This window comes from Nicotiana sylvestris, chromosome 8, assembly GCF_000393655.2.
Source record: "Nicotiana sylvestris chromosome 8, ASM39365v2, whole genome shotgun sequence".
Classification (NCBI taxonomy): domain Eukaryota; kingdom Viridiplantae; phylum Streptophyta; class Magnoliopsida; order Solanales; family Solanaceae; genus Nicotiana; species Nicotiana sylvestris.
The window spans coordinates 44,729,827-44,801,915 of record NC_091064.1 but is presented as its reverse complement, the minus strand read 5'-3'; the positions used below and the strand labels follow the sequence as shown (position 1 = coordinate 44,801,915).

At 38.6% G+C, this 72,089-nt stretch overlaps 2 protein-coding genes and 1 long non-coding RNA gene across 4 annotated transcripts; 1 reads left to right on the top strand and 2 right to left on the bottom strand.

The window, feature by feature from the left end:
• The first annotated feature begins 48,801 nt into the window (after positions 1 to 48,801).
• Positions 48,802 to 60,006, top strand: LOC104231960 (putative ABC transporter C family member 15). Of its 2 annotated transcripts, none has more exons than XM_009785044.2 (11): positions 48,802 to 48,939; positions 52,853 to 55,185; positions 55,306 to 55,392; positions 56,021 to 56,671; positions 57,179 to 57,343; positions 57,677 to 57,971; positions 58,074 to 58,288; positions 58,500 to 58,805; positions 59,075 to 59,138; positions 59,249 to 59,488; positions 59,589 to 60,006. In XM_009785044.2, the coding sequence occupies exons 1-11, from the start codon at positions 48,900 to 48,902 to the stop codon at positions 59,714 to 59,716; spliced, it is 4,524 nt and encodes a 1,507-aa protein (XP_009783346.1). In that variant the 5' UTR covers positions 48,802 to 48,899; the 3' UTR covers positions 59,717 to 60,006. The 2 variants fall into 2 exon arrangements, with proteins under 2 accessions (XP_009783346.1, XP_070009079.1); XM_070152978.1 differs by lacking the exon at positions 48,802 to 48,939 and adding an exon at positions 51,205 to 51,309.
• Positions 56,069 to 61,102, bottom strand: LOC138874492 (uncharacterized). Its single transcript, XR_011401456.1, has 3 exons — positions 60,934 to 61,102; positions 57,690 to 57,950; positions 56,069 to 56,787 (listed from the first exon to the last, which is right to left on the bottom strand). It is a non-coding gene; the product is annotated as an uncharacterized lncRNA (long non-coding RNA).
• An 8,143-nt stretch (positions 61,103 to 69,245) lies between these two features.
• On the bottom strand, positions 69,246 to 69,656 carry LOC138874972 (uncharacterized). Its single transcript, XM_070153773.1, has one exon. It carries the CDS (start codon positions 69,654 to 69,656, stop codon positions 69,246 to 69,248), a length of 411 nt encoding a protein of 136 aa, XP_070009874.1.
• Between the last annotated feature and the right edge of the window lie 2,433 nt (positions 69,657 to 72,089).

The window sequence follows — 72,089 nt, the reverse complement described above, 5'->3', positions numbered from 1 at the left end:
TAGTGGACACCAATAAGGTCGACTTTGCTACCTTCTGTCTGTCAGGTTGGGCCAAGAAATGGTAGAGGGATTTTTGTTTGGTCAGACCAGCCGAGTCACCTGCTTTGGCTTGGGACCAGTTCTCTCAGCTATTTCTCGAGAAGTTCCTTCATGCTTTATGAGAGAGGACTATCGCAGGCAGTTCGAGCGTCTTCATCAGGACAGCATGTCCATTACTCAGTACGAGACCCACTTTATTGATTTGGCCCATTATGCTCTTATACTTCCTACCGAGAGAGGGTGACGAGGTTTATTGAGGGAATTTCTCAGCCTATCAGATTGCAAATTGCTAACGAGATAGGGAGCGAGATTTCTTTCGAGGATGCAGCCAATGTGGCCAGACGAGTTGAGATGGTTTTAGCTCAGGGGAGTGGTCAGGGGTCTAACAAGAGGCCTCGTCACTCCGATGGATTCAGTGGTGCCTCATCTGGAGGCCAGGGTACTTTTGGAAGATTCCATCCTCCTAGGCCGTTTCATTTAGCACTTCAGGCTTCTCTTATTGTTTCAGGTGGTCGTGGCTCTCATATGTAGTATTCCGATCAGCTAGCCCATAGTGCACCACCAGCTCCTATTAGTGCACCTCCACTCCATAGTTTTCAGGTTGGTTATTCAAGCTGATAGGGTCAGTTTCAGGGTCAGTAGTCTCAGCAGCCGAGGTCTTGTTATACATGTGGAGATCCGAGGCACATTACTAGGTATTGCTCTCAAGCATTGAGAAGTTCTCAGCATCAGGGTTCTCGTGCCATGGTCCCGACATCGGGTGTTCCATCTCCCGCTTAGCCAGCTAGAAGTAGGGGTCATACAGTTAGAGGTGGAAGTTGAGGTATTAGAGGTGGAGGTTAGGCCACTAGAGGTGGAGGCCAGCCAGACAAGGCCCGTCCTCGAGATGTAGTTTAGAGTGGTGGGGCCCAGCCCCAATGCTATGTTTTTCCATCCAGGCCTGAGGATGAGTCATCTGACGTGGTTATCATAGGTACAGTTTTAGTTTGCAGTAGGGATGCCTCAGTATTATTTGATCCGGGATCTACTTATCTATATGTGTCATCCTATTTTGCTCCATATTTGATTGTGCCACGTGATTCTTTGAGTGTCACCATATATATGTCCATACATGTAGTGGATTCTATTATTGTAGATAGTGTCTATCATTCGTGTGTGGTCATTATTGGGGGTCTTGAGACTCGTGTAGATCTTCCTACTTCTCGATATGGTTGATTTCAATGTCATTTTGGGGATGGATTAGTTGTCACCTTATCATGCTATATTGGACTGTCATGCCAAGATAGTGACTTTAGCCTTGGGAGGTTGCCTCGATTAGAGTGGAGATGGACTCCTAGTCATTCTACCAGCAGGGTTATCTCTTCTATGAAAGCTTGGCATATGGTAGAGAAGGGGTGTTTGGCGTATTTGGCTTATGTCTGTGATTCTAGTGCGGAGGTTCCTTCCATGGATTCTATAACAGTTGTTTGGGAGTTTCCTGAGGTATTTCATGCAGACCTGCCGGGGATGCCACCCGACAGGGATATTGACTTCTGTGTTGATTTGGTTCCAAGCACTCAACCTATTTCTATTTCGTTGTACCATATGGCCCCGCCAGAGTTGAAAGAATTGAACAAGCAGTTGCAAAATTTGCTTGATAAGGGCTTTATTAGACCTAGTGTCTCGCCTTGGGGTGCACCGGTGTTGTTTGTAAAGAAAAAGGATGGGTCGATGAGGATGTGCATATACTATTGGGAGTTGAACAAAGTCACTATCAAGAACAAGTATCTGTTGCCGAGGATTGATGACTTATTTGATCAGCTTCAGGGTGCCAAGGTGTTTTAAAAGATCAGTTTGAGATCCGGCTACCATCAGTTGAGGATTAGGGCATCCGATGTCCCTAAGACAGCTTTTCATACTCGGTATGAGCATTATGAGTTTCTAGTGATGTCATTTGGGCTGACAAATGCCCCGGCAACATTTATGGATTTGATGAACCGGGTGTTCCATCCCTGCCTGGATTCCTTTGTGATTGTGTTTATTGATGATATCTTGATCTACTCCCCAGTCGAGAGGAGCACGAGTAGCATCTTCGGATCGTTCTACAGACTGTGAGAGACAGCCAGTTATATGCTAACTTTTCAAAATGTGAGTTTTGGTTAAGTTCAGTTGCTTTCTTGGCTCACGTTGTATCAACAGAGGTTATTTAGGTAGATCCTAAGAAGATTGAGGTCATTTAGAATTGTCCTAGACCTACTTCAGCCACAAACATCCGTAGTTTCTTGGGTTTGGCGGGTTATTACCGTCGATTTGTGGAGGGGTTTTCATCTATAGTAGCTCCGTTGACCAGGTTAACCTAGAAGGGTGCCCCGTTCAGATGGTCAAACGAGTGGGAGGCAAGCTTTCATAAGCTCAAGATAGCTTTGACTATGGCACCAATGTTGGTATTGCCCACGAGATCAAGGCCTTATACAGTATATTGTAACTCATCTCATATTGGACTTGGTGCGGTATTGATGCAGGGTGGAAAGGTTATTGCATATGCTTCACGACAGCTGAAGATTCCCGAAAAGAATTATCTAGTTCATGACTTGAAGTTGGCAGCCATTGTTCACGCGCTGAAGATTTGGAGGCACTATCTATATGGTGTGTTGTGTGAGGTGTTCATGGATCATAAGAGTTTACAGTACTTGTTCAAGCAAAAGGAGCTCAATTTGAGGTAGAGGAGGTGGTTGGAGCTATTGAAAGACTATGATATCACCATACTTGTATCATCTTGGGAAAGCCAATGTGGTGGCCGACGTTTTAAGTAGGAAGCCAGCTAGTATGGGCAGTCTTGCGTACATTCCAGTTAGTGAGAGACCACTTGCATTGGATGTTCAGGCATTAGCCAATCAATTCGTGAGGTTGGATGTTTCTAGGCCTAGTAGTGTTTTTGCTTGCACCGCCGCTCGGTCTTCCTTGTTTGAGCGTATCAGGGAGCGGCAGTATGATGACCCTCATTTGCTTCTCCTTAAGGACATAGTGTGGTATAGTGATGCCAAGCAGGTTACAGTTGGAGATGATGGAGTTTTAAGGATGCAGGGTCGTGTTTGTATGCCTAATGTAGAGGGGCTTCGTGAGTTAATTCTAGAGGAGGCCCACAGTTCCTGATATTCTATTCATCCGGGCGCCACTAAGATGTATCAGGACTTGCGGCAGCATTATTGGTGGAGGAGGATGAAGATGGATATTGTTGTATATTTAGCTCAGTGTTTAAATTATCGGCAAGTAAAGTACGAGCATTAGAGACCTGGTGGTTTGCTTCAGAAAATAGAGATTCCTGAGTGGAAGTGGGAGTGTATCACTATGGATTTAGTTGTTGGACTCCCACGGAATCAGAGGAAGTTCGATGCAGTTTGGATTATTGTGGATAGACTGACCAATTCAGCGTATTTCATTCCTATGGCAGTTTCATATTCTTCGGAGCGATTGGTAGAGATTTATATCCGTGAGATCATTCGGCTTCACGGTGTGCCCGTGTCTATTATTTCTCATCGAGGTACGCAGTTTACCTTGCATTTCAGGAGAGGAGAACAACGTGACTTGGGTACGCGGGTAGAGTTGAGTACAACATTTTATCCTCATACAAACGGGAAGTCCGAGCGTACTATTCAGATCTTGGAGGATATGCTTCGCGCCTGTGTGATTGACTTTGGAGGTTCTTGGGATCAGTTCTTGCCATTGGCGAAGTTTGCCTACAACAGCAGCTATCAGTCGAGCATCCAGATGGCTCCCTATGAGGCATTATATGGTAGACGGTGTCGATCACCGGTTGGGTAGTTTGAGTCGGGGGAGGCTCGGTTATTGGGTATAGATTTAGTACATGATGCCTTGGATAAGGTTAAGATAATTCAGGATGGACTTTGTAAATGTAGTCCAGGCAAAAGAGTTATCCCGACCGTAAGGTTCGTGATACGGCATTCATGATCGAGGAGAGAGTGTTGCTTCGAGTATCGCCCATGAAGGGCATAATGAGGTTTGGAAAGAAGGGCAAGTTAAGCCCTAGGTTCATCGAGCCTTTTGAGATCCTTGATTGAGTGGGAGATGTGGCCTACAGACTTGCGTTGCCAGCAGGTTTATTAGCGGTACATCCAGTGTTTCATGTGTCCATGCTTTGGAAGTATCATGACGATCTATCCCACGTGTTAGACTTCAATATTGTCTAGTTGGACAAAGATTTGACCTACGAGGGGGAACCAGTAGCCATTCTAGATTGGCAATTTTGTCAATTGAGATCGAAGAGTGATCTTTCGGTTCGAGTGCAGTGAAGAGGTCACCCTGTTGAGGCAGCTACCTGGGAGTCCAAGTCTAATAAGCGGAGCATATATCCCCACCTATTCATCGGCTTAGGTACTTTTTTATGTCCTTTCGAGAACGAACGATTGTTTAAGAGGTGGAGAATGTGATGACCCTTATTTTAGAACTCGATTACATATTTTGAGGCCTTAAAAACCTCATTGTATCTCTCCTCGATTTGTGTATGCAGTACGAGTGCGTTTCCGGAAAGCTTCGATATGAAAATTTTGATGAAATAATAATTTTTGACCTAAAAAGTTGATTTTAGTTGAATTCGGTCAACATTTTGAAAAAACGGACCCGGGCCCGTGTTTTGACAGTCCTGGTAGGTCCGTAGTAAAATGTAGGACCTGGGTCTATGCCCAAAAATAAATTTCGAGGCCCCAAGCCCGAGAAATAAATTTTTGATGAAAATTGTAAGATTGAAAATCTAATGATTTAAAGAAATTGATTAAGGTTTGATCTCAGTTGTATCGGGTCCGTATTTTAGTTCCAGAGCCTGGTACAGATTTAATATAATATTTAAGTCATGTCTGTGAAATTTGGTGAGAAACGGAGTTGGTTGGACGTGATTCGGACCTTCGGTTGAGAAAATAGAGGTTTTGAAACTTTCTTGAAATTCTCATGCAATTTGGTGTTAAATTAGTAGTTGTAGATGTTATTTTGGCGATTTGATCACACTAGTAAGTTTGTACGATGTTTTAAGACTTATGTGCCTGTTTGGTTTGGATCCCCAAGTGCTTGGGTGAGTTTCAGATAGGCTATGGAGTGTTTTGAACTTAGGAAAAATGTCCTGGTATAACTGAACTTGTTGCAGGCCTCTAATCTCGCCTTTGTGAGATCAGGCATCGCAATTGTGAACCCTGCAGGTTCCGCATTTGCGAGCTCCTCGTCGCAAATGCGAAGAGTAGCTGGGAAACCAGACCTCGCAATTGCGAGGAAATCTTCGCATTTGCGAAGTAAGGTGGGAAGGCAGTGATCGCAAATGCGATCTTTTGGTCGCTTTTGCAAAGAATTAAGTTCGCAATTGCGAAAGCAGCAGAGGTGTGAGGGTCCTCGCATTTGCAATGGTACCATCGCATTTGCAAGTTTCACATTTGTGAAGCTAAGGTCGCAAATGCGACATCTGCAACTGTGTAAAAGGGACTTAGACAGGATTTTTGATTCATTTCCCAATTTTTCAAAACCTAAACCTCGAGAGGCGATTTTCCAAGGACTTTTTCTTCCCCAAATCATAAGTAAGTGATTCTTAACTAGTTTCTTTCAATCTTTTACTTCTTTTTACAAGATTTCATCCTAGAATCTAGGGTTTTTAGGGTGGAATTGGGGATTTTTGGGTAGAACTTAGGAATTTCGAAATTTAGGGATTTAGACATCAAATTGGGGTCGGATTCCAAAATCAATTGTATATCCGGGCTCGGGGATGAATAGTAATCGGGTTTTGGTCCGAATTTCGGGTTTGGACCAAGTAAGCCCGGGTGTTGACTTTTGTTGTCTTTTTCAAAAATGGCATAAGTCGAATTTCTTGTAATCATGGGTAGTTCTTAAGTCTTAAATTGAATTGATTGGTTGGAATTTGCTAGATTATATTGGTTCGGAGGCTTTTGTGAAGGGAAAAGAAGTGTTTGAGCCTTGAGTTTGGCCGTGGAAGTGAGGTAAGTGTCGTGTCTAGACTTAGCTTGAGAGATTAGGTATTATTTGATTATTTGTTACGTGTTTAGATGTTGAGTACACCGTATAGGAGAGGTGACGAGTATCTATACGTTGTTGTCGAGTCATAGCATGTGAGTGACTCTTATTCTTGTAAAGGTCGTATTGTTGATCATATTATTCATGTTTAGAATATCTATCTGATGTGTTGAGCCATTTCCTATTATGTTTTATTGAATTTGGTCTTGATTAAATATTGACTCAAAGTTGAGGTTGATATTGTAGAGTTATGTGATGAAGTAAGACTTGATGTTTTCATTTCTACCTCTTTATTATGTTTGTCTCTTGTTTTGGTGAGGTTAAGTAATAAAGCACGAATGGTGATATTGTGCGCGTTCCTATTGTTTACATGGTGAGGTTGAGTGATAAAGCACGAAGGGTGATGACGTGCATGTTTCTATTATTATATGGTGAAGTTGAGTGATAAAGCACGAAGGGTGATGCCGTGCACGTATCTATTATCAATTATCTGGTGAGGTTGAGAGTGAAAGCACGAAGGGTGATGCTGTGCATTTTCTGTTAGCTGTGTTTACTTATTATTACCGGTTCAAGGTGCACTAGCTGTTGAAATTTCCTCTACTGCGGTGATTCATTATCCTGCAACCCCCTTAGCATGCTTCCCCTCCCGTTAATTTCTGCTTAGCTTTTATTTGTTGTATTCTGCTAGTATATTGTTTAATTGCACAGGTTATGTATGTGTCTTGTCCTAGTCTCATCACTACTTCACCGAGGTTAAGCTCGCCACTTCCCAGTACATGGGGTCGGTTGTACTGATACTGCACTCTACACTTTCTGTGCAGATTTCGGTACTGGACCATGTTGACCCGAGTTGAGTTGCTGCCTTCAGTCCAACAGAAGACTCAAGGTAGATCGGCCGGCATTCGCAGACCCTGGAGTTCCCTTCTAGTTATTCTAGTTTACTGTTTCTTTTGATTCTAAGACAGTTGTATTTTCTTTCAGCTAGTATTTGTGGTGACTCTTAGAAGTTCGTGAATTGTGACACCAATTTCTGGGTAGTCGTATATAAGTACTTGAGTTATTATGAGATTTTGTACTCCTTTAATCTGTTTTTGTTTAATTGTTGTTATTTATTGAATTGGCTAGTGGTTAACGCATTAAATCTCTATCTGTTGGCTTGCCTAGCATCTGAAAAGTTAGGCGCTATCACGATCCCGACATTGGGAAATCCAGGTCGTGACAGTTCTGAACATGTTAATGAACTTATAATTTATCTTAATTATTGAATTTGTAATTAAATATATATATTTTGATGAGTTTCTTAATATAAGTATTAAGTTTAAGCAAATGTTATTAGGATTTGTCCTAGCTAATGCTCTAGTTCTGTCCCTAAAGCAGAAGATAAATGCTCTCTTAATACATCGTCAGCAAACACATCGAATCGTCATACACAAACTTATATAGGAAAAAATAATAATTTTACTTTGTTAAAATATCAATTAATGCCCACGTAAATCTTCGAATCAGGTTACACGTGGGGGTGTTAAGAAATATTATATTTGCCCCTCATCTGTTATGCAATTAATGTTTTCTCAAATTTTAGTCCCCAATTGCTCCACCTATTACCTTAATGATTTGGATTGATGCTCAAATTATTTCATAGTAGGAAGCTAATGTTTTGTACCCTAAAATTACAGTAAGATCAAATCACATGTGCATAACACATGACCTTTATAGTAATATTATGTTAGGTGTTTGTCCTGATTAGCTTGTGAGGTGAGGATTGCCCAAGACCATATAAGGAGACTAAGATACTCATAACTCACTGATGTGGGACACAACTCAACACCCCCCTCCCCTTCACGCCCAGGCCTGCAACTGGAGCATGGACAATATAAATAGGGGCCCAACATCGGTAACAGTAAATTGGGATGGGCCTGACTCTGATACCATGATAAGAATAGACATTGGGCCTAACTCAACCCCAAAAGTTATCTTGTGAGGTGAGGATTGCCCAAGACCATATAAGGAGACCAAGATACCCATAACCCACCGATGTGGGACACAACTCAACAGGACTAGCCAAATATGAGAGATTTATAATTTTCTTTTACAAGAAGAAAAATCCAATTATGGCTACATTTTTGTACTCTGATACCAATATAATTCTTCCATATTTGGCTAGTCTTTTTTCTTATACGAAAAGGTTTGGAGTTCTATAAATTGAAGATCTGTCATTCTCATTCAGTAGCATCCACAATGTAGCCATATGAGGTTTGAGAGTTGTGTTTAGAGGGAGAACTTTACGGGACAAGTGTTAGTGTGTCACTTGTGTTTGCCTCTTTGTGAGGTTGTTCTCTGGTTATTTTGTACTCTCTTTTTATATAATGGATTGCTCATCTCTGTTGTGGACGTAGGTCAGTTGACCGAACCATGTTAAATGTTTGTGTCTCTTTTGGTAGATTTCTCTTTTGTTGTCTGATTTATCATTGTTCAACTGTTCCTTTACTAGCTTCCACATAACACTTGACTTTTTCGGTCCTAACATATTACTCATTCTTGCATCTCCCGAGCCCTTACCAAATTCATGTTTCACTGGGGAAAAAGTTTTGAAGAGCAATGAGGAAACAAGACAAACTTAAAATGAGTGTCCTCTAAAGAATAAGAAGAAAAAAACCATCAAGAAGCAACCTCTCTCTTCCGACAATAAAAGAGCAGTTCAGTGCACGAAATATTTCACATTTCGCAAGGTCCATGGAAGGTTCACACTTCAAAGGTATGATCTATGCAATCTATCTTGATACAAGCATCGGTGACTAATACAATAACTCAAACTTGTGATCTATAAATCACACGGATGCACTTTTACTATTGCTCCAAAGCTTTCCTTCTCTCACTTCCACGAGTCCACTATAACATAACATATTTTATATACTATATGCAAGGTGTTTCCTATGTTTTATAAATTAATTATCAACAATTTTACAAAGAAAATCAAAAATGAAAATTATAAAGTAAGTGGTCTATATCGCTTTATTTTATTGTATTATGAAAATCAGCATCATTTTCCTAACAATGATATCCAGTGCCCACATTCTCCTTTTTCATATCTTGCTTTACTTTACACAAAGAGACAAGAAAAGTAAAGGTGTAAAAATGATCAGAACCAAAGTTGGTAAACACATAAATTCCCACCTAAGAGCATGTTTGGCAAGCTTCCAGAAAGTAAAAAGTCTTTTCGCCAAGAGGGATTCAGCGCTTTATCAGTAATACAGGGTACCAACCCTTGGTTATATTTTCTTCCAATAATACAGGGTACCAACCCCTGGTTGCATTCCTTTCAGTAATACAAGGTGTCAACCCCTGGTTACATTTCTTTCCAATAATACAGGGTACCAACCCCTGGTTACGTTCCTTTCCAGTTATATAGGGTGGCAACCCCTGATTACATTCCCTTCCAGTAATACAAGGTATCAATCCCTGGTTGCGTTCCTTTCCAGTAATACAGGGTGCCGATCCCTTATTACGTTGCCTTTCAGTAATACAGGGTACCATTATCTAATTCCATTTCTTTGGTAACATAAGGTACTATCCCTCGTGGTTGTATATCCTCACATAGCTAGTTTATACTACTTCCTCTGTCTTCATTTCAACAAATTAGTTAATTTATACCTTTCTCTAATAAATCGCAAAAATTTTCTAGTGCCAAACTGGGACAGAAAAATTTTGTTCGTTTTGTTCGTCTTTGATGCCTTTGCAGGCTTCGACTGTAGCACAAGTGACGATTAAAGCTTGCAGTTTCAGTTTCTCATTAGATAAAAGAACTCTTTCGAACACAAGATAGTTGGAGTTAACTTTGATAATGTGTCAACAAGCTCAACTTCTCAAATTCATTTTCCCAAATTCTGATCCGGAAAGCAAGCAATCGAGAACGAGCCATAATCTTTACTTCAAATAGCATCAAGATCTAATCTAAAAGTCAACACAGGCGTGCAGGTCAAGAATCAAGATTTGGCTTCACAAGATAAATAGATAGGAATTTTGTAACTCTTAGCTTGCAGGCATATGTAGTGCTCTTCTTTTTTTTTCTTTTAATGTAAGAAGCGAGTAACAGGAACAGCAGCAACAGCAGTCTTAACTCCAGTGTCTGGTAGTCTCAGCTACCAAATTTTCCATGAACTACACTAACCTTATACCTTTATAACCAAAGATATGTAGGCAACCTCGAAAGCAAGGTTCAGTCATCTTTTTTCAAAAATGCTTTCAATGGAGTAATATACGAGCAAAATTTGCTATGTCATTCTCTTTCTTTGCACGAAAACTCTTCATGTTCTTGAGCAAAGAGGGGCAACTGTAAGTACCTAATTTTTGCTCTTTCTATTTTCCCTACATTACATTTTATTTATCTTCTAGGTTTATTGTGTGCATTTATAGATTTTTGAATTTTATTTTAGTTTAATTAGTTTGTTAAAAGGTTTAAGGGATTGGGTTAATTATTTCAAAGTCAAAATTGGCCTAAAAATCAGACCAAAATCGCAGGCCCAGTAGCTCTAAGACCCAATCCGGATGGGCTGCCTGGAACACACCAAAACGACGTCGTTTTTGTTAAGTAGGTGAGATCAAATCCCAACCTAGGTATTTAAAGCCTAGTTTGGCCAAATTTTTGCCCCATTTCTCTTATTATTATTCTCCCCCTTTTCTTCTTCCTCTCTCTTCACTCTCTGTTCTTCCTCCCCCATCTCCGCTGCCCACTCCCTATATGGCAGCGGCGCCCGCTGAAAATCACCCATCGGCGGCGTCCGTCCTCCAAAAACCCCCAAATTACACCATTCTTTTCCTCTACTCACCCTCTTTCTATATCCACTACCAAATCCCCGAAATCTCCACCAATAATCAACAAAATCAAACCCTAGTTGCGCCGTCACCACTGCCGCCGCCGCCCGTCATCCAAACTACACCAAAATTGCACCACCTCCTCCTCTTCTCCCCCTCTCTCCATATCTCCAACTCAAATCCTCAAAAAAACTTACTACCGTCGGTCACCACCTCTACTGCCGTCCTCCAACACCCAAGTGCCATGAACCTCTATTTTTTTTTGCTAATTTTGACTCAAAGACCTTCGTTTCTTTTTGGAAAGACGCTGAAATTGTTTTGTTTTAGCGTCTTCCCAAAAGAAACATGCGTTTAGAGTCGTACATCCGCCTCTTGGCATCTCCAGCGTCTTCTCGCGGCTCGAACAGCTTCAAGCACGCTCGTTAGGTATCTCCATCATCTCTTTACTTAATTTTTGATTTTTCAGTAATGGGTTAGTCCAGATTTTAATTTTAGTTTCTGATTTTTCTTTTTTTTGGTTGTTTCTTGTTAATCAGAGTCTCAAATTAGGTTTATTTAATTAGTTATCTCTATTTAGTTTAGTTGTTTGTTAGATTATTATTGATTAAAGGTTTATTTAGTTAATCAATTGTTTAAATATTTACTTAGTTAATCAATTATTTTGTTGTTGAACGTCATCATCCGATTGTTAGCAATACTCGTCTTGTCTCTGTTTTGAGATTAGTTTGTGAATTCAATTGTTTGTTCTATGTTTAGTTTGCACAAATTAATTTATCTTAGTCTAGTTAGTTTGATTTATAGTTCCATTTGAAGTCTTATTTTTGTTTTGTCAATTGCTAGTTGTTTGAGTTTGTTTTGGTTCAAAATCAATAGGATGGTATTGATGTTGTTAAAATTTGAAGATTAGATAGTTTTGATCATGAGTTAGAGTACTAGTAACTTACTTTTTACTAGTAGGGTGGCTGAAGTGACTCTTTGCTTATGTTACAACAGGTTTTAGGCTGTCCTGTTACCTTTTGGACAGCCTTTAAACAGTGTTTATCACACAAAGTCAGTCCCTTTTTGGACAGATTTTCGGGGAAGCAAAATCTGCCCAAAAAGTGACTTTTTTGCCTACTTAAGGGCTCCCCATTCCTCACTTTACATGGACTCTAACACACATTTGTTAGACATTTTTACACACTAAAAAAATACTATTTTAGGAGAAAATCAGTAGATGAACTTAAAGAAAATAAGCTGAAATTGTGAGCTTTATGAGTGCTTCTTAGAGTGAAAACTCTTTCAAAAAGAATAAGTCTTTTAGAGTTGATTCTGGGCTTCTTCTCTAAGGTTTTGGGGTTGTTTGGATATATATATAACATACTGATTTGGCTCATTGATATCAAGTATCCATATGCTGAGTTCTTTTCTTCATCAATAAACCAACCCTTTTTTTTTTTACAAACAAATAAGTGTCCTAATGTCATGCAATTCCAATAAGCATAAGCCTAACAAATTCAAGCTATAGGTTAGTTAAATAAAATTCAATACTAGTATATCATCTCCTCTTGAATAATTAATTAAATAATTTAATCTCTTTTTTAATTAATTAATTTAAACACTAGGCAAGTAGTAGGCGCTCTTTAACTCACGGAATTGCTTGTGTAGCATGATTTTTAACATGTAATAAATTAATTCAATAATCTCATATCATACCCATTAGTTTCAGTTAATTTTTAATTTAGTTAATCCTATGTTAAAATTGTGGATTCGCTTGCGTAGCGCGATAGTTGATTTTTTTTCTAAATTTTCAAGAGTCAATTTTCTCAAATGTAGTAATTTTTCAAAAGTATTACAAACAATTGATTGTCATGATTTCGGATTCGCTTGCGAAGCGCAATTATGATAAGTTAATTAGTTTTGTTATTTGATCACGCATTCGCTTGTGTAGTGTGGTTATGACAACGTAATATTATCCAAATTATTTTGTTTAGCAATTCTAATAATCAAGAAATAAAAGCGGATAGGTAAAACATGAAATCATAGAAATCACAGTTTATTCATAATTAATTAAAGCCAAGTTTAAGTCAATAAAGCGACCGTGCTAGAACCACGGGACTCGGGGAATGCCTTACACCTTCTCCCCGGTCAACAGAATTCCTTACCCGAACTTTATTTTCGTGGACCGATAATAATAGAGTCAAACCTTCCTTTGACTAGGGATTCAAATACAAGGTGACTTGGAACACCCAAAAAATTAATTCCAAGTGGCGACTCTGTAAACAAAATAATCCCTATTCAAGTTTGTCACTTTAATTGAAAAAACTCTTTAACCCACCCACAATCCATAACACATATCTTTCAGGGTAGAAATGGGGTGTGACAACTCTGGCGACTCTGCTGGGGACTTACCTGAATTCGAGCTTGTACATGTTGACTTTTTATTTGGCTTTATTTATTTTGTATATATTGTGATTTATTTGTGCCTAATGTGTTACCTGTTCGCTTTTTATCGCTTCGATATTGTTGAATTGTACATATAAACTGTCTTCTCACGCACCCCTCTGAGTCTTCTTGAAATTAAAAATTGGGCATTTGCTTGACATAGCCCGCTTTTTTTGAGATAACTGAGGTGCTTGTCACCCGGTGAAAGATTTTAGTCACACATGTTTTAGGCGAGGAGCACCACCAGCTAAGCCGGAAAGCAATGCTACCGGTACGTTGACCCTCCTCGACTCGAGTTGTCCGCTCGAGTAAGCCAGTCTAGATACCTCCTCTAATAGGATTTAAACCTAGAAGAACAAACCTCATGCCGGATATCCTTAGTAGGTTCGCTTTATTTGCATCACGTGCATTTGACTTAGCGAAACTCGGCACAAGGGTCGGGTCCGTATAAGACAGGTATCCTCTTTGAGACCATCATATTCACTTATGTGCTACTTGATATATCATTTGGAAGGCTTACTTGCATTGTCGACCGACTTTAGAAAATTAGTGTAGCGGAATTATTAGAGAAAAAAAAGAAAAAAAAGGGAATCTTTCTCTTAGTATAGTGAAAATAAACCTTTGTTTTTTTTAAAAAAAAGAAGATTTTGTAGTGGTCTGGCGTGAGGTGTAAAGATTAATTCTCATAAAAATCAAAAGAGAAAAGTACCCAGTTTCATCGAACTACGATGTGAGATACGTAGGCAACCTTCATCGGATTCAGCCCACACGTTTCAAAAAAAAGGAGTATAAAATTCTGCATGTGCATAAAATATTCGGGAAAAAAATGCTATTTTAGTCATCGTTTTATTATTTTTCCCTCGTATTCCGGCTGTTTTGCCAAGACAACCTTAAAATCTTCCTGGAAAGTGCTGAAGGGCCATTTTTGAAAAAATAGCTACTTTATCCATCTGTATTCGCCTTTTATCATTTTGTCCTTATGTCTGGTCATTTTTTGTCGAGACGGCTTTAAACCTTTCGGAAGTACCGAAAGGCTGTTTTCGCAAAAGTAGCCATTTTTATCTAATTTTGTCTGGTTATATTTGCTGAGACAGTCTTTAAACCCCTCTCGGGAGTAGTGAAGGGCTATTTTCATAAAAATAGTTTTTTTAAAAATTCATTTTGTCTATTTTTTATCATTTTGTTCCTATGTTTGACTGTTTTTGCCGCGCCATCCTTTATGCCTTCTATGGAAGTATCAAAGGGCCATTTTCATAATAATAGTCATTTTTTCTGCTTTTATCATCTCAACTTTTGTGCCCGGTAATTTCAAAAAAGAACATATTATAATAATAAAAAAAATAGATCGAGTCCTAAATTGGCAACAAAGAAAGGAAAAAAAGATTGATCAGAATTTGCATATAGTTTAGGTAAGTCCTAACCCTTTTTATCTTATTCTTAGGTTCACCATGAGTTCTCCACAAAGAAGTAGTCAGAAAAGAGTAAGGGACGAGATATCTCCTATGTTCTTGATCAGAGATGAGATTCCGAGTAGTCTTTGTAATTGGTGGGCTATTTTTGCTACATGGGAACCGAATCAAGTATTTAAGCACCTCAAGTTCCACACAAACATCATGGGTTTAAGCCTAACAGAGATTTATCGAGGTTCTAGTGGGTTTTTGGGACCCCGTGAACAATGTCTTCAGGTTCAAAGATTGTGAAATGACGCCTACATTGGATGAATTAGGTGGGTTCACCGGATTGGGGAAAGACTTTCGTGGGAAAAGCCTGTTGCTCCAAGAAAAGTTGGTGTGAACAACTTTTTAAAGAAGTTATGACTCCGTCGAATTCTAATGGTTTGCTTAAACGAAGGTTGGGTTCCGTTGGATTATCTTTATGATAGATTTGGGGACAAGAAAGGGTTTGAGAACTTCTCGGGCAAAGAATTCGTCAACCGGTTGAGTTACGATGCTTGGAGGGAGTTGCGAATCTTCGCGTTCATGATATCATTTCTAGGGATCATGGTCATTCCAGAGCGTGGTGGGCGCATCAAAATTCGATTGGTTGCGGTAGTCTCATATTTCCAAAGTAGCGAGGATCATACCATTCTTCCCATGCTTTTGGGAGATATTTTTGAGCTTTGAACCGTTGTCAAGAAGGTGAAGATTACTTTGATGGATGCAACATTTTGCTGCAGATGTGGTTCATAGAGCATCTTTATCATCATCCAATAGTAGTAAATTTCAATGATAATTGGCTGAATTACATTGGATGTCACCAAAACAGAGCTGCAAGTTGTAATCTTCCAGCGGGGATGAGGGCCTGGCGGACATTACTTGGTCCATTGAGTGCTGATAGAATCACTTAGAACTATTATTGGTTCCCTTCTGCTAGGGTCATGCATATGTCGACGTATCGCCCGTTCTTCATACTCATGGGTTTCAGAGGTTTCCAACCTTATGCGCCTCTATGCGTCATGGGCCAGCTAGGTAGAGAGCAAAAGAGGCCCCCGATTGAGGACATGCATCCGTTCGTGTGGGAATTCAAGGGAGAGGAACCTCCAAGGGAATCATATGCACAAAAGGTTTGGTTTGGTGGTCGATTTTCTGATTTGGACGAGATGGTAGCTGATCGTGAATGTGGGGAGGTAAGCCTCGCATGCCTTGAGTTGTTTCACAACTAGGATATCCCCGAGCAAAGGCCAGAAAGATCTATATGGCATGCAGTTGATTGGGATGAGGAGATCGAGGCCAGAGTTAGAGAAACCAGAAGGGAAGTGGCACAAGAGTTCCAATCTCGTATTGACATTTTACAAGAAGATAAGGGCATTCTGGAGAGAGCCATTGACATACAATAGGCTAATTTTTATCAGGAAAAGGCTCACTGGGCACAAGAAAGGTGAGCACTCAAAGCTCAAATTAGACAGAAAAAAGTGATCACTACCGCTCAACAATAAGAAGAAAGAGAAGCCCAGTTCAAGGTGTTCCGTGATCATGAGCGTAGAGGTTTTGCTCCATTAATCCAAGGTTCGAGGGATCAGATAGGGGGAGTTTGAGTCAAGCAAGTAGAGCCAGATCGCGGAGTTTGAAGTAGAAAGACATCACTACCAAAGTATGATCAATCGGTAGAGGGGGAGTTATTAGAAAATCGGCGCAAGAGAGATATGGCCTTGGACCACGAGCGTGATGCGTTGGATCTAGCTGAGACCCATGGTCAGCAAAACTAAGAGTTGCATTTGTCTCAGGAATACATTAAGGGAAAGATCCTCGAGGTAGCCGCATATACCTCAAGAGCATGCAGGAGTTTCCAGGGAATGATGCCTGAGTGGTTTGCAGAAGTATCATTGAATATTGCTCGTCATATATATGCAGACTTGGAGAGGATATACTGTAATGTTGGGGGTCAGCCGCAGGAACAAGCGCCTTGATTACAGTGATGTTGGTGGATTCTACTGCAGAGATCAAAATCTTCTTTAGTTAGCAGTCCTTTTGATTGTTCTTTTGTTATATTTGAGTTTGTAAGAGTCTTTTGTTGTTTTGAGTCTTGTTATTTTTCCTTTTATTTTATAAATTTGTTTGAGTCAAATCTGGTCTTGTTTAAATGTTTATCTTTATGTAATTCTTGTTTTTTGAGTCTTGTATAAAAAATTATATATATATTGAAAATCAATGAAAAAGATTTTGTTTAGAAAAATTCGAAAATGAACCAAAAAGATGTTTGTTTTGTAAAAAAGAAAAATGGTCATGAACTACGTAATGATCTGATTCATGCGACAACATGATACGTAGGCAACCCACAAAAGGTTCGATCAAATATTTTTTAATGACTCTAAAGTGAGGGATCAAAACAAGTCGAGTGAAAGGAAAAAAAATGAAAAAAAGAAAGAGAAGGAAATAATAGTGTCAATAAGCAACAAGCTGATAAGCCGGAATAAAACATGAAGCCTTCCAAAGGCATGTTAGAGATGGTGATATTTTAGGAGCATAACATATCTACGTGTGATTCCTATATGTAAAATGCTTAACCCTAACACATTTGTTGCCTCTTATATAGTAAGCTTAAGGTGGTTGGTTTGTGGTGAAACTAGAAACACATCATTACTTTACAAGATCTAAGGGAGCGTTGGTAATGGATAATAGTGATGAAATCGAGTTGGTCAGTGACAATCCGCAGGGTTAGTCAGTTGAGCAAGAGTCGGAGGAAATAAGAAAATTGAGACAACAACTATCAGATGTATATCAAGTTTGGGTTTCCGGTCGACCTCCACCCTAGGGTCCCTCAGAGGGAACTTCCACCATACCCCAGGCTACTCAACCACCGCTCCATGCAACGAGCGATCACATTCTACCACTAGGGTATGTGCCAAACTATAGCCTCCATGCTGCCCCCGGTACCTCTAATATGCAACCTCCAGTCGCACCGGTCAGGAACACCCGTCTCGTCGTGTCTGGCGCACCGGTATATACAATCCTGCCACCACCTCCTGTGATGAGGCAAAATAATGAGCCACCATCTTATGCTTATGATGGACAATACTATTATCCAAATATAGCTTTCAGGGTCTCGGCTCCATACAATCAGACTCCTCAGTACGAATCACTAGTGGAGAATGAAAAGCCAACCACAACGATTGAGCCAGATGAGATGGCTAAGAAATGAAAAGTCTTGAACAGAATATAAAGAACATACAGGGACTATGTGGTCCCAAAAGTGTTTCATTCAGTTATCTATGCATGTTCCCTCACATCCATTTGCCACGAGGGTTAAAGACCCCAAAATTCGAGAAGTATGATGGACACGGCGATCCTATCGCTACTTGAAAAGATACTGCAACTAGCTAAGGGGTGTAGGAGGAAAAGAAGAGCTGCTGATGGCTTATTTTGGGGAAAGACTTGTGGGGGTAGCTTCCGAATGGTTCATTGACCAAGATATCTCTCACTGGCATGTTTGGGATGACATGGCCTGTCCCTTCGTCAAACAATTTCAGTATAACATTGATATTGCGTCGTATCATAATTCCTTGTCCAATATGAAGAAAACGCTGACCGAAAGTTTTAGGGAGTATGCCATCAAGTGGAGGGAGAAAGCATCTAGAGTTAAGTCACCCATGGATAATCATGAGTTGATCACTGTTTTTCTAGAGGCTCAAGAGCCTGATTACTTTCAGAACATGATGTCCGTGATGGATAGACCTTTTGCAGAAGCAACCAAAATAGGGGAGATGGTCGAAAATGGCCTCAAGACTGGCAGAATTGTAAGTCAGGCTACTCTTAAAGCCACCGCCCAAGCTATCCAAAATGGGTAAGGAGGTTTGGCAAATAGAAAGAAGAGAGATGAAGGGTCCATGATGGCTTTGGAATATAGGGAAGTTCAAAGAGGGGCATCACACCCTTATGTGCAAGTTCAGTAGGGGCAATCCAGGTACCCCTAACATTATTATCCCCCGCCAATTCCTCAATACTCTATGGGCCCACCACAATATACAGTGTTCAATGCTCAATCATATGCTCTGCCTCCCAATTAGCAGGTACATGCACCAGTTCCAAGGGTCCCCCGACCTCAGCAGCAAAATTTTTGGGCACCCTACAATGCTCGTCCCAGGCAGGATTATGGTCGAGAGCAGAGACCATCAGAAAAATTCACTCCATTGGTCGAATCATACTCTAGTCTATTTTAAAAGCTAAAGAAAATGGATGTGATTGGACCCATCGCTCCCCACCATATGTATCCTAACTCACATATATTTCAAGCAAATACTAGATGTGAATATCATTCAAATGTCCCGGGGCATAACATTGATGACTGTTGAACTCTGAAAAAAGCATAAAGAGACTCATTTCTGAAAAACTGATTGTAGTGACGAATGGCGAGGACCCTCCTAATGTGACAAACAACCCGTTGCCAGCACACAATGATGTTTATTTTGTGGGAATGATTTGTCGAGATTAAGAAGACAAGCTGGTCGGTCGAGCAGAAATGACAGTGGGTTCAATTCAAAAAGGAACATGTCTGGAAGTAAGTCCCAGCCGAGATGTGCCATTGATTATGAAAGGCGCCCAGAGCTCAAAGAAGGCAACTTTATTTGTTCCAAAAATATCGAGGTTGGAAATTCGCTTCAATGTTCCAAGCTCAAGGTTATTTGTCATTGGAGGCCACCCCAATACAAAGCAGAATTAGGGTGGTACGAATGGTATAACAGAGCCGATCATAATCAAACTTGTCGTGCAACCCCCTGTGACAAACACGAAAACCATTCCTTGGAACTACAACAAAACTGTGATGACCTACAAAGGCAAGGAAATCATAGAGGAAGTGGGGAAATTGGAGATTTGACTCGATCGGGGAGGTGTTACTCTCTAGAAGAGTTGAGGAAGGCCAAAAAAATCAGAGAAGGCCAATTTCCAATAAAGAAACCAGTCACTGAAGTAGAGGCGGAAGAGTTTTTGAAAAAATGAAAGTTTAGGATTACTCAATCATTGACCAGCTAAGAAAGTCTTTTACCCAAATCACTCTACTATCTCTGCTCATACATTTCAAAGAGCATGCCCGTGTACTAATCAAGGTCCTAAACAAGGCACATATCTCAGAGGAGACCACAATGAATTAGTTAGAGAAGATGGCCAACGGATTTTTTGAAGTGAACAGAATCTTCTTTACTGATAATGAACTTCCGGGGGAGGGAGCCGGGCACAATAGGGCTTTGCTCTTGATGGTCAAATGTGAGGGGCATTATATAAAGCGAGTCATGGTTGATGGAGGCTCAAGTGTAGATGTATGCCCTCTCTCTACCTTGCAAAGCATGAAGATCAATACAGACAGAATCTGACCCAACAATGTTCGCATCTGGGCTTTTGATGGCTCAGCGAGAGATACCATTGGGGAGATCAACCTCACCATGACAATTGGGCCGGTTGACTTTGAGATTGTCTTCCAAGTAGTGGACATGGTCACTTCTTATAACTTTCTTATTGGAAGTCCATTGATCCATACGGCTCGAGCTGTGCCATCCACCTTGCATCAGATGCTCAAATTCGAACATGACAGGCAAGAAATTATTGTTCACAGGGAAGACGAGTCTTCCATTTATAAAGACCCGGTAATCCCCTGTATTGAGGCCAAGGAAGGGTGTGAGTCTGTTGCCTATCAGGCTTTTGAAGTGATTGTTATGGACCATGTTGAGGAAGGAAAGCCCATTATGCATCCTTGTCTTTCCGCCACATCTGTAATGGTGGCTGCAGTTATATTGAGACAAGGTTATGAGCCAGGAAAAGGCTTGGGGGCATCATTGCAAGGAATTTTGGAGCCTATTTCTCCGTTCACTAACCAGGGTACTTTAGTCTTAGGCTTCAGGCCAACAAGCAGATGAAAATAAAGCCAAGAATCGTAAAAAGCATGGATAGGTCTTGCAACAACCTATCCCTCACATTTTCTACACTTTTGTCAAGCCACGACTCCAAGAGGGTCAAATTTCCTCGGCGCATGCAAACATTGATGATTTTTGCCATGGACTCAGCCAGATGTTTTCTGAAGTGAATATGATCCAGGCTGGTGAAGGCTCTAGTCGTGCCGATATGCAAACCCAGACACCATGCTCGACAACTGGGAAGCAACTCCTCTCCCCACAAGGAAGGAGTCTTGGTAGTTTGCTTTTTCAGCTTCTTTTTGTATTTTGGGTTACTTTCAGGGTTGTAATCCAAATATCTCAGTATGATTGTTTTGTTTTGATGTTAACCCTTCTATCCTTTCAAATTCAATAAATTGTAGTTCAGTTTCGTATTATGTTTTGTATCTTTTCCTTTTCCTAATTCCAATCGTTTTATTTCCATTTCAGTTTTGTTAATGTTGGCTTTAATAACATGATGTGCATGCAGAATTCATGCCCAGATCTTAAAAAGCTGTCTAATATCTAAATAATACATCAAGAGGTTGAATATGATGAAGATGAGGTTGTTGAGGAAATAAAAAGAGAGTTGGAACAATTTGAAAACAAGCCTAAGCCCAACCTTAATGAAACCGTGCCAGTTAATATCGGAAGTCATGAAGAAGTTAGAGAAATGAAGATAAGCATTCACACTGAATAAAAAACCAGAGATGCCTTGATTTAACTTTTATTTGAATACAGAGATGTGTTTTCTTGGTCTTACGATGATATGCGGGGTTTAAGTATTGATCTAGTGGTTGATAAGCTTCCTACGTATCCTGGTTTTCCACCAGTCCAACAAAGGCTGATGGGATTTCAATGTCTTTGCCTTATGCTTCATATGTTTTGATGATATAACAAACTTATTAAATATAGAGAACCTGTATACATTTAAAATGAACAATGTCAAGTCTCATCTCAAGTAAATGAGTGAACAACCACAAAGGAAGAACACAACAGGGACCTGGTCCCTTAGGGTTCCCCGATAAAAGTACAAGTCAACTGTACAGCTGGAACGTAACAGCAGAAGTGACTGTCCACAACTGTTACAAAGAGGAACACAACAGGGACCTGGTCCCTTAGGGTTCTATGACAAAAGTACAAGTCCACCATACAGCTGGAACGTAATAGTAGAAGGTGACTGTCCGCAACTGTACATGCGACAGTGCAACAGACAGTGCAACAGTCACTTCTCATTGGGAAGAAGCGTGTACCAAGAATTGACATCACCATTGTGATGTGTTTTGTAGTATAACAACCTGGTGCAAGGCATAACATTTTAACTTGGGCATTCAGTGATATTTTCTCAAGCATTAAAGTGTTCATCCAGCATTGAAGTCACTGGTGTGTCAAGAATAAGAAGACAACTCCACTAAAGGATTAGTTTCATAATGAGTCTATGTGTATCCGTAGTTGAGTTGTAATCTTGTTATTTGTTCTTCATTGTAACTCCTATCTTGCTTTCTTAGAAGCTATGTTTTAGGAAACCCAAAATCCGTAAACTTTCTGAATTTATGTTGTGACTAGGTTTAGTCATAAATTTAAAGTTTTTATAATTAGAGAGTCACAAAGTGGCTTGTGGTAAGAGTATCACAAGTTAGTTAAGTTGATGTCTTTGTAATATAGTTATTACAAAGTGGCTTGTAATAGTGAGATTACAAGTTAGTGAAGTTGAAAGCCTACAAGTGTAGGTTGTTGTTTTTTTGTCCCCTTGTGTGGGATTTTTCCACGTAAAAATCCCTTGTCACTTTTACTTACTGATTCATAAGTATTCTAAGTAGAAACTCATAAAGGATCAGGTGCTCTATAGTTTGGTGGACTCATATAAGCTATCAATTGGTATCAGAGCGAGTTCTTTCTAAAAGGTTAACACCTATAAAGGATCTCAATGGCTGCTCCACCTAACTTTGAGGAAGGATAGTCAACCTACAGACCTCCTAGATTTAATGGTCAGTACTACGACTGGTGGAAGACCCGCATGCATAATTTTATAATGGCTGAAGATTCAGAACTGTGGGACATCATCTGTGATGGTCCACAAGTTCCTATAAAAAAAGCTTGAAGAAACTGGACCAATGGTGCCAAAAGACAAAAATGAGTACACTGATATTGACAGAAAAGTCGTAGAAAAGAACTATCGCGCCAAGAAAATCTTGGTATGTGGTATAGGACCCAATGAGTACAATAGAGTTTCAGCTTACGATACTACCAAAGAAATATAGGAAGCGTTGCAAATAGCACATGAAGGAACTACTCAGGTTAAACAGTCCAAGATTGACATGCTCACCGCAGAGTATGAGCTCTTCAGGATGAAGGATGATGAGTCTATACAGGATATGCACACTAGATTCACATCCATCATAAATGAGCTTCACTCACTTGGAGATGTTATTCCTAGAAACAAGCTTGTAAGGAAAATCCTTAGTGTTCTACCTGGTTCTTGGGAAATTAAGGTAAATGCCATCACTGAAGCTAAAGATCTACAAACTCTAACCATGGATGAGCTGATTGGTAATTTGAAGACATACGAGATGAAAAGAATGAAAGACAGTGAAAAGAGAGAGTCAAAAAAGGAAAAGAACCTGGTACTCAAGGCTGAAAGCACTGACTCAAGTGAAGAAGATAGGGATATGGCCTATCTTACTAAAAGATTTCAAAAGATGGTTCGAAGGAACGGTGGTATACCAAAGAGGGGCAGTTCAAGTAAGGTAAGGAACAATGATCTCTGTCAAAGGTGCGGAAAGCCAGGGGATTTCATCAAAGACTGTTCACTTGCGAAACAGGAGCAATACAAACAAAACCTTGACAAAACAGCAAAAAGGAACCTGGTTCCAGACAAACGATTCAGTCGAAAAAGTGCAGCTGACAATATTGTGAAGCAGGCTCTTGCTACTTGGGGAGACTCCTCCAGTGAATTAGAAATGGAACCAAATGTAGAAAATAGCTCCATGATGGCAGTGGAAACTGAAGCAACGAAGTACGACTCACTGTTCGCGCTGATGGCTCATTCTGATGATGATGAAGATGACGAGGTAAATTTTAGGGATGTTCAGAGAAATCTAAAATCCTACTCTTCTAAAAAGTTAAGGTCATTAGCAAACAATATAATTAATGCTTATTATAGCCTTGATAATGATAAGGAGATCCTGACCACAGAACTAGGAGAAGCTGAACAATCTAGAGATGATCTGGTGGTCTGTGTAGTGGACCTAAATGAGACCATAGCTAACCTTGAAAAAGAAAAGAAAGTTCTGAATGAAAAAATAACTAGTGTAGAAAATGAGAGAGATGACCTGATGGTAGTGGTTGTTGACTTGAAGGAAACAATAGAAGGTCTTAGCAATGAGAAACACACTCTAGAAGAAAAAATTGCAGCTACTGAGCAAGAGAAGGATGATTTTTTAGTGATAATCACTGACCAAGAGGAAACCATTTAGGGACTCAAAAAAGAACATAGGACTGTGATTCTTGGGAAAGGGAAGGAAGTAGCTAGTGAGATACGCATCAAGCTTGAAAGGAATTAACTGATGTGAAAACTAGTATATGTGGTGAACTTGAGAAAAATCGGCAACTTCAAGCTGAATTGGAGAAAGTAAAAATTGATCTTGAGAAATCTCTGAAGTGGACCTGGTCCTCAGATGCTGTCACTGTCATATATCTCAACAATAGTGGAAACAGGCAGGGAATTGGGTTACAAAGGGAGAAAACTCCTTACAACCCTCACAGCAAGTACGTCACTGTTCCTGATAACTGGCTGTATACCCACTGTGGGAAAAATGGGCACTTTAAAGAAAATTACCAGGCCAGGGTTCAATATGTTCAGAAAAACAAAGTGTTTACTAAAAAAGTGACTACTAACAAGGGACCAGGTACCGCTCGCAAGAAATGAATGATGCCTGCATGGACTAGAAAAGCTCTTATCCATCCCTTTTCTCATAATAAGGTACCCAAACTAGTTTGGGTTCCTAAATCTCACCCATAATTTGCATGTACAGGGAACAGTGATAGGAAGCGGACTGCAATGGACCATGGGCAGTGGATGCTCAAAGCACGTGACTGGAAGCACCATGGATTTCTTCTCACTGAAAGCCCTACAGGAAGGGAATGTACTTTTTTTTAAAAAGGGGGTACATTCTCAGTATTGGAAAGGTTGGAAAATCTCTTTGTCACTCAATTGAGAATGTGTACTATGTGGATGGCCTGAAGTACAGTCTCATGAGTGTTTCTCAAATCTATGATAAAGGGAACAAAGTAGAGTTCTTATCGAAAGGTTACACTGTTACCAATCTAGTAACTGGCAAAGTGGTCTTAGAGGCCAAAAGAAACAAGAACATCTACGTGCTGACTTTGAACTTCTACAAGCTGGTGATATGAGATGCTTGAAGTCGGTTGATGATGACACAGAACTTTGGCATAGAAGATTGGGGCATGCAAGCTTCTCACTTCTGAATAAATTCAAAAGTACCTGGTTCGTGGTCTGCCAAATTCAAGATTCACCTGGACATGGTTCTTAGAATAAATTATGAGACTTTCGAGGTATTTATGGCCTTTGTCAAGAAGATCCAAGTGAAGATAAAATTGAAGGTAGTACACATCAGATCTGACCACGGGATAGAATTTGACAATGCCAAACTTGATGATCTTATAACAAAAATGGAATCACACACAACTTCTCAGCACCAAGGATTCCACAACAAAATGGTGTTGCTGAAAGAAAGAGTAGAACTCTGGAAAATATGGCATGGACAATGCTCATAGACAGTGGAATCGCCAAAATTTTTTAGGCAAAAGCTATAAACACTGCTTGCTACTTGGTGAACAGGTGTATGATCAGGTCCATCCTGAATAAAACCCACTATGAGCTGCCAAATGGAAGAAAAACCAAAGACAGCTCATCTGAGAACCTTTTGAATAAAAATGTCATGTTCTCAACCACGGGAAGGACCAACTTGGGAAGCTTAATACAAAAGGCAATGAAGGAATCCTTTTGGGATACTCCCCACAAAGAAAAGGCCACAAAGTCTACAAAAAAAGGACACACTGGGCGGAAAGAAGTGTTTATGCGCTATTCAATGAGACACATTCTTCTAACAAAGGAGGAAACAACAATGATCAATATAATGAACCATCTCTGGTCCCTGGAAAATATCTGAGGTTTCAAATGGGAAGGTTGATACGATGAGTAAGATGAAGGAGACAGGTGAAAGACAATGCAACATCTTCTTCCACCTCTCATAAGGAACCTGGTACTTCAATTACTACCACTGAAGCTGAAGAAAGAGTGGAGATGCAGTGCAAGGTACTCTGCAAGTAACAGAACAAGGAGCGCAGGGAAATCCAATTAACCTACCAAGTTTCTCTACCAATCCAACCTCGGTCCCAAACTGGAAACACAAAATCTCTCATCTACCTGATAACATAATCATTCCCCTTCATTCTGGATTTAGATAAGAATCAAAAATTCAAAAAAAATTGTCCTTTCTATATTTCCACTCCAGAATAGAATCCAAATCAAGTCCCAAGGAACCCTACTTGAATGCTACCAAACGAAGTGTGAGACACCTTAAGGGAACACAGGACCTGGTCCTGTATTATCCCTCAGGTGACAATTTTAACCTTATTGGGTATGCTAATGTTAACTATGCAGGTTATCTTGTGGATAGGAAAAGCACTTCTGGAATGGTTCACCTGCCATGATCATGTCTCATCTCTTGGAGCACAAGGAAGCAAAACTCAATGGCTTTGTAAATAACTGAAGCAGAATAGGTAGCTGCAGCATCTTGTTGTGTTCAAACCCTATGAATTAAGCAGCAATTGGAAGTTTGGGGTATGCTCTGATGGTATACCTTCTCTATCCAGTTCAAAACAAGAGGACCAAGCACATTGAAGTGTAGCATTATCTTCTGTGGTCAATGTGGAGAAAGGGTTGATCTGTGGAAAGTCCTACAACAGAAGACCAAATTCCAGATATCTTTACCAAATCCTTGAGTAGGGAACATTTTGGAAGAAGCAAGGTGAAGCTAGGGTTATTAAAATCTAATGGAGAACCTAATTCTCCATCAGCTGGCTATGTAAAACACCTTCAGGTAAAATTACCTAAAGTGTTTTCTGGCCAAGCCTAACTCATATCGATACCATTGCAGGTAAACACGCATGACGATTATAGAAGCTAAAGGTACAGTTATGAACTGCGAAAGAAGAGCTACTAAAATCTTTTCAAAAATTGTTCGGGCATCAGGTTCCTCTACCACAAGTTAGTAGTAATGTATTGTTCTACATGCCTTCTCAAAAAATGTTAACAAAATTAACTCAACTGCCACATCACCTGACTTTTCAAAACCTGCATATCATGTCTTGTCTTTCAAATCCTTTCATCCCCTATGCACGATAACACTTTCCCACAAACCTACCACCGTTTTCAGAACTATTCAGAACCCGTTTATCTCTCCTCTCATCATTAGCCCTTCTTCCAATAAAACTTTCCTTATCCCTCACAACAAGTCATGAACCTTCATCTCTTCTGTATATCTGTGATCCTCTCTCCATCTCTCTCTTTCTCTCACTCTACTTACCTATAAAATACTCCTATAATGGGAATCAAACGATCACTTCCTTCTCCCACCATTAACACTACTCCCACTTCCCTATCATCCTTAAAATCATCCCAGAAATTCACTATTCCACTTCTTCCAATACTACTGTATCCACACCTGGTTCCTCCTTTTTTCCTATAGTTTTTCATTTTCTAACAAACCCCGTTTCCCTTCCATGTATTGAAAACCATATGTCTCGTCATCCCTCTGATCTCATCAAAGAACACTCAGTAGGTTTCACCTCTCAAGTGTTAGAGGTCTCAGAGGATAATCCTGATCAATATCTGAACTCCTCCATTTTGGACTTAGTAACTCTCACAAAGTCACCAGAAAAGGAAGCAGCGCATAACATCATGGCTATCACTGCTGAAAGTTTGATGAATGAAGGAGCATATCTCTTGTCTAATTATCAGGGGGAAGAAACTCCATTCCTAGGCGATGTAAGAACAATATTACTCCTCGAACATTTGGCTCATTAGACGTTCCCAGAAAAACCTACTGAAGAACCTGATTCTCTTCCTGGCAAACCCACTCATGCACCTCCTGATCATCCTAAGCTCTTAGAATCCTCCTCCAAGTCACTCATTATAAGGTCGCAACAGAAAGAGGGATTTGTGTCTACATTGCAGAAAGGTAGGAGGAGTGTCAAGACAAGGAAAAAGAGGTTCATGAATCAAGAGGAATGTGTTACTGACAAGAGCGTTCAAGTAGGTGGGGTTGATAGAAATGTTCTAAAGGAACCTGGTTCCTTAGTCAAACAATCTATAAAAGCTCAAAAGTCTGTGGAAGAAGCTTCTGATGTAGCTATTGAGAAACAAAATGGTACATCCGTGAAGAGCAGCAACAAGTCTAAGAGGAGTCCAATTGAGGAAGCCATATCTGAAGATGATACTATGAGGCTAGTAAGTTGGAAAGGAAAGTCAACTGAAGGATCTAGAAAACGAAAATAGGAAACTATAAGGGGACCTGTTTCTCTTAGGACCATTGATCATAGGCTAAAAACTCATGTTTTAGTCATTGTAACAACACTTTAATTATTGCATTTTACAAAAGTTTGAGCTTAAATAATAATGAATTGTACTAAATTCATGCTTAATGCCTTGCAAGAAGCTAATCCGGCTTAAGAAATAAATTTGGGATGAATTTGACTGATTTGGGGCTTTGAAGTCTGAGTAAAAGCTAAATAAATCAAGTCAAGATCGTGTTCGGGGGTCGCAAAGCAAGCCCGGATAGCAAAACAAATGAAAAAACGCAACAGCACAAAAAATTGCACTACCGCGCCACGGGGCGCGCCGCGTGGGGTGCCGCGGCAGTGCAAATATTCTCGCTGCATTGTTTTGCTCCGTTAAAATGCATTCTTCCTCTGTCCAATCCATGTACGTGTAGCACGGGGTGCCGCGGGGTGCGCCGCGGGTGTGTAAAAATCACAAAATTATTCTATTTCAGACTAAAAAGGGCATACTTGTCAAAACCCCTTCCTACACGATTAAAAAGGCAAAAGCAGTGCCATTATTGGGGGAGACCTGTTTTTGGAGAGAAAAAGAAGAAGGAGATACATCTTGATGAAGAGAATCAAGGAGGAACATCAACTTGGAGCAAGGATTAAAAGAGTTTTTCTAAACCTTCTCCTAGTATTTACTCATATTATGTTTAGGTTTTTTATTGTTGATGTTTGTGTCATTATGAGTAGCTAAAAACCCAAATATTCTGGGGTTATGGGTGTTAGATGATTATGTTGTTTGAAGCTTAGATTGATGATCTTGAAATTATCGTTAAGGGTTGTTTATTTGATTCTGCTGTTAATTATTTTACTGCGTAGCTAACAGTGAAATACTATTTACGAATCTTGAGTTAAACTTGAAAAAGAAAATTCTTGATTGCATATAGAATCTAATAGAGCAAGATCTAGATCCTGGGCATCGGGTGAAAGATTCGTGATTAAGATAGAACTATACTTAATTGCCTTGTTTGGTTGAGAAATAGGATTTGTAAATGTATTTGAGTTAATATTAATACCATAGAAATTTAGGTATTAATTTAACTTGAATAGGCGCATAAGAAATCAACAGATTTTTATGGGTATTATTAACCCTATAATCAATAACCCAGATAATTCAATAAATCATTTTTAAGCTAAAAACGTAGCATGATCTCTAGCAAGCTCATAACCCCGGGATATCTCTTTTATTAATTGTTAAAAGAAAAATTCATAAGTGGCATAGTAACTTTGCGTTGTATTATTGTTTGTCTACTAGTTAAATTATAAATTGGTTATTTATGTATTTTGTGATGAATTAGCTTGAATCGATAATTGTTTGAGTTTGCATCAGTCGTTAAGTTAACCACAAGTCCTCGTGGGAACGATACTCTACTTAATACTATATTACTTGAAGATCGCGTACACTTGCGTAAGTGTTTTGGTCGCAACAACCATGCCCAGTGGCAGTGGTCTTTGGTAGGAGAGATTGAGAAGTCAGAAATTCTTGTGGGGTCGTACATTTGACCCAGCAATTTCAGAGATGGCCGGTATGAGACAAATTCTGGAGATAGTGAAATTTCAGCAATGAGAGCACTTGTTTCAAGGGAACATTCCTCTGGTGTACGAAGATGCGGTACAAAATTTCTACGTAGCTATCTTCAATGTTGATGGGGATCCCATTTATGCGCTAGTAAATGAAGTAGACATTGTACTTGACGCTTCATCATTGGGAAAGGATCTCAAAATTCCATGTAAAGGAATGTCCTCATTCAAATGTATTTGTGGTGTCAACTTTAGGAGAGCTATCATGAAAGAGAAAGCTATCCAGTAGGGGGAACAGGTGCATAAGAAGGTATTACTTCCTGAGTATCAGCTTCTTTTTGAACTGGTCAATAAAGTGCTCTTACCTCGTTCTGAGAGGCGGTCTATTGCTACAAAATCAGATATGATCTTAATGGAGGCACTTGATGAGTTTGTCCCAATCAACCTGTCAGCAATCATGATAGATCATATGCAAAAGGTGGCAAACTTTAAAGGTGGGAATCGTGGGCTGCCATATGGCTTTGTCCTTACTCAAGTGTTCAGATTTTACAAGGTCCCTTGGGTAATCCCAGAGTGGGCACACGCAAGCAGGCCTCCTCTAAAACCACTCTAGAAGAATGTGAGTGCGTAGAAAGGGTTGGTGGAAGCATCTCAACCATTTCTCAGCTGATCAATGCTCAAAATGCAGCTTCTGAAGAGATTAGATAGTTGAGGGCTCGAAATGCCATACTGGAAACTCAGCTCAGTCAAGCAGTTAAAGGACCTGATTCCGTTAATGCAGAAGTTGCCCACCTAACAAAGGAAAATGATATGCTTCGCGCAAAACTGCTTGAAAAACAACTGTCTGCAAATGCCCAATTGGACCTGGTTCTCAAAACCATTGCTGCCTCCTCTTCCAAACCTCTCTCTCCTAGTGCTCCCTAGGATCCTCTAAGTGGCCAGCTATTTTTTTCTCTAATATTTTATGGCTGTTGTTTTCTTTTTGTTTGTCTTTTTGTGATGGCATGCTGGATTTCACTATTACTGCTCCTGTTTTGCTCAGTCCATTGTTAATATAAATGAAACAACTCCTCTTTGTGCCTGTATAATGCTGTTTTCCTCTAACTTCTCTTTTCTGTCATGTTGTGTGCACATATGTGGCATGAGTTGGCTGTTTTAGACTTTTTGTGTTGATTGCCTACTTGTGTATCTTTTTAATGATGCCAAAAGGGGGAAACGATGTCAGGAAGGTCAGGGGGTCAGGGAGAACTTGTGTAGAAACTTGATACAAATATAGGGGATCTGATTAGGGGGAATCAAAAGCAAAAGGTCAGGGGGAACTTGTGTAGTTTCTAGTACCTTATCTGGTTATTTCTAGCCTAAACAAGTACTATCAATACATAAGTTTTTCATCGTCAAAAAGGGGGAAATTGATAGGTTTTCAATGTCTTTGCCTTATGATTCGTATGTTTTGATGATCTAATAAACTTATTGTCAAGAAATAGATAGAGAACCTGTATAAATTTCAAATGAACAATGTCCAGTCTCATCTCCAGTAAATGAGTGAACAACCATAAAAGAAGAACACAACAGGGACCTAGTCCCTTAGGGTTCCCCGATAAAAATACAAGTCTACTGTACAGCTGGAACGTAACAGCAGAAAGTGACTATCCACAACTGTTACAAAGAGGAACACAACAGGGACCTGGTCCCTTAGGGTTCTCTGACAGATGTACAAGTCCACCATACAGCTGGAATGCAATAGTAGAAGGTGACTATCCGCAATTGTACATGCAATAGTGCAACACATAATGCAACAGTCACTTCTCATTGGGAAGAAGCGTGTACCAAGAATTGACATCACCATTGTGATGTCTTTTGTAGTATAACAACCTGGTGCAAGGCATAACATTTTCACTTGGGCATTCAGTGATATTCTCTCAAGCATTAAAGTGTTCATCCGGCATTGAAGTCACTGGTGTGTCAAGAATAAGAAGACAACTTCACTAAAGGATCAGTTTCATAATGAGTCCATGTGTATCTGTAGTTGAGTTGTAATCTTGTTATTTGTTCTTCATTGTAACTCCTATCTTGCTTTCTTAGAAGCTATGTTTTAGGAAACCCAAAATCCGTAAACTTTTTGAGTTTATGTTGTGACTAGGTTTAGTCATAAGTTTAAAGTCTTTGTAACTAGAGAGTCACAAAGTGACTTGTGGTAAGAGTATCACAAGTTAGTTAAGTTGAAGTCTTTGTAATAGAGTTATTACAAAGTGGCTTGTAATAGTGAGATTACATGTTAGTGAAGTTGAAAGCCTACAAGTGTAGGTCATGGTTTTTTTGTCCCCCTGTGTGGGATTTTTCCACGTAAAAATCCATTATCTCTTTTACTTACTGCTTCATAAGTATTTTCAGTAGAAACTCATAAAGGATCAGGTGCTCTATAGTTTGGTGGACTCATATAATCTATCAAAAGCAATGAAAATATAAAACAGACATGAGTGACAAAATCAAAGAGGAAATAATGAAGCAACTTTGCGCCAATATGGTTAGAGCTGTCCGATACACCACCTGGGTGGCAAATGTTGTGCTTGTGCCAAAGAAGGATTGAAAAACCAATGTCTGTGTTGACTATAAGGACTTGAACAAAGCAAGTCCAAAGGATAATTTTCCTTTGCCAAATATCCACATTCTTGTAGACAATTGTGCAAAGCATGAGATACAATCGTTTGTGGATTGCTACGATGGGTACCACCAAATTCTAATGGATGAGGATGTCGCAGAAAAGACCGCTTTCACCACTCCATAGGGTACTTATTGTTACAGGGTCATGCCATTCAGTTTAAAAAATGCAGGGGGAACTTACATAAGGGCCATGACCACCATTTTCCATGACATGATGCACAAAGAGATTGAAGTATATGTCGATGATGTCTTCATAAAATCAAAGACACAAGTTGATCACGTGTGCGATTTGAAAAAGTTCTTCAAACGGCTTCGAAGGTATGACCTTACGCTTAATCCAGCCAAGTGTGCATTTGGCGTTCCATCTAGGAAACTCCTTAGTTTTATAGTCAGCCGGAGAGGCATCGAATTGGATCCATCTAAGATAAAGTCCACTTGAGATCTGCTACCCCCGAAGAACAAAAAGGAAGTCATGAGTTTGCTCGAGAGGTTGAACTACATCAGTAGGTCCTTTGCTCAGCTCACAATCACATGCAAGCCCATCATTAAGTTGCTGAAAAAGGATGTCGCTATCAGGTGGACGGACAATTGCCAAAAAGCTTTTGACAGGATCAAAGATTATGTATCAAAACCCCCTGTACTGGTTCCACCTGAACCTGGTAGGCCTTTGTTTTTATATCTATCGATGATGGATAATTCTTTGGATGCGTTCTGGGGCAATATGATGTAACAGGCAAAAAGGAACAGGCAATCTATTATTTGAGAAAGAAATTCACCAATTATGAGGTTAAGACACCCTTTTAGAAAGGACATGTTGTGCCTTGAATTGGGTCGCTTAGAAGTTGAGACATTATCTTTTGGCCTACACTACTTACCTCATATCCAGAATGGATCCTTTGAAGTACATCTTCCAAAAGCCAATGCCCACTGGAAGGCTTGCAAAATGGCAAATCCTGCTCACAAAGTTCGACATCATCTATGTCACTCGCACCGCGATGAAAGCATAGGCTTTGGCAGATCATTTGGCAGAGAATCCAGTTGATGATGAGTACATTCCACTTATCACATACTTCCTAGACGAAGATGTCAACTCAATAGAGGACGCAGTTCTAGATGATAACCCTGTATGGAAAATGTATTTCGATGGGGCTATCAATATCAAAGGAGTTGGGATCGAGGAAATCCTCATCTCACCTATTGGACATCATTACCCTGCAACAACCCGACTTCAGTTCTTCTGTACCAATAATATGACAGAATACGAAGTTTGTATCATGGGTTTGAAAATGGCCATCGATCTGGATGTGCATGAACTATTGGTTATGAGAGATTCTGACTTGTTTATCCGGCAAGCCTAGGGTGAATGGGAGACTCGAGACATCAAACTTATTCCATACAGACAATGTGTGCAAGACTTGAGAAAAAGATTCAAATCCATTGAGTTTAGGTACATTCCCAGGTTTCACAACGAGCTAGTCGATGCCTTGACTACGTTAGCCTCGACGCTCCCTTATCCAAGCAACACTCATATTGATCCACTAGAAATCCATGTTCAGAATCAACATGGTTACTGCAATACAATTGAGACAGAACCAGATGGTGAACCATGGTATCATGAGATAAAACGATTCCTGGAAACAAGAGAATATCCAAAACATGCCAAAGGGGATCAAAAAAGAACTATAAGGCGGCTCACAGGTGGTTTCTTCCTGAATGGGGAAATTTTGTACAAGAGGACCCCGGATTTAAACTTGTTGAGATGCATAGATTCCACGGAAGCGGAGTGGATCATGAATGAAGTGCATTCGAGGGTATGCATACCTCACATTAATGGATATGTTTTGGAAAAGAAGATTCTGCTGGCAGGGTATTATTGGCTTACTATTGAGCGAGATTGCTTCAGTTTTATTCGCAAGTGTTACCGATTCCAGATTCATGGTGACCTGATTCACCCGCCTCCTTTGGAGTTACATCCCATGTCCTCTCCTTGGCCTTTTTTTGCTTGGGGAATGGATGTTATTGGGCCAATCGAGCCAAAGGCTTCAAATGGGCATAGATTCATTTTGGTTACAATTGATTACATCACCAAGTGGGTGGAGATCGTCACTTTCAAAGTAGTCACCAAGAAAGCAGTGGTAGACTTTGTTCAATCCAACATCATCTCTCGCTTTGGTATCCCAAAGACCATTATCACTGACAATGCAGCCAATCTAAATAGTCATTTGATGAATGAGGTATGCAAAAAATTTAAAATCATGCATCACCATTCTACCCCTTACCGGCCAAAAGCCAATGGAGTCGTTGAAGCGGTGAATAAGAACATCAAGAAGATTCTTAGGAAGATGATCCAAGGTTCCAGGCAATGGCATGAAAAGTTGCCTTTTGCTCTTTTGGGGTACCGCACGATTGTTCGCACATCTGTTGGTGCAACTCCGTATCTGCTTTTATATAGAACTGAAGCTGTAATACCCGCTGAAGTCAAAATTCCCTCTCTCCAAATTATTGTGGAATCAGAGATTGAAGACACTGAGTGGGTCAAGACCCGATTAGAACAACTGATGTTGATTGATGAAAAATGGCTAGCAGCAGTGTGTTTCGGCCAGTTATACAAGAAAAGAATGGCACGCGCTTACAATAAGAAAGTGCGCCCAAGGTAGTTTGAGTTAGGCCAGCTGGTTTTGAAACGCATCCTTCCGCACCAGGTAGAAGCTAAAGGAAAGTTCGCCCCGAACTGGCAAGGACCCTACATCATCAAGAAAGTGTTACCAAAAGGGGCCTTGCACTTGGTAGATGAAGAAGGACGGGTACCAGACATGACTATTAACGCAGATGCAGTCAAAAGATATTATGTCTGATATATACCCATTGTAGAATTTTCATGCATTGATTTTCTCATATCGAGATGATGAAGGCTATCAATTGCTCGGTATTCCAAATAGGTGTCACACTTTTGTTAATTCTTTTGAGACGTATTTGTCTTCTTTGTTTCTGGAACCTGTGTACTTGTAAAAGCAGAAAAAGGGGGGGTCAAACAACAAATCTTCTGAGTCATTGAACTACGTCCGACCTGATTCCAAAAGGATACGTAGGCAGCCTTACCCTGGGTTCGATCCCATCAGAACAAAAAATCCATATTACTAATACTCCAAAATCGGGGTAGCAGTTTGTTTTATTTTATGATTTTTCTGTAAAAATGGTTCCAAACTTTGTAATTCAGTTCAAGGATCATTTTGCCTTTTTTACCTTTCAAGAACTTTTGATCGATTTTTTGAGAATGTTTGAAGTCCCCATGCTAAGGGCGCGGGGCAACCTCCCTCATGCAGTATCTTAGTCAAAAAAAAATGAGAGAGTCTTATCAGTAAAAACCCATACGGGCACTATAAGGCGATAATGAGCAGAGAAATGAGAGAGTCTTATTGGTGAAAACCCAGACGGGCACCATAAGGCGACAATTAGTAGAGAAATGAGAGAGGTTAGTTAGCAAAAACCTACAAAGGGCACTACTAGCCGAATGAGGGTCTTTGATTCTCTAGCATGAGCACAACCAAGACAATTTCAAGATGAACATTTGCGGTGCATTTTGAGAATTAGACAGCTCAGACGGATCAGGAGTCCAGTCCAAAATGCATGTCATGATTCATTGAAACCGGCACATACCTCCAGATAAGTCTCCCTATTCCTTTCCCCGAAAGGGACACCATTTGTTTAAGCACAGTTTTTTTCACTTTTAATTATTATTCTGTTTTTACCCATAATTTTTCTTTGAGTCTCTTTCGGTCTAATCTTGCATCAAAAGCAAAGCAAAGAAATGGCTGCGAAACTAGCTACAGTTTCCCCGTAATATCGAGCACAATTTGGGGCATATATAGCATTGACGAAGGCACGAATCCATCTGAGATCTCATTTGATAAGGCGAACAAAGTGTTTCAAAGAAACTGAAAAGTCACATGAGCAAGACCTGCTTCATGAGAAAAGTTGATAAGCACTACAGACACAAACTGATACTGGGTGCAAGAAAACTGAATTTGATTTTAAAGAAAAATGCATTGCCTTAGAGACACGGGTAGCGGTACCATGGAAATCTGGGTATGAAACAGTTGGGGGCAACATTGAAAAGCCAAGGTCTCCAGAAAATAATACAGAGCAGCCGAGCATCTCGGTACTACGCTGACAGAATCGGTTCTTCGACAGCAATGGCCGTGAATCAAGCTACTCAGGGCATCTAGGCCACAAACCAACCGCCACTTTGAAAACTCATAAATTTTTCTTTGTTTGAAGCAGGAACAAAGAAGTGCAGAATGGCGATTCTAAAAGAAAGAATGTCACCAAACGTAAGCTCCTTAAAATCTCCATTTTTTTTATTTTCAGCATGCATCACTATTGTTCACACCTCCTATTTTCTTAGCTTAATTCAGGTAGAACCTTTTTCTCCTAGAGGGATCCAGCTCATGGTTCCGGGTAGAAGTACGCTTCGCTCAGGTTGTTTTACGTAACTTAACTCAGGTAGAATCCTTTCTCGTAGGGGGATCCAGCTCATATTTCCGGGTAGAAGTATGCTTCGCTCAGGTTATTTTATGTAGCTTAACTCAGGTAGAATCCTTTCACCTAGGGGGATCCAGCTCATATTTTCGGGTAGAAGTACTTTTCGCTCAGGTAGTTTTATGTAGCTTAACTCAAGTAGAACCATTTCGCCTAGAGGGATCCAGCTCGTAGTTCTGGGTAGAAGTACTCTTCGCTCAGGGTGTTTTACGCAGCTTAACTTAGGTAGAACCATTTCGCCCAGAGGGATCTAGCTCATAGTTTCGGGTAGAAGTACTTTTTGCTCAGGCTGTTTTACGTAGCTTAACTCAGGTAGAACCTTTTCGCCTAGAGGGACCCAACTTATATTTCCAAATTGAAGCATTCTTCACTCAAGTTGTTTTACATAGCTTAACTCAGGTAGATCCATTTCGCCTTGGGGGATTCAGCTCATCGTTCCGAGTAGAAGTACTTTTCGCTCAGGGTGTTTTACGTAGCTTAACTCAGGTAGAACCTTTTCGCTAAGAGAGATTCACCGCTTTATCAATAATACATATTACCAACCCCTGGTTATATTTCCTTCTAGTAATACAGGGTACCAACCCCTGGTTACATTTTCTTCCAGTAATACAGGGTACCAAACCCTGGTTATATTTTCTTCCAGTAATATAGGGTGCCAACCCCTAGTTGCATTACTTTGAGTAATATAGGGTGCCAACCCCTGGTTACATTTCTTTCAAGTAATATAGGGTACCAACACTTACTTACCTTCCTTTCCAGTAATACAGGGTGCTAACCCCTGATTACATTCCCTTCTAGTAATACAGGGTATCAACCCCTGGTTACGTTCTTTTCCAGTAATATAAGGTGTCGATCCCTTATTACGTTGCCTTTCAGTAATAAAGGGTACAATCCTCTAATTCCATTTTTTTGGTATCATAAGGTACTACCCCTCGTGGTTGCATATCCTCACATAGGTAGTTTGTACTACTTCCTCTATTTTCATTTCAACAAATTAGATAATTTATAGCTTTCTCTATTAAGTCACAAAATTTTCCTAGTGCCAAACTGGGGCAGAAAAATTTTGTTCGTTTTGTTCGTCTTTGATGGCTTTGCAGGCTTCGAGTGTAGCACAAGTGACGATTAAAGCTTGCAGTTTCAGTTTCTCATCAGAAGAAAGAAGTCTTTCGACCACAAGATAGTTGGAGTTAACTTTGATAATGTGTCAGCAAGCTCAACTTCTCAAGATTCATTTTCCCAAATTCTGATCCAGAAAGCAAGCAATCAAGAATGAGCCATAATCTTTACTTCAAATGGCATCAAGATCCAATATAAAGTCAATACAAGCGAGTAGGTCAAGAATCAAGATTTAGCTCCACAAGATACATAGACAGGAATTTAGTAACTCTTAGCTTGCAGGCATATGTAGTGCTCTTCATTTTTTTCTTTTAATGTAAGAAGCGAGTAATAGTAACAGCAACAGCAATAGCAGTCTTAACTCCAGTGTCTAGTAGTCCCAGCTACCAAATTTTCCATGAACTACACTGCCCTGATCCCTTTATAGCTAAGAATATATAGGCAACCTCGAAAGCAATGTTCGGTCACCTTTTTTCAAAAATGCTTTCAAAGGAGTAATATACGAGCAAAATTAGCTATGGCATTCACTTTCTTTGCAAGAAAACTCTTCATGTTCTCGAGCAAAGAGGGGTAGCTATAAATACCTAATTTTTGCTCTTTCTATTTCTCCTACATTACATTTTATTTTTCTTCTAGGTTTATTGTGTGCATTTATAGATTTTTGAATTTTAGTTTAGTTTAATTAGTTTGTTAAAAGGTTTAAGGGATTGGATTAATTATTTCAAAATCAAAATTGGCCCAAAAATCAGAACAAAATCGCAGGCCCAATAGCTCCAAGACCCAATTCGGATGGGCTTCCTGGAAGACACCAAAACAACGTCGTTTTGGTTAAGTGGGTGAGATCAAATCCCAAGCTTTCATCTCTCCCACATCCAACGGCTCTCTTCATTTTCCACCCTAGGTATTTAAAGCCTAGTTTGGCCAAAATTTTGCCCCATTTATCTTATTATTATTCTCCCCCTTTTCTTCTGTGATGACTCAAAATGTCATCTTTAAATTAAATAATCATCTCGGTATTTTTAAGATCTTGAAAAGCGGTATCAATAATACCTCGACTTGTGTGCGCAGTCCGTATAATTTTTCGGAAGGTTTTTATGTGAAAAATAGATTAAATTGTGAACTAGAGCTTTAAAACTCAACTGAGTTGACTTCGATCAACATTTTGAGCAAACGAACCCGGATAAAAGTTTTAACCATTCCGGTAGTTCCTTATCATGATTTGGGACTTGGACATATGCCCGAAATCGAATTTGGAGGTCCTTAGATTAAATTATTGTCATTTAACGAAATCTAGAAATCTAAGGTTAAAGATTTCTTAGGTTTGACGGAAGAGTTGACTTTTTGATATCGGGGTCAGAATCTAGTTCTAAAAATTTTCATAGCTTTGTTATATCATTTATGACTTGTGTGCAAAATTTGATGTCAATCGGACTTGATTTGATAGGTTTTTGCATCGAATAAAGAAGTTGGATGTTCTTAGTTTCATTAGGCTTTAATGGGGGTGTGATTCACGATTTTAGCATTATTTGATGCGATTTGAGATTTCGACTAAGTCTGTATTATATTTTAGGACTTGTTGGTGTATTTTGTTGAGATCCCGAGGGCCTCGAGTGGATTTCGGAAGGTTAACGGATATAAAAAGGCTACTGAATTTTCTTTTACAGCATATGGACAGTACCGTGTACAGTACCCCATGAACATTACCGTGTACAGTACCCCGTGAACAGTAAAAATGTGTGAACAGTAACTCTGAATTCTGGACAGAATGTTTATTTCTAATTTCCATTTTTGCCAAATTGGAGCTCGGGAAGAGGCGATTTTCGGGAGATTTTCAGAGAAAACAATGGGGTAAGTGTTCTTAACTTAGTTTTGGTTAGATTACCCGAATCTATTACTAGTTTTGGTATTAAATCTATGAATTTAGTTGGAAGAGTTTGAAAACTCTCTCGGATAGATTTGAGGGTCGAAATGAAATCGAAATTTAGTAATTTTGGTATGGTTAGACTCGTGGTTGATGAGGTTTCATATTCCATAATTTTTGTCAGGTTCCGAGACGTGGGCCTCACGGGCGAATTTTTAGTGCAATTTCGAATTTTTAATGAAAAATGTAGAATTTCATATGGAATTAATTCCTATAATTTTTATTGACTGAATCGAATTGTTTATGACTAGATTTGAGAATTTCGGGCACGAATTCGCGAGACAAAGGCTTGTTGGAATTTTGAATTGGTTGCAAAGCGAGGTAAGTGTGTGGTCTAACCTTAGCTTGAGGGATTAGGAGCTGTGTCCTATCTGTTATGTGTTATTTGTTGAGTACGACATATAGGCATGGTGACGGGTATCTATACGTTGGTGTCAAGCATGCCCGTGAGTCTTATACTTTGATTAATCTGACTCCGTTTCGCAGTTTATATGCTCTATATGATAATTTCTATTGAGGAATATGACTTGTGGAAGTATTATTGTTTTGATGTTGTTTCCCTTGCCGGGATGTTATTGTTTTGATGTTGTTTCCCTTGCCGGAATTTGATTGTTGTACTAGTGTTCCCTTCCCGGGATTTTATGATTTCATTTATTTCCTTACCCTTATTTCTTGTGATTGTTGTTTGGGTGAGGAAGAGTGTTAAAGCACGAAGGGTGATGCCGTGTATGATTTTGTGAGGAAGAGTGTAAAGCACGAAGGGTGATGTCGTGCCGCACGATGTACAATTCCGTGCCGATTATATTGATTTTATGGTGAGGAAGAGTGTAAAGCACGAAGGGTGATGCCATGCAGTTTATATTGATTCTTATGGTAAGGACGAGAGTAAAAGCACGAAGGGTGATGCCATGCACTTGTCCTTGATTTTTCCTGATTCTAACTGAGTTATGTTGTCCTGTACGTTTATTTACTGATTTTCCGTTATTACTTGATTTTATTTCGATGTTATAGATTCCCTTACCCTATTTGCCTTGTGTTTGTTGCTTGGGTGAGGAAGAGTGTAAAGCACGAAGGGTGATGCCGTGTATTATTTTGGTGAGAGAGTGTTAAAGCACGAAGGGTGATGCCGTGTATTGTTTTGGTGAGAGAGTGTTAAAGCACGAAGGGTGATGCCGTGCACTTTCTGTTTGCTGTGTTTACTTGTTATTAACAATTCAAGTGTATTAACTGTTTAGATCCCTTTACGGTTGTGATCCTTTGTATTGGAATCCATAGTGTTTACAATACCTCGCCTTATTTTTTTAATATGTCCAATACTTCAAATTTCAAGAATTTTTACATTTTTAACTCAATTAATTTCTCAACTAAAGTTTCCTTAAACCGTTTGAGGTTGTACTTTACTTAAAAGGAATTTATACTATGTTTTGATTTATTAATTTCTCGTATTAAAGGTAATGATTCCTTCGATATTGTACTTTAATTGAAAATGGTATTTTCTTTATCAAATGATTTCTAAAAATAACTTCATCTTTTCTTGTTGATTTCCTAATTGGGTTGGAAGTTGTACTCTACTTTATGTTAAGTGAAGGAGGCTCCTTGAACATTCTTAATTGTATTGGGTTATGGAACCTATGAGCTGAGTAACATGAGAATATTGTTGTGCAATGTGAGACAAAAATATGTGGGCACAAGGTGCCGAGGAAAATATTATGGTTTTATTTAATGTCACGTGAGTTGTCCGTGCGGTTGTGACATAAATATGGGCACGAGGTGCCGTGAAAATATGAAAATGGGCTGAGACCTATATTATTTATGATTATGAAATGAGGTGTCACAAGGTGACCTTTACTCGAAAGAATTATATTCGAAAGATGCTTATCTGAAAGATATTTATTTGAAAGAAATATATTCGAAATATATTTATTGAAAAACATATTATCTTAGAGATTATTACTTGAAGGATTTATAGGCGCAAGATTTATATTTGAAGGACTTGATTAATTGATTGCACTTGTATTTATTATTTGTTGAGAAGCATTTATGGTGTTCTTGTCGCCTGCTATTTATATCCCTGGTTGATCATTGTTGCCATCATTGTTATCTGCTTCCTATTATTTTTGTACGCTATCTTGCACATGTTTATTTGGTAGTCTGGTCCTAGCCTCGTCACTACTTCGCCGAGGTTAGGCTAGGCATTTACCAGCACATGGGGTCGGTTGTGCTGATACTACACTTCTGTACATTTTTGTGTACAGATCCCAATGCGGTAGACTTCGGACCGCAGTGAGATTGTTGTTTCTTGTTCATCAGGCGATCCGAGGTAGTCCTGCAGGCGTCCGCAGGCCTTAGAGTCTTCTTCTATCTACTATTCCTGTTTCTTTCATGTATTTTCAGAGACAATGTTGTATTTTTTTTTTCCAGACCTTTATTTGTAGTACTCCTAGACAGTCTGTGAAGTTGTGACACCAGTCTTGGGTAGATTTGTTATGGATTGGTATTACCAGTATTATTAAATCTTTACAACATAGTCTTCCACTTATTCAATTTTGTTGTTATATAATTGTTGGCTCTTAACCGTTATCGGATTAAAAATGGAAATAAGGTAGATAGTTCAATTAGTTGGCTTGCCTAGCTTTCACTAGTAGGTTCCATCACGACTCCTGAGGGTGAAAAATCCGGGTCGTGACATCTTCTTCCTCTCTCTTCACTCTCTCTTCTTCCTCCCCATCTCTGCCGCCGCTCACTATACGGCAGCGGTGCCCGCTGAAAATCGCCCACCGGTGGCGCTCGTCCTCCAAACATCCCCAAATTACACCATTCTTTTCCTTTCCTCACCCTATTTCTAGATCCACAATCCAAATCCCCCAAATCTCCACCAATAATCAAACCGTCACCACTACCGCCACCGCCCATTGTCAAAACTATACCAAAATTGCACCACCTCTTCCTCTTCTCCCCCTCTCTCCATATCTCCAACTCAAATTCTCAAAAAACCTCACCACTGTCGGCCACCACCTCTACTGCCATCCTCCAACCACCAAATGCCATGAACCTCTGTTTTTTTTTTTGCTATTTTCAACTCAAAGGCCTTCGTTTCTTTTTGGCAAGACGCCGAAACCCTTTTGTTTTAGCGTCTTCCCGAAAGAAACGTGCGTTTCGGAGTTGGACAGTCGCCTCTTAGCATCTCTGGCGTCTTCTCGCGGCTCGAACAGCTTCAAGCATGCTCGTTAGGTATCTCCGTCATCTCTTTACTTAATTTCTGATTTTTTTAGTAATGGGTTAGTCCAGATTTTAATTTTAGTTTCTGATTTTTCTTTTTTTTTTGGTTGTTTCTTGTTAATCAGAGTCTCAAATTAGGTTTATTTAATTAGTTATCTCTATTTAGCTTAGTTTTTTTGTTAGATTACTATTGATTAAACGGGATCTTTAGTGTATTAGTTAAAACGTTTACTTAGTTAATCAATTGTTTAGTTGTTGAACGTTGTCGTCCGATTGTTAACAATGCTCGTCTTGTCTCTGTTTTGAGCATTAGTTTACGAATTCAGTTGTTTGTTCTATTTTTAGTTTGCACAAATCAATTTATCTTAGTCTAGTTATTTTGAGTTTTAGTTCCATCTGAAGTCCTGTTTTTGTTTTGTCAATTGCTAGTTGTTTGAGTTTGTTTTGGCTCAAAATCAATAGGGTGGTATTGATGTTGTTAAAATCTGAAGATTAGATGGTTTTGATCATGAGTTAGAATACTAGTAGCTTACTTTTTACTAGTAGGGTGGCTGAAGTGACTCTTTGCTTCTGTTACAACAAGTTTCAGGTTATCCTTTCACCTTTTGAACAGCCTTTGAACAGTGTTTAGCACACAAAGTCAGTCCCTTTTTGGACAAATTTTTGGTGAACCAAAATCTGTACAAAAAATGGCTTTTTTTTGCCTCCTTAAGGGCTGCCCTTTCCTCATTTTGCATGGACTCTAACATACATCTGCTAGACATTTTTACACACTAGAAAACACAATTTTAGGAGTAAAAATCAGCAGCTGAACTTAAAGAAAGTAAACTAAAATTGTGAGCTTTATGAGTGTTTCTTAGAGTGAAAACTCTTTCAAAAAGAATAAGTCTTTTAGAATTGATTCTGGGCTTCTTCTATAAGGTTTTGGGACTGTTTGGATACGAATCTGCTGCTGTTTTTGCTCATTTTTATTGTTGTCTTTCTGCTATTTTACTGCTGTGTCTGCTCATCTCACTCTACGTCTTTGTATTGCAAATTTTTGATAGTAATAAGAAGATTCGAACTTGCCCGGATGGCTGAAGCATGTTTACTTGATCTTTGCTTAAGAATAAATGTTGTAACTATGTATAAAAATATGTAAATATGCAGTAGTTATTGCTTTTAGAAGATAACTCTCTACTTATTGTTATCTAGTTGTTGAAAGTTTATTTCTCACCTTGTTGTACTTAAAAGTCCTTAATCTACTTTAGGTGAGAATGTTGTAGATGTGAATCTAATTCTTTAGTTTATAAAAACATCCTTGTTGAATTTTGCTTGAATCTTTATTTCGTTTATTAGCGTTAGAATTCAATGAGCTTTTATCATGTTTCGGTTACATCATTTATTGAGGTGAATTGTTATTAGCATCAAATTTGGTTAACTTCATGGTAATTAGGTTGAAATAAAATTTGTTTTGTGGGATTAAAAAGAGATTTGGGGTTTAACTGCTAATAGACTTCAAGGATTCATTATATATATTTTGGGGTTGTTTGGATATATATATAACATACTGATTTGGCTCATTGATATCAAGTATCCATATGCTGAGTTCTTTTCTTCATCAATAAACCAACCCTTTTTTTTTTTACAAACAAACAAATAAGTGGCCTAATGTCATGCAATTCCAATAAGCATAAGCCTAGCAAGTTCAAGCTATATGTTAGTAATAAAATTCAATAGTAGTATATCCTCTCCTCTTGAATAATTAATTAAATAATTTTATCTTTTTCTTAATTAATTAATTTAAACGCTAGGCAATTAGTAGGCGCTCTTTAACTCACGGAATCGATTGCGTAGCGTTTTTAACATGTAATAAATTAACTCAATAATCTCATACCATACCCATTAGTTTCAGTTAATTTTTAATTTAGTTAATCCTTTGTTAAATTGCGGATTCGCTTACGTAGCGTGATAGTTAATTTTTTCTAAATTTTCAAGAGTCAATTTCTCAAATGTAGTAATTTTTCAAAAGTATTACAAATAATTGATTGTCATGATTTCAGATTCGCTTGCGAAGCGCAATTATGATAAGTTAATTAGTTTTGTTATTTGATTACGCATTCGCTTGCGTAGTGTGGTTATGACAATGTAATATTATCCAAATTATTTTGTTTAATAATTCTAATAATCAAGAAATAAAAGTGGATAGGTAAAACATGAAAATCATAGAAATTACAGTTTATTCATAATTAATTAAAGCCAAGTTTAAGTCAATAACGTGACCGTGCTAGAACCACGGGACTCGGGGAATGCCTTACATCTTCTCTTCGGTCAACAGAATTTCTTACCCGAACTTTATTTTCGCGGACCAATAATATTAGAGTCAAACCTTCCTTTTACTAGGGATTCAAATAAAAGGGGACTTGGAACACCTAAAAAATTAATTCTAAGTACAATTCTATAAACAGAATAATCCCTATTCAAGTTTATCACTTTAATTGGAAAACTCTTTAACTCACCCACAATCCATAACACACATATCTTTGTGGGCAGAAAAGGAGTGTGATAGGAAAAAAGTTTTAAAGAGCAATTGCTAAACAAGCCAAACTCAAAATGAGTGTCCCTTAAAGAATAAGAATAAGAAAATCATCAGGAGACAACCTCACTTCCAATGATAAATAAAAATAAAATAAAAAACAGTCCAGTGCACGAAGCATTTCATATTATATTCTCGCAAGGCCCAGAAAATAACTGCACTTTAAGGGGTGTGATGTAGGCAATCTACCATAATATAAGTATCAGTGATTGATTCAATAACTCAAACTTGTGACTTACAGGTCACACATAGACATTTTACCATTGCTCCAAAGCTTCCTTCTCTCACCTCGATGAGTTCACTATAACATAACATTTTTCATATACACAAATTTGCTATAAGTAAGTTGTTTCCTATTTTTCATAAATTGGAAAACCAAAAATGAAATGTTGTAAAGTAAGTGGCCATAGCTCGCTTCTCCCAGCATCCTTTTCCTAAGAATGATATCCAGTACCCATATTCTCCTTTTTCATATTTTGTTTTACTTTACACAAAAAGACAAGAAAGGTAAAGGTGCAAAATGATCAGAACAAAAGTTGGTAGCGACATAGAAATTCCCACCTAAGTCTAATAAAACTCAGATGCCAGTCACTTTTTTTTCAAAGAAAAAATTGTCTTATCATGTCAGCAAAATATAGTGGGATGATAATGTCGTACACTTAATCTATAGCCAAACTTTTAGCTTGTTCCAATTATAGCCACTCGACTACCTCTCCTTTACTTTGTACCCATTTCTCAGTTTGTATGTAGTATTCTTATTATTATTTGGCTGACTACGTAGAGAGCCCTCTTAACTTGTCATGACTTTTCATCTAGATACCTTAACAATAGATACTACTACTAGTTCTTATTAGTCACATAAAATATACTCACTGTGTGCCTATTAAACACATTGCTAACATGACAAAAAAAAAATGTATTTCTCACCTTTTCATAGGCGCGTGAATTTGTGCCAAATCATACTTTCCTCTTCTTTATTTCCTCCAAGGAAATCATAATTTTCAAATTTAATAAATTAGATGAAACAAATAAAATCAAATTGGGTTCGGTTAAATTTAATACTAATTGTAATCCAATTTTTTTATTTTTCTTAAGAATTAATACATTTAATATGTGCTAACTATTAATTCAGAATCATGTAACTTAAAAGAACTAAAACTCTTGAACTCATAAATTTCAAATCTTAGTTCTGTCATCTAAAGTCTCATCAAAATTCAAAATCTAATCCTACTTATTAGTTATTACAATGATCAGTCACCAAGTAGTTAAATAATATAATAGTATAAAATTCTTTTTACATTTGCCAATATATAAAAGTTAAACGTAAAATAATTTTCATTGCCACGATTAATCAATGTCTCATTGGCCTAGAAAGTCTTAAGGCTCTCCAATTTATTACCTTTCGAATGGTAGGAAGTCATTCTTTGTGTGTAGTATTTACAACATCGATGATTAAATCATCATAAGCATATTTTATACGTATCATATTTTTTAATCTGTTTAAAAAAGAATGTCATACAATTTAACTGTAAACACTATTATAATTTATTTCAAAAAAAGAATATCATATTTTCTTATTTTGAAATAATTAAATTTTAAACATAACCACGTAAATAGAGATGGAGGGAAGTATTCATTATTGCATCATCTCTTAACCTTTACCATTATGTTACTTTAATTAAGGTATCAGATAGAAGAGCAATGGATCGAAACCAACCAAAAATGAGTGTCCTTTTAAAGATAAAACATCATGTGTACCTCTAATGATAACATAACATTAACATATACCAACAAAATGCCATATGCAAGACGACATTTTGTACCATTTCTTTTTCTTGATCCTAATTAAACTTCCCCTCCACCCCATCTAGGCTGGCAAAATGGTTAAAAGAAAATAGTTAACCACCCATATTATTCGCTAAAAAATGGGTTAGATAATAAACTATTTAAAAACGGGTCAAATATGGATAAGAACCATATTATCCATTTTGAAAATGGGTAGCCAATGGATAACTAATGAGTCTAACTTTTACATTTGTAAAGCCCCAAATTGGGGATTCTTCAAGTTAGGAAGACTAAGAATTCTCTCAAAAGTGATCATATGCAAGAAGTTATGGATAATATGGTTATCCATATTATCCGTCGGTTAACCCATTTTTTATCCGTATTAAATATGGGTCCGGTCGAATAATTTATCCGTTTTGTCATTACCCGTTTTGACCCGAACCATATTCAACCCGACCCGCCCGTTTGTCACTCCTACCCATATCATTTAATATTGTGATGTGGCTCTTAATCCAATATAACTTGAATTTAATTTATGTACATAGAAGTGTAATGAATTTTTACATTATCAGTATCCTTCGGTCCACTTTAATTGATTTTTTGGCTTTTTTTTTTTGTGATCCACACTATTTAATTTTAATATATATCAAGAAGTAATTAACTTCTTTTATCCAAAGTTGTTCTTGGAGTAAAGAGCCTAGGAGTATTTGTTGTATTTTCAATAAATAAATTAAGATTAATATGGTCAATTTTATTGATAGTTAATGCTAAAGGTTGGATTCCTTAATATGTGTGAAAAAATCAAAAAATCAATTAAGGTGGACCGAAGGAAGTATTATTCAATTAGTTCTATAGGTTATCTATCTTATTTATTCCACTTATTATGGACGCTAGCTACCTTTTGAAGGATACAAATACTCCAAAAAAATAATTCACTTAAAATCTCAGTTCGTCTTTTAATTTTCTCCACACTTCTCTACTTCAGAAAATAGCTACTATAAAACCTAATTTAACTAGAAATTGAAAAATCTATTCTATATGAATTTGATTATAAATTCTGTTTAGATGTGAATTAATAAAATTAACAAATACCAAATCCTAGAAAAATTGAATTTGTCTTCAATTAAATATCTTTTAAGTAACCTAGAAATTCTTTTCTACTGTCAAGTATAAAAATATAATATAAGTGGCTCGAGGCATGTTTTCTTTTAAAAGCTAGCTAATTGGATCCCAGAGTTTCTAAAGCTCTTTACATCTCTCTTCAACGAGTGAAGAGAGAGCAACTACATATGGTGTTAGAATCTATCTCCAACCTCCTTTATACAGCAAGTAAGCTCTTTCTCCTTTCTCTTTTTTCTTGCTAGCTACAGAATTCTGTGTTTTGTTTCATTGACTTTGTTAGTATTCCAAATCCAGAAGAATTTGTTAGTTTTCAACTGCATGAAAGTCTACGTACAAGCCAAACTCTCCATTGTTACCGGTTCTCTTACTCACACACACATCCGGTTCTCTCTCACACACACATATATATATAAGAGACATATATATGATCAAAATTTACCAGCACCCGATGTTTATACCAAATTAATAGTAACATGACATGTGACTTTTTTAAACTCTTCTACCACCTGACTATGGTTAATCAAGGGCATTCGATTCACCAGGTTATAAGATGCGGTTTTAGCTTTTACTTTGTCTCTTCTAAATTGGTTAGTTCTCATCTTTCATTAAATGCATTGGACCAGAAATTCAGGAATTAAAGTTAATAGATTCAAAATGAGTATTGTATATATTACAGTTGTTCCCGTATATGTATACATAATTCGAATGAAAACAATAGTCCAGTAAAATTCACAAAACTCGCTCTAAATCCGCCTATATTCAACCCGACCCGCCCATTTGCCACTCCCCGTTTTGACCCGAACCATATTCAACCCAACCCGCTCGTTTGCCACTCCTGCCCACATCATTTAATATTGTGATGTGGCTCTTAATCCAATATAACTTGAATTTAATTTATGTACATAGAAGTGTAATGAATTTTTACATTATCAGTATCCTTCGGTCCACTTTAATTGATTTTTTGACCTTTTTTTGGTGGTCCACACTATTTAATTTTTTTAGATATCAAGAAGTAATTAATTTCTTTTTTTCAAAGTTGTCCTTGGAGTAAAGAGCCTAGGAGTATTTGTTGTATTTTCAATAAATAAATTAAGGTTAATATGGTCAATTTTATTGATAGTTAATGCTAAAGGTTGGATTGCTTAATATGTGTGAAAAAATCAAAAGATCAATTAAAGTGGACCGAAGGAAGTAGCTGTTTTAAGTCATTGTGTCTTTAAGAAGAAAGACAAAAATAAAAGAAAAAGAGAAAGAAAAAGTTTAACATGGATACGGATTGGCACTATAGAGACGTGATTGAAAGGGTAAGGTTATAAGAACAATTCGTATTGTATCATAGTGCCTTCTCTTTTATACTCCATCCGTTTGAGCCTATTTCTTTTTTAATCCGTGTCAAAAAGAATGACTCATTTTCTTATTTGGAAACAATTTACCTTTACACAATGATTTATAGCCACACAAAATATATGTGTGCCTCATTTTATACCACAAGATCAAAAGTCTTCTTTCTTTTCTTAAACTCGTGCCCAGTTAAATGGATTCACATAAATTGAAACGGAGGGAGTAGTAGTTTTGTCTTATGACAAATGTATCCCTCAGTTATTGCAACTCTAGGGTGACTTATTGCCAGTTTGGCCAAACTTCTAAAATCAACTTATTTTGATAAGTATTTTTTCTTAAAAGGTGAGAATCAGTTTGTGTTTGACTAATTAATTTAAAAAGCACTTCTGAGCACCAATTAGTGTATGACCAAGCTGCAAAAAAATTACTTCTAAGTGTATTTTTCTCAAAACTTATTGAAGCTACTTTTTTCTGCTTCTCCAAAACTGATTCTGCTTCTACTCAAAAGCACTTATTTTTCTTCTAAAAGCTTGGCCAAACACATTAATTTTTTTTTTTAAAAAAAAAAATTTATTTTGAAGAAAAAAAATACTTTTAACCTTGGAGAAGCTTGGCCAAATAGGCTATTAGACTTATTGTAACTCCAAGGTACTGATAAAGCCAGTAAAAAAGCACAAAATTTCTTCGGCTTCGTCTTGTTGATAGAGCAATAAAATAAAGTACAGTGATCGAATTGGTATAACATTGTAACACTTAAAGGTGCAGTCTAGTAGTTAATAAAGTGGATTGAAAACTATGAGGTCTTACGTTCAATTCCAACGAAGGCAAAAACTAATGATTTTTTTCCTATCTATCCAAGCCTTGACGGATAGAATTACGAGGTAATTGTGCTCAAGGGCGAAGCTACACTCTTGTAAGAGTGGTCAATTCATTAGAAAATCACATTGTATATATAGGTAAAATATTAGGTTTTAGAGGTATATAACATATATTGAACATCCTTTGTTGGAATTTTTTTTTTACTTCTTTCAAGTTTGAACACCTTCGGAGAAATTTTTGGTTTCGTCACTATTTGTGCTGCTAGATGTATTTAGACAACAATTATGGAAAAAAAAATAAGTTAAACCAAAGTGAATGAAAAATGAAAAGGCGAAGAAAATGTGCAAGTTGAGAAGAAAGCACAGGAGCCAGACAAGTGAACAGACATTATCTATACCATTTTCAAATCTGGATCTGGTAAGATTCGTTAGAGATTCCTATTATCGAGCTTGATACAGATTGACAGTAAATTTAGAATGTGTCAGACTTATTACGTACATTGTTCAAAGGATACCTTAATATATCTTTTAATAATTACAAGTACAGAACAAGATTCGATTATACCTTAAAATAATTCCATGTACTGCCAGAACCAGTGACGAATCCAATATAAAAGCTGCCGGTTTGATAGAATCTCATGTATATATGTTAAAGAAAAAGTAGAGATATAAAACCTACATCTTAAACTAGGCTAGATTCCTAAATTTGTTTTGAAAAATCTGATTTGGGTGAAGTTTGGTTTGAAGATGAAAATGTGTTTAGACATATATTTTCAAAACATATTTTCCAACTTTATTTTGGAAAAACAGGTATATAATTCCCAAGTTTTGGGATTTTGGTCCAAAATCAGCAATTGGGGTGATTTTGGGATTTGGCCAAAATATGGGCAAAATTTATGGCCAACCATGAGTTTACCAAATAAATCCCAAATTTATTCAAAATCTTGGACACGCCATTGCTCAGAACAAAATTATATTAACTTGTTCACTATATTGGAGAGTGCCCTGCATTTTATTCAAAATAACGCGTGGAGTATACCTTTTCCATATTATTTTTTTCACGTCAATGACAACTACATTTCCAGATCTAGTTTGTGTTTACTTTTAATGATTTATTCAACTTCTGGCTCTTTTCTGTTTCAGTTTTCTAGATTTAGCTGAATGGTTGGATTACCAAAACAAGTTGTGAAAAACGGTCTTGCGCCATTACACAATCTATTTACTCCACCGAGCAATGTATTTACATCTTTTCAGTAAAACCATAATGATAAGCTCTAAATCTTCAGTGAAGGAAAACGAGGGGAAAAAAAAGCCACTCAGAGCATTAGGACAAATCACTCGCAAATGCCATTCAAAAGTTGTTCAACAAATCAAGAGCCAGATAAATCTGTCTGCTGAAGCCTAGAGCTGCATTAGGACAACTAGAATAACCTAAGGTTTGGGAATGGTAGATTCACTATGAGACAAATATGAAGACATCATCTAGCGTTTTGTGTCTCTGATGGAATTTGAACCTTAGTCTCTAATGATTTTCACCAATTTCATTGATCCACTAGGCTATACCCTTGGGTGCCACTGATACATTTTTTGGAGAACTAAAGCATTCCAAGTCACTGGAAAGTCGACTTCATGTATGATCTTATGCCCTCTCCCTAACAAATTAAAATGAACATTAGCATGCATGCAAGCTAGACTCGAACAAAGTAGTAAAGATGCATGACCAAATCAGTATTAGCAGTTTCGTTCTACCTGAGATAAGACAAAATCAAGAAGCTGCATTGTAGAGTCTAAATATAAAAGCAGTAAAATTCATGAATACATTAATCTCTCTTCTGTTTAAGCTTGATGCAAAGAGAAGTACATTCAACTGAACAGAATCAAATGATGAGGAATAGAAACTGATGAAATGCTAGTTGGTGAATCCTTTAATCTGACGACATTATGTTTCTTCTTTTGATCAGTGGCAGATGTAAATTCCCCTGAATTAAAGATTGCGTGGGTGCAGCCAACATCACGCTGCTTGTGGGAGGACGCCAGCATCATTGTCCTACTTGGATTCCTCGGAATCTTACTGGTGAATTCACTCCTATGCAAATTCAGAAAGAAGGCAATGACTGTCGAGAAGTACACTTTTGGAACAAAAGCCCGTGTTTCTTACATATTTAGCATTATTTGCACGACTGTATTATTGAGCACTCATCTCATAATGCTCTTGATGCTGCAAAGGAGAAACGGTGCTCACTGCCAATTCAAATTTCCAGTTCTTTCATCTGAGATTCTGCAATCAACATCATGGGCAGCCTCATTTATCGTGCTCTACAGAACTCGAAATAGGAATTACATCAACTTTCCTTGGGTCCTTAGAATCTGGTGGATTTCCAGCTTCTTTCTGTCTCTTGCTCGTGCCACTCTAGATGCCCATTTTGTCATGACAAGTGACGAACATCTAGGACTTCCAGACTATGTGGATATCCTTGGTCTTATTGCATCTGCCTGTCTTCTAGTTATCTCTATCAGAGGGAAGACATGCATAATTCTTGACATCCCAGACAGCACAACTGAACCACTTTTAAATGGAAAGAATGAAAAGTATTCAGAGGCTAAAAGGGACAGTCCATATGGAAAAGCTACTCTTATCCAACTGATCACCTTCTCTTGGCTTAACCCGCTATTTGAAGTTGGAGTCAAGAAGCCCCTTGACCAGGATGAAGTCCCAGATGTTGACTTCAGGGACTCTGCAAGATTTCTATCTGATTCCTTTGATGAAAGCCTGAAGAACGTAAAGGAAAAGGATGGAACCACAAACCCATCTATCTATAAGGCCATTTATGTATTTGCAAGGAAAAAAGCAGCAATCAATGCACTCTTTGCAGTTATTAGTGCAGGATCATCTTATGTAGGTCCCTACCTCATAGATGACTTTGTAAATTTCCTCAATGAAAAGAAACTTCGAGGGTTAAGAAATGGCTATCTTCTTGCACTAGCCTTTCTTGGTGCAAAAATGGTTGAGACAATAGCACAAAGGCAGTGGATATTTGGAGCTCGGCAGTTAGGCCTTCGGCTCAGAGCTGCTCTGATATCACACATTTACCAAAAGGGCCTGCTTTTATCAAGTCAATCACGCCAAAGCTATACCAGCGGAGAGATAATCAACTACATGAGCGTAGATGTCCAAAGGATTACGGATTTTATATGGTACCTTAACACAATATGGATGCTACCCATCCAGATATCATTGGCAATCTATATTTTGCACATGAATCTAGGAAAGGGGGCACTTGTTGCATTAGGAGCAACTCTGATAGTGATGACTGGCAACATACCCCTGACAAGGATCCAAAAAGGTTATCAAACTAAGATAATGGAATCCAAGGATGAAAGAATGAAATCCACCTCAGAGATTCTTCGAAATATGAAGACTATCAAACTTCAGGCATGGGATAGTTATTATCTCCAGAAGCTGGAAATCTTAAGAAAAGTGGAACATAATTGGCTATGGAAGTCACTAAGATTGTCAGCCCTAACTGCTTTTATCTTCTGGGGATCACCTACATTTATTTCAGTGGCAACTTTTTCCGGATGCGTCATGATGGGCATTCCACTGACTGCAGGGAGGGTCTTATCTGCACTGGCTACATTTCGTATGCTTCAAGATCCTATATTCAATTTGCCAGATTTGCTTAATGTGATAGCACAAGGAAAAGTTTCTGCTGATAGAATTGCTTCCTTCCTACAGGAAGATGAGATTAAACCCGATGCAGTTGAATTTGTTCCCAAACATGAAACGCAACTTGGGGTTGAGATAAAGAGTGGAAAATTCAGCTGGGACACAGAATCAAGAACCCCGACCCTTGACGGAATAGAATTACAAGCTAAGAGGGGAATGAAGGTGGCAATTTGTGGCACTGTTGGATCAGGGAAGTCAAGCTTGCTCTCTTGTGTATTAGGAGAGATGCCAAAACTGTCGGGGATTGTGAAGGTCAGCGGTGAAGTGGCATATGTTCCTCAGTCTCCTTGGATATTGACTGGAAATATCAAGGAGAATATTCTATTTGGAAAACCTTATGACAGTGTCAAGTATGACAGAACGGTTGAAGCATGTGCTCTGAAAAAAGATTTTGAACTATTCTCTGCTGGTGATCTTACAGAAATAGGAGAAAGAGGGATAAATATGAGCGGAGGTCAGAAGCAGAGAATACAAATTGCTCGTGCGGTTTATCAAGATGCTGATATATATCTGCTTGATGACCCTTTCAGTGCTGTTGATGCTCACACAGGCACGCACCTCTTTCAGGTGGGGGGTTAATCATGTCCATCAAATAGGAATTCTAGTTTTCAAACCTCATTATCCATCTGGTGTGAAGTAATGTTATGGTATTAAAGTGCTGATATTTACATTTTCTTCATGGCGCAGGAGTGCTTGATGGGCGTTCTCAAGGACAAGACAATACTTTATATTACACACCAAGTTGAGTTTCTTCCTGTAGCAGATCTCATTCTGGTATGCAGGAAAACAGCATAAGTTTCAATTTGTTCCATTGTTGCACCCAATTAATGTTATTTAACTGATAGATCATCTGCATAATTTATGAATTCAGGCATCACCCACACAAAACAATGACCTGCCTGTACAGCGACTCTGAGAATGAATCAGATAAAAGAATTTCGCACGCTTTAGTTGTATATACTTGTCTATATGAACACATCAAAGTCCTTTTAAGAAGGGATTTCATATTCGAATACACCTTATAATCCTAAGAACGCAGGCCTTTTAGTTACGGGCTGAGCAAAAGAAAAATTAGGACAGTCACTTTTAAACTCCAGAAAATCCCCCCCCCCCCCCCCCCAAAAAAAAAAAAAGGATCTACTCCTTGATCAATTGTATACACGTTGAACTGTGCAAACAAGCTTGAATTTGTTAGACCTTTCCAAGTATTTGGAGGTTGCTTATTTAGGATGCCAATATCATTTTAAACAATAAAAAAAATAATAGGGAGACTCTTTTGAATAATAATACCTAGACTCTTATGGAAGATACTTGATGCATCTTAAGATTTCCAGAATTGTGAACATTCAAAACTATGATGTGAAAAAGTTAATTCCAAAATCTAACTCCTTAATATCGACAGGTGATGCAAAACGGAAGAATTGCACAAGCTGGTACTTTTGGAGAACTATTGAAACAAAATATTGGGTTTGCAGTTCTAGTTGGAGCACATAACCAGGCTTTAGATTCAATTTTAACAGTTGAAAGCTCAAGTAGAGTATCTGAACATGCAATTACTGATGGTGAGCTTGATACAGAAAGTAACACAAATGCAGAATTTCCAGTCACAAAGCAGGATTCAGAATACAATCTCTGCGTAGAGATAACAGAAAAGGATGGTAGACTTGTGCAGGATGAGGAGAGAGAACAAGGAAGCATTGGAAAAGAAGTTTACTTTTCTTACTTGACCATTGTGAAAGGGGGTGCCTTTATTCCAATAATTCTTCTTGCACAATCATCATTTCAAGTTCTTCAGATAGCCAGCAACTACTGGATGGCATGGTCATGTCCCACAGGTGATGCAGCACCAGTAGCTGAGAAGATGAACTTCATACTTTTTGTCTATGTGCTTCTCTCTGTTGGAAGTTCCCTTTGTGTTCTAGTACGGTCATCATTTGTGGCTATAACAGGCCTTCGAACAGCTGAAAAGCTCTTCAGCAACATGCTGCACAGCATCCTTCGTGCTCCTATGTCCTTCTTCGACTCTACTCCTGCTGGAAGAATCTTAAACCGCGTAAGTAACTCAATTTAGCTGATTGGGATTGGACAAGGGGACAGCAGATCAGCTGTAGTATATTTCCCTTGATCTGAAGATGTGTGGATTAAGCTAAGTACTTCACCATTAGATCCCTGAAACATGTTAAAAAAGAAGTAACTAGTAAGAAACCAGACATGATAACAACTCTTCTTTTGTTTTTCCACAACTGCAATTTGCCTCTGAGAAGGAGAAACTGATCAAAGACAGATATTAAATGATAAGTCAGGGGATAAATAGCAGTTATATCTCATAACTGCATAAAGCAAGTAGGCTCTTTCACTGTACAGTCATATGTGTCTGAATGTGTAACTCACAAGTTAATCTACAGAAAAGTACCAGAATAAGACAATCAAGATAATACCATGACAAAAACAGTGACTGAAATCTAGCCATAACCTAAAGAACTTAAGGCTGAAAGTCAGTTTCTTCATTGATGCAATTCCATTGGATCAATCACTCAAGAACATATTATTACATGAACAGGTATCCACAGACCAAAGTGTTCTAGACTTGGAAATGGCAACCAAGTTGGGTTGGTGCGCCTTCTCCATAATTCAGCTTCTTGGGACAATTGCAGTCATGTCACAGGTCGCATGGGAAGTATTTGTCATCTTTATTCCAGTAACAGCAGTCTGTGTTTGGTACCAGGTAAGTAAGATGTACATGTTTTAGATTTCTAAATGCTAAATATATTAAAACAAGAAGTTGCTAGTTTGTTTTGGGCAAAGAACTCTAGCAGTCAAGTAAGGGGAGGCCAACACGCTGATATAACCACGTTTGCTGCTAAAATAAGAAGTTCTCATCTAGCCACCTAGTAGAAGAGTTCTTGTATACATGATCAGTGATGTTTGGGAAAATATTAGTAAAATTATATTTAAAGATCAAAGGATGAACAAACCTTATGTTTGTTGAAGATTTCAAAGATTTTCTTTCTAGTTTTTGTAAAATGTTATTTTAAGATATTATTGTTAAAAATGCCAGCAATACTACATACCAACTGCAAGAGAGCTTGCTCGTTTATCTGGAGTTCAAAGAGCTCCGATCCTCCATCACTTTGCAGAATCACTCGCAGGAGCAGCAACCATTCGTGCTTTCAACCAAAAAGATCGCTTTGCTCTTGCAAACCTTTGTCTCATAGATGGTCATTCAAGGCCATGGTTCCACAATGTATCAGCAATGGAATGGCTTTCTTTTAGACTGAACCAGCTATCTAATTTTGTTTTTGCCTTCTCCCTTGTTCTGCTAGTCACACTCCCTGAAGGAATCATAAATCCAAGTAAGTATCAGAAATTGTTTTTCCTTAATGTTGTTATGTAGAGCACAAGTAGGAAACCAAGACATCAAAAGCACAAAACTGATGTCGCTTTATATTCTACAGGCATTGCAGGATTGGCAGTAACATATGGAATCAATCTGAATGTTTTACAAGCTTCAGTAATATGGAATATTTGTAATGCTGAAAACAAAATGATATCAGTTGAAAGGATTCTCCAGTATTCAAACATTGCCAGTGAAGCACCTCTTGTGATTGAAAATAGCAGACCATCAAGCACTTGGCCAGAAACTGGAACAATTTCCTTCGAGAATTTGCAGGTAATGACAGTCTCACATAGCTTAGATCGAACTAGACTCAGTTATGAGGTTTGAATACCAGAAAACCTTTAGTGATCAGGATGAAATGAATGAAGCTATATTTGCCACAAAAACTGGCAGCAATATTATGTACTTGTTTATAATAAAACTTTTTAGCTGCCTGGCTTAAGATTTACACCCTCTGATATCATCACCATACCTCTATCTGCAGATACGTTACGCTGAACACCTCCCGTCTGTTCTGAAAAACATCACATGCACATTGCCAGGAAGTAAGAAAGTCGGTGTTGTGGGCAGAACAGGAAGTGGTAAATCAACTCTCATTCAGGCCCTTTTCCGGATCATAGAACCAAGAGAAGGAAGCATCATCATCGATGATATAGATATTTGCAAGATAGGCCTTTACGATTTGAGGTCAAGGCTTAGTATTATTCCTCAGGATCCAACAATGTTCGAGGGAACAGTTAGAGGAAACCTAGACCCGCTAGCAGAGCACTCTGATACTGAAATCTGGGAGGTACTTATTGCACTGAGTATTGCACAAATAATTATGCAAAACTGACCACTTAAATTGACAGATTGTCTTATAAGTCATCATTGCATGGTAACAAGCTAAAAGCAAAAAACTTGTTAACCCTGTGGTAGGTCTTGTACTTGTTTTGCAAAGTCTAAATGACTGGAGTATAAACTTTAACCAACTTCTATATGTAGTCAAAAAAAAGTTGAAATTAACTTAAATAATAATGATTCGATTGTGAATAATGTGCAGTAATCTTCTTTTGTCAGGCTCTGGACAAATGCCAACTTGGTGATATAATACGTGCAAAGCCAGAAAAGCTGGAAACTACAGGTGAGACTAGAAATTTCTTGATTAAATATAGTAATTTAAGACACGGCCTTTTTTCATGAAAGCAATCACGTATTACTTCTTGAAAGCTACTAATGCGGTCAGTTTAACAGTGGTTGAAAATGGAGAGAACTGGAGTGTCGGTCAAAGGCAGCTTTTCTGTCTTGGAAGAGCCTTGCTAAAGAAAAGCAGCATTCTCGTTCTAGACGAAGCAACAGCATCAGTTGATGCTGCAACTGATTCAGTGTTACAAAAGATTATCAGTCAAGAATTCATAAATCGAACAGTTGTCACAATAGCTCACAGAATCCATACAGTCATTGATAGCGATCTTGTCTTAGTCTTGAATGAAGGTAAATATTAGGATACATCTAATATCTCTCTATCCTCTTGATTTGAATAAGCTGCTAACTTCTTGATTCTAACTATATGAATTCCTTCACTTGTTAACAGGAAGAATAGCCGAATATGACACACCAGCAAAGCTATTGGAAAGAGAGGATTCTTTCTTCTCAAAATTGATAAAGGAGTATTCAATGAGATCCAAAAGTTTTAACAGCTTAGCTAAATTACAGACCTGACCTTGCTTCCTACGTTCTGGAAAAGAACTTGTAGAGGCACCAGTAGAAGCAAGAAATCATATTGGTAAGCTAAAGCTTTGACTAAAGCTGAAAAGGGTCTATATCAGCCTCAGCTACTAGCCTACTGTAGAGGTCAACTAAGCACCCTGACAGTGCTTTTGGCGCATTTATATCACCATTCACAGGGAGTTGAAGTTTTGTAAGCTTAGTTCAGTATGGTAAAGAACCTTCTCTATTCGAAAGAACACTGCACGCTATATGAAGAATACACACCCCTAGCATTAAAATTCTGTAACATGTGTAAACCATGAATTACTTTTGTTCTTTAAGTTACCAAAAAATTCTGTGTAATCTAAGTTGCACTTTGAGCTTGATGTCGCAAATAAAGAACCTTCCAAAATTCTGACGTGTTACTATCAGAGGGTAGCAACAAACAAAAAGTATAAGTTCAATAAGCAGGAAATTTTTGATATTTGCATACTACTCAACTCCGAATAAACAGTTAACAAACCATCACACCAGATTATTGAGCTTAATTTTCAGGAGAGGATAGGTGAGTGATAGAGGCATAGACAACATGGAGATTCCATACTCAAATCCCAATTAAAACACTCAGTGTGAATCCATCTACTCTAGCCTTGAGAGGTTTACCCCAGAGGCGGAGCCACAGTGTGGGCTTCGGGTTCGGCTGAACCCAGTAGCTTTGATTCAAATCATGTATTTTTCTTAAATTTCACTAAATATGTATAGATTATTAATTTAGAACCCAGTAACTTAAAAGGATTAGGATCCCAAACCATAAGCTTGAAATCCTGGCTCCGACTCTGGACTTTGCCCCTCAACTTTGATTTTCCATAGAGAGTTAAAAAAGCATTGTGCTTCAGCAACAAAAACTTAACAGTTTCCAGCATTGAACGTCCACAGCAGACCAAAAGATCTTCCTACTTCATGCATGGGCGCCGGAAAATTACCTATATATATATTAGAAGTTGAATCTCTTTGACTTCTTCGTGTGTTTGCTTCTTTATATTTTGAATTAATATTGACTTCATGCCTCCCACATGTAGAGTTCAAGTTATGGGTTCATCCGAAACCCAGTAGCTTGACTCGGACTATTCGGTAATTCTAAAAGTGCAATGAATTGAAGAAATTCGTCAAAGATCAATTCATCTGTGTCTAAATTGTTACAAGGAATCTGAGGGATAATCGAGTTTTACCTGAATGAATCAAAACTATATACGCACTTGCTCCATCAGGCTTTGACTTGAAAATGCAAATGTGTTGACGATTTCCATCGGCAGTAAAGCCTATTGCAATTCCAATAGTATGTATTTTCTGTGGGAACGTAGAATGAGATTTGAGAATAGATGATAACCATAACAAGTCGCCGCTGTGTGAAAATTGCACTTAGTTTTATTTTTATTTTTATTTTTAACAGCTTGTTTGGTTATAATATATGGTATTGTATTGTATTGTATTGTTTGATAAATACAACATTTGAATAGATTATTGATCATGCCCAATTATGCCTTATTAAAAGGACAAGTGGTCGTTGCAAATATAATCCGACTATTTAGCCTAGAGTCGAATCCCATGGGGAATTAACCTATCAATTACTTTTGTCAGACTCACTGAATTCTTCATAATCAACTTCCTAGATATTTTGATTAACAATTGGTGATATTTACACTACTATAACTAAATGAAGTTAAGTAAACTAAAAGCTAACTATGACTGAGTTGTAAACAAATAAGAGAAGGATTGTGATTTCCCTTATTGATGGAATCCCTTCCTGCTTCCTGTTATGTTTCGCATAGAATTGCCTAATCGTCTCTATCGATCATGAGCACTCTTACTACCGTAAATCTCTCCCGAGTAATTACGACAATTTACTAGACGCACTCTCCCGAGTTACGCTAGCTGACTTTTATTACAGCTCACTTTAGATTGCACCCAATGTTTTGTTATCCCTAATCCCACCTTTAAACTCTCGGTTATTGATTCCTCATATACTTTGGGAGTGGTGTTGTTTAACAACTACCTAAATATGCACTCTCTCCCGAATAATACATACTAAATAGGCACAACTAATTGAGGATCCTATCAATTAACTACAACAAGAACGTAATTGAATAAATAGAGATTAAACTGGGCAAACTATATTAACATAACACGAAGTTTATCCTTCAACAGATTCCATCAAAACCCTAGACTAAATAATTAGCTACTGTTACACCCCATGTTTTCGCACGTTAGAGTATTCATAAGCCAATTGATGTAAGCTCAGAAATGAGATCAATTTTGAAAGTACGTAAGGTAAGTTAATCATTTTACAATGAAGGTTACAAATATTTAAGATCATGAATACCAAGTACCAAGAGGGTTTGAAGGCTTCAAAGCTAAATGAATTGAAGAAAATAAGTTTCGTCAAAAGTCGATAAGTTGGGAATGTTATAACATGTACTTTTGGGGTGAGGCTAGGGTGCTTAACCTTATAAGGAGATTATGTTATGAGTTATTTTAGTCGTATGATAGTCGTGTGTCATATTTTGAAGTCAAGCGAGTTGTGAAACAAAAGTTGGAAAAGGTCATCACAAGTTACATTCATAAATATGGTGAAAATTAGGTCAAATGTAGCTAAGCATTTCTCCCAATGTACTTGGAATTACGGGATGATCTACCTACCAAATTGAAGATCTACGAGTCTAGTTTCCAACAGATTAAACCGTTCATTGATAAAATATTGGAGTAGAGAGATATTTGCATTTTTGCAAGACTACGCAGGCAGTATGTGACAAGTAGGTGCATCACCTACTTGCCAAAAGGAGATGCCTCAATTAAAAGCTCCAAAGTCGGCCAAGAGGGTACTTTTAAGGGATATTAAACTCATTTCTTTCACCCATCTTTCAGACCAAGAAAACCAAATTGAACCCCTGCAACTCCTCCCCAAAAATCCCAAACAAACCCTAGGTTATTTCAGGTGTTACGATGTGATTCTAGTGCCGAAAACACCGGACAACTTGGTAGTTTCTCTTTCTTGTAGCTACGTTGCAGGACTGATTTTGGTTGAAGAAGAGCTAGGGTTCATGGGTTCTACTCAATCCAAGGTAAATATATGTTTCTCCTTCCATTATCTATGCTTGTACGAATTATAATTACTCGATCATAAAGACTAGACCTAGCGAGTTTCGAAAGAGTAGTATGTTATTTGTTGTTGTATCACTTTTGGCTGGTTGTAGGATTATTTTTAAGTTGAATTACTGGCTGGTTTATTGGATAAGAGTCTTAATTATGTACTATTTTTTGTGGTGCTCAATTTGAAAGAAAAGACAAGGCGAAACGTGTTTTAGTAAACTGAATAATCAATTTTGAGTTGTTGAACTTATGGGACTGTTTTGTAGGCTGATTCGTATTGCTGTTGGGTTGTATCTTTTGCTACTATTTATATGGAGTTTTGGAGGAGAAATGTTGTATAGAAACACCACATAATGAACGGGTGGTTTGCTGGTCGTTCGTCATAACATTTTGGATTGTTTGACACTATTATGGCTTTCGTTTGTGTATGAAGTGATAGGGGTATGTTGGGTTGTTTTATGGTATTTTGTTATGGATATAAGGTTGGAAAATGATGTATATATGTTGTTATTATTGTGCTCTTGTTGTTGGTGGTGTTATGTCGAATTGGGAGGAAGTAAAGATTATAGGAGAGATGCTGCCCGTTTTATTATAAAATGAGCTTGTCGTTCGTTGTGCGATAGTTGTACTTTCCATAACTTGATGATATTATTGTTATCATTGTTGTAGATTAAAGTGCAATGAGACGAGTTTAATATGGTTATTGGACAGATTGTGATAAGGTATGTTAAAGATAAACCTTTATTTCACTTGGCATGATCAAGTAACTACATATGTTTGACAACGAGACATAAAGAGAAGTTCATACTCCTGAATTTATATACACTATCCTAGTCTCATAAGTTACAATATTCTCCCTTATCGGGACTTCATATTCAGTTTAGTTTTGTATTATGTCAGCCAAGAGAGCAGATAGTCTATATATATATGGTATTAAAGTATTTTCACCACCATCAAGCTATAATCGGTGGGCAGGCCTCTATTGGGCAACCTCTGATCAGATGGTAAGTTATATACCGAGCCTACTGTGGTCGAGCGCCTATGAGCGAGCCCAACATGGCCGAGATACAGAGCCTAGTATGGCCGAGCGCCTATGAGCGAGCCTACTACGGCAGAGAAGTTATATATATACCGAGCCTTATAGGGTCGGACAACTATTTTACTTACTATATTAAGAGAGTTGAGTTAGTATCAGCAGGTAAGCATATCTTCAGATTACCTTTGACTCTTAGTTACTTTTAGTTATTATATTATCAGTTTAGTTTTAGCTTTCAGTTATTCTGTTGCCTTACATACTCGGTACATTATTTCGTATTGACGTCCCTTTTTCTTGGGACGCTGCAATTCATGCCTGCAGGTTCTCATTGACAGTTAGATAGACCCTCCCAGCAGACAGAGTCAAACATTAGCTTAGTTGGTAAGCTCCACTTCCTCAGAGTTTCTAGATCTACACCTTGGAGTCCATTGTATATATATACAGGTTTGATGGGTAGGCCGAGGCCCTGTCCCGACCATGGTACAATTCAGTTATCTCTAGAGGCTTGTAGACAATCCTGTATAGTTTGTATATTAGTAGATATATATATATATATATATATATATATATATATATATATATATATATATATATATATGAGCTTTTAGGTATGCTTACCCCTCAGATAAGAGAGTCGATATTTTCATATGATTCAGAATATGGCCTCATCGGCCTAAGTTGAGGGTTACCCCTCCAGAGTTTACAATTACAGAGTGGTACGCTCGGGCTAAGTATGGCACCGAGTGTCCGCCATGCCTCGTCAGATTCGGGGCGTGACAGCTACTCATAATCGTGTTTATCATAACAACAACAAAATTCATCATGAATGATAAATACAAAAGGAAGAAAGGTAGAACTCGATATCGAATTATCCTCCTTGCCTCTTGCCTCTTCTTGCCTTCCACAAAGCTATAAAAACCTTGATAATGTCTTTTTGGGCGAGGTGGACCTCTTATAGGTTAAGTGAAATTAACCCCAAACTTCCAAGTTTGCCCAGAAATTTCTGCACTCCGGATGGACTAGCGCGGCCGCGCTCGAACCGCGCGAGTGGCCACATATATGGCTAAGTGTTCTGCCTTGATTTCCTGCTCTAGAGCGGTCGCGCTAAGGCCGCGCTAGAGTGAATCAGCCTTTTTTCTCTTCTTTTCTTTCTTCTTTCACACATACTCAGCTCCGAAGGGCTTCCCTTGCTTTAATTCAACTCCAAACACTGTCCTAAGTCTTCATAAGCCCAACTTGCTCCTGCAAAACATGAAATTCACAGTTAGAGCCATTTTATCGTCATTTAACCTTCCTAGAACAATGAAGCATAGTCATGTTGGGGCATAAATAGTCGCCAAACTACATAAATCTAGCCTATTATCAACACCCCACACTTAAATCATTGCTAATCCCCCAGCAATCCACCATACTCTATAAAATTTCCTTCATTAATCTTTTCCCTAACGTATCACACCACGAATAAATCACCAAAGTTACATCTAGTAGTGTAACATCTTTTCATCAAGAGTCGACTCTCACATGCCATGCAATATTCATACTTACTCAAGTTACTCTATACAGAGGTCAAGAATTACCTTTCCTTCGTGAATCAAATGCCCTCACATCACACAAGAGTAGTTCCACAAATAATAACATTAAGAACAATTAGGAACATAGATAGACAAAATTCGCTCACTCTCAGAAAGAAAATTCATATGCCACACAGATGCACCATAGGCTTGCCCATAGTGTACTACTCTACTAATCGAGCCCATTCAGTTTAAGATCAATTAGGACTTATTTGGTTGTAATGTATGCTAAGGGACGGGTAGGATATATTTGGATATAGTGACTAACCTCCCTAAGCACTTTTAATACAATCACAATCACATTCGCATTCAAAACCATACTTATGTCAGACCAGACATTCCACCACACTTCTATTTATAATACCCGAAACTCCATTAGGTGCAATTGCATCAAGTCCCCACTTATCAAGTACTACATTTACTTATTCTCTTTTTTTTCTTTTTTCTTTTAAGTGGCGCTTGTTCTTTTATTTTTCAAAATACTGCACTTTTTTCTCTATTTCATTGGTTCCACTCAAAAAGAAAACCACCACCCCACACTTTAACTTTTGCATATTTCATAACCATTCAAGTGCTCATGGGAGGTAAAAGGGGTTCAAACAGATAGGCCATTCAAATAATTGGGTAAGGTTTGTAATGTGGTTGCCAAAGAAATAGGCTTATAGGCTCAACGGGGTTAACTACGATGTATCGCAATTAGGTGGGTCTACTTTATATATCTGGCTTAACAAAGAAATGCCTATATCACTTCTAAGACTGAATAAAGCTACTATTTCGCTTTGCAAACACATGGGGCAAGTTCTAGGCATCAAGTGCAGAGCATAGAATACAATACAACTCACACACATATGGCACATGACTCACTCCAGATTGACTTATCAAGACACTCTCGTTTGAGTACTCAAGTCAGTTACAAACATACAATTTAAGGCACTATAACAAGAATCAACCACTGAGACAAAGTGTCACAATCTAGTGCCTACTGTGTTCAGGTGTATAAACGCTAAGGGCTTCTCTTCCTATTTCAGCTCATCGCCCATAAGTACCAACTAAAAAACTATAAACAAAATAAACAAAAAAAACTAACTACACTCGGTTCAAGCAAATCCCCCAAAGAAAAACCAAGGGGGAGTTACTACACTACCTAAAACAAGAACAAAAAAAATCTTTTTGGTATTTTCTTTAGACTTACTTCCCTCAACAAAACTATCTAGAAGGTTCGTCATCAGGAAGAGTCCAACATATTTCTGTTTTTTCTCACCTCAACTTACATCCTCAAGAACCCCTTCGAAAGAGATCCGTCGTCGGGACAAGTCGACTTACCTAATTTGACTGCTACTCAAAACCACAAAAACAACGAAAACATAAAACAATCAAGAAAAACAAAGAAAACATAAAACAGTCAAATTCTTACATATATACACATACATTGAAGTATCCCCCACCTTACACTTAAAAGGAAGACATGTCCTCATGGCATACAAAATAAAGAATAGTGAGGTAAAGGAACTTCCTTGATTGATCACTTTTGATCGGAGACCGTCTCCGAGTTCAGATTGCATGCACGAACCAGAGCTCGCACCAGCCCAATATTTTCTTCTCCGATTTCACCTGCTGGGCAGCCACTGCATCAACACGTGTACCTAAGTCAGTGACCGAGGTACACAATCCTGCCACCTCCTACTCTAAAGCTGTGAACCGGGTAACCCGAGCAGGCCCAGATGGTCTTGCAGCCTCTGCAATCTGCTCATAGGATGGTGGCTCGGCCCTTACTTTCTCCTGCTCATCCTCCCCTTCCTTATAGTCATCGGATTCAGCACTATCATCACCACCAGCTGCCATAGGCTCCGTTTTAGTAGTTACCTTATCAGCTCGGAACTTGGAGTCTTTTGGCACTATCCCATCCACATTCAAATTTTCCGACACCCGAGCTGCATGGCAAAGCCTAGTGACTACGGAAGGGAAGAAGAACCCATACCTCTTCACTGGACAACGTGGGAACATCTCCTCGTGAATAAACTTGACCACGTTAAAGTTGTGACTATTTATAAAGCACCAAATTAGAGCAGCTCGAGGAGTATTCACCTCCGTGGTATTGGAGGACGGGATCAGGCGGTTGTTGATGACATACAACTAGCACTTCCCTTCAAAGGTGAGCGCCGCGGAGTGAAACTTCTTCCTATACTTCATCCATACAATTTCCTTGCCGGGTGCACAGATAGTTGCAAAGAACCTCTCCCACTTGGTGTATTTTCTGCCATACAGTTCATAATAGCCTTCATACTTATCCACAAGATCAGGCAGCTGGTATATCCTCTGAATAGCCTCAACAGAGGCATCCACAGCATTCCTGTGCACTGTTACTACGCCATTCACATGTTCTTTTACATTGGCATAGAATTCACGGACAACCATCAAATTCCCCTCATCCGGCTCTTCAAAGAAGATTTGTTGCCCCCGCTTGACCAGTTCATTATACAAGTTAGGGCAGCCTAGTTGGAGCGACCCTATATCTATGCCCCTCTCTGGTATTGGTTTCTTAGGGGCCTTGTCAGTAAAGCGGTCCTGAGCCTTGACAGAGACGAACCTGCTACTATCAAAAGGACGATCAGGAGCTGACCCGCATGCCCTGGAAGATCCAGCTTGACCGCTGGATGAATCACCGGTGGTGCGGCATTTATTGGATGGTGCCATCGTACTTGGAAGAGGAATAACATTAGTACAACACAAAAGGTGTGACTCAACTGCGATTACTCAGACTTCACCCGCACAATTGGTCATAATTACCATTTACGCTCACTCTGTCATTTAAACAAACACCTTGTGGGCATTATATACCGGAACTCCCAATTAAACATGTTGTAATCCAATTACCACCACAATTTCCCCAAATTCACCCAACTAACTTAAGATATACAACTCCACAAACATCAGCACCCACAAGCACTACACACACACTACAAATTACTTCTAAGAAAAAAGAAGAAAAAGCTACTACATAATTAAGAAATTAAACCAAAAATCTAGAAAAAAATGGCAAAAAGAAACCTTACCTGTAGTGAGAGAAGATAGTGAGAAGTGAAGAAGAGTAGGGAAGGGCGTGGCCTGAACCTTGGGGAATTTGGGTTGGGATTATTTGGGAATGGAGAAGGGGGGAATTTGGGGAAGAAGGGAATTTGGAGAAGAAGGAAATTAGGGCTGGGGTTCGTTGGGTGTTTGATACGAGAAAGGGGAATAGTTATGGTGGGGTAGGGGGGAATAAACAACCAAAACAATTAACATACAAAATAAAAAAATGTTAAGTTAAACAAAGTGGCAGGCAGACGGTACTAGCTCGGTCGTAGCGCGGTTTGAGCACAGCCGCGCTAGTGAGACAGAATGTTTGGCTATATGCGCGGACACTAGTGCGGGTGCGCTTCAAGCGCGGGCACGCTTCAAGTGCGGCCACTAGCGTAGGCACGCTCCTGGGCATAAAGTTGAAGTAAAATATTTGGCCATATGCGTGGCCTATAGCGCAGGCGCGCTCCTGGGCTCAAATTTTTTCCACTTTTTTACCTGTTCCTTCCGCGTCTGATGGACTTATCACTCGCCTAAGCTCACCTGCATTGGTTAGTACTTACCAAAATCAAAATTAACAAATACTAACTATACTAAAGTCACTACGCATTGGGTTGCCTCCTAACCAGCGCCTTAGTTCTTGTCGTGGCACGACAGTTACAACAAGTCAATGGGTTGCCTCCCATCCAATGCCTAATTTAACGTCGCGGCACGACTCAGATAAGTGCATTTAAGGCTTGCTCGACCTCTGAGGTTCAGTCAGATGGATCACTAACACTTTCTTGGGTTCATCCATGCCCACATATGGTTTCAATCTTTGCCCATTGACTATAAATGTATGGGAATCTTTTTCTAAGGCAATCTCTAAGGCACCTGAAGGGAGAACTTCGGCCACCCGAAATGGTCCAGACCATCGTGACTTGAGTTTACCCGGAAATAGCCTTAATCTTGAGTTATAAAGCAAGACCATGTCTTCGGGACTGAAATTTCGCTCAACAATGTTCTTGTCGTGCAACCTCTTCATTCTCTCCTTGTACACCATCGTGCTCTCGAAAGCAAGAAATTGGAACTCGTCTAGCTCATGCAATTCTGTGATTCTATTTGTTCCCACAGCCTCAATATTTAGATTTAGCTGTTTCATTGCCCACCAAGCTTTATGTTCTAGTTCCACTAGCAAGTTATAGGCCTTCCTGAACACCAACTTCTATGGTGACATACCAATTGGTGTTTTGAAAGCAGTTGTGTAGGCCCAGAGTGCATCATATAGCTTTTTCTCCCAATCAGTTCTTGTGGTGTTCATTGTCTTGGTCAGCACACTCTTTATCTCTCTATTCGACACTTCGACCTGTCCACTGGTCTGAGGATAATATGGGGTTGCCACCTTGTGGCACACATCATACTTTGCTAGCAATTTCTCAAAAGCTTAATTGCAGAAGTGAGTGCCCCATCATTAATAATAGCTCTCGGGGTCCCGAAACGGGTGAATATATTATTCTTCAAAAACCCCACCACCACTCTTGCATCATTGGTGGGGAGTGCTGCAGCTTCCACCTATTTGGACCCGTAATCTACAACAACAAGTATGTACTTATTGCCAAAGGAGTTGACGAAGGGGCCCATGAAGTCTATCCCCCATACATCGAACACTTCAACCTCTTGAATTGGGTTCATGGTCATCTTATGGCAACGGGAAATGTTCCTGGTTTGCTGACATTTATCACAAACCTTTACCTATTGATGTGCATACTTAAACACTATTGGCCAGTAGAACCCAATTTTTAGAACTTTTGCTGTCGTCCTGACTCCTCCAAAATGTCTGCCATATGCCAATGCGTGACATGCCTGCAAAATAGAAGATTGTTCTATCTCGGGGACACACCTTCGGATCATATTGTCAATACATATTCTAAACAGATAGGGTTCATCCCAGTAATACATGCGGTAGTCACGATAAAATGTTTTCTTTTGCACAGAGGAAAGGTCATAGGGAACTATACTGCTTGCTAGGTAATTTGCAAAGTCTGCATACCATGGCACTTCCTCAAGGCTTGTGGTGCGTAGATGCTCGTCTGGAAAGGTTTTCCAGAATATCCTCTTTCTCAACTGAGTGTTTAGCTCCTTCAAGTCGTGATAGATGATCAGCAACCTGGTTTTTTGTGCCCTTACGATCACGAATCTCTAGGTTGAACTCTTTTAGTAGCAGCACTCAACGAATCAGGCACGGTTTGGACTCCTTCTTTTCAATCAAGTACTTGACAACAACATGATCAGTATATACAATTACCTTAGAGCCGATCAGGTATGATCTGAACTTGTCGAATGCGAACACCACGTCCAACATCTCCTTTTCAGTCACAGTGTAGTTTAGCTGAGCTCCACTCAATGTTCTACTGGTGTAGTAAATTGGGTGCATTATCTTGTCTTTCCACTGTCCTAGCACTACCCCCATTGCATAGTCACTGGATTCACACATGATTTCAAATGGTTGCTCCCAATCGGGGGCAACAATGATGGGTGTTGTGACTAGCCTCTTTTTCAACTCCTTGAATGCTACCCTGCAATCATCAGAAAATATGAAAGAGTGATCTTTTTCTAACAACTTACAGAGAAGGTTGACAATTTTTAAGAAGTCTTTGATGAATCTTCGGTAAAAACTGGCATGCCCGAGGAAGCTCCTTATTGCTTTGACTGATGTGGGGGGTGGAAGCTTTGCTATCACATCAACTTTAGCACGATCTACCTCGATTCCCTTGCTTGATACCCTATGTCCCAAGACTATACCCTCTTGTACCATGAAATGACACTATTCCCAATTAAGTAAAAGGTTAGTCTCGATACATCTCTACAACACTCAGGTCAGGTTCGAAGGTACTCATCGAATGAGTTTCCCATGAATACCTCTATTATGTCTTCAACCATGTCAGTGTATATGGCCATCATGCACCTTTGGATTATGGCTGGTACATTGCATAGGTCCAAAGGCATCCTTCGGAAGTCATAAATTCCATATGGAAATGTGAAAGAGGTCTTCTCTCTGCCCTCTAGTGTAATGGAGATTTGGTTGTACCCTAAATACCCATCCAGAAAATTGAAGTGGGACCTCCTTGTCAGTCTGTCAAGCATCTGATCAATGAAGGGAAGTGGGAAGTGGTCTTTCCGGGTGGCCAGATTTAATTTCCTATAGTCCATACAAATTCTCCAAACTGTGATGGTTCTTGTAGAGATCAACTCATTGTTGTCATTTTTTACCACCATCATACCACCCTTCTTAGGAACACATTGCACTGGGCTAACATAGTTTTTGTCAGAGATGGGGAAAATAATTCCCACATCCAACCACTTAATCACCTCCTTCTTCACCACTTCCTTCATGTTGGGGTTCAGCCTTCTTTGGTGCTCCTTGGAAGGTTTGTGCCCCTCTTCCAATAGAATTTTATGCATACAATAGGCCGGGTTGATCCCCTTAATGTCTGCTATGGTCCACCCAATGGCAGTCTTGCACTCCTTGAGTACCTGCAAAAGCTGTTGTGCCTGCACATCTAACAAACTAGATGAGATAATAATAGGTAATGTG

What these genes read in the sequence shown, in the direction of transcription:
- LOC104231960 (XM_009785044.2), top strand. Translation starts at nt 48,900, where the DNA reads ATGGTGTTAGAATCTATCTCCAACCTCCTTTATACAGCAA. An exon ending in CAGGCACGCACCTCTTTCAG is followed by an intron (nt 55,186 to 55,305) that starts GTGGGGGGTTAA and finishes TTCATGGCGCAG; the next exon opens with GAGTGCTTGATGGGCGTTCT. An exon ending in CTGTAGCAGATCTCATTCTG is followed by an intron (nt 55,393 to 56,020) that starts GTATGCAGGAAA and finishes TAATATCGACAG; the next exon opens with GTGATGCAAAACGGAAGAAT.
- LOC138874972 (XM_070153773.1), bottom strand. Translation starts at nt 69,656, where the DNA reads ATGAAACAGCTAAATCTAAATATTGAGGCTGTGGGAACAAATAGAATC.